General features: G+C 42.5%; 2 protein-coding genes across 6 annotated transcripts in view; both read right to left on the bottom strand.

The window, feature by feature from the left end:
• The window catches only part of LOC110491576 (vesicular glutamate transporter 1), a 22,518-nt gene extending 9,895 nt beyond the window's left edge, over window positions 1-12,623 (bottom strand). Inside the window, exon 1 of the mRNA XM_021565125.2 lies at window positions 11,964-12,623. Within this exon, the coding sequence (XP_021420800.1) occupies window positions 11,964-12,025 (62 nt within the window). The 5' untranslated portion in view covers window positions 12,026-12,623. The remainder of the gene's footprint in view (window positions 1-11,963) is intronic.
• Window positions 12,624-42,193: 29,570 nt separating this feature from the next.
• Window positions 42,194-66,795, bottom strand: LOC110491573 (sodium-dependent neutral amino acid transporter B(0)AT2). Of its 5 annotated transcripts, XM_036946464.1 has the most exons (13): window positions 66,640-66,762; window positions 66,156-66,208; window positions 58,283-58,502; window positions 57,622-57,779; window positions 57,098-57,218; window positions 56,235-56,410; window positions 53,469-53,579; window positions 52,446-52,687; window positions 52,087-52,270; window positions 51,622-51,823; window positions 47,579-47,738; window positions 45,303-45,465; window positions 42,194-44,948 (listed from the first exon to the last, which is right to left on the bottom strand). In XM_036946464.1, the coding sequence occupies exons 3-13, from the start codon at window positions 58,500-58,502 to the stop codon at window positions 44,607-44,609; spliced, it is 2,079 nt and encodes a 692-aa protein (XP_036802359.1). In that variant the 5' UTR covers window positions 66,156-66,208; window positions 66,640-66,762; the 3' UTR covers window positions 42,194-44,606. The 5 variants fall into 5 exon arrangements, with proteins under 5 accessions (XP_036802359.1, XP_036802357.1, XP_036802358.1 ...); XM_036946462.1 differs by lacking the exon at window positions 66,156-66,208 and having other exon boundaries at window positions 66,640-66,795; XM_036946463.1 differs by lacking the exon at window positions 66,640-66,762 and having other exon boundaries at window positions 66,156-66,560.
• Window positions 66,796-72,089: the final 5,294 nt, after the last annotated feature.

Genomic DNA, 72,089 nt, shown 5'->3' with positions numbered 1-72,089 from the left:
CCAAAATAAAGGAAACACCTCCACAAAGTGTGTTAATAGGGCATTGGGGCACCACGAGCCGCCAGAGCAGCTTCAATATGCCTTTGCATAGATTATATAAGTGTCTGGAACTCTATTGGAGGGATGCGGCACCATTCTTCCACAAAAAAAGTCCATCATTTGGTGTCACAGGCACCGCTCCTGGCTTGAGATCTGGTTATTGAGATGACCATGGCATATGGTTTCCATCGTTTTCATGCTCATCAAACCATTCAGTGACCACTCATGCCCTGTTGATGGGGGCATTGTCATCCTAAGTGAGCACAGCCACGGTAGCCAAAATAATGGGCAACTGGGGCTGCCCAGCATTTTTATAGATGGCATGATGGTTAATTACTTAGGAATTGCTCAGAAACCACACCTGTGTGGAAGCACCTGCTTTCATTGTACTTTGTACCCTCATTTACTCAAGTGTTTCCTTTATTTAGGCAGTTACCTTGTTAGCATCAGTCTGAGGTATGATTGTGTAGGTGTGTGTGTGTGTGTCTTCCATGCATTAGTTATGCAAGTTATTTTGCATGGCATTAAACGTCCATGAGGTTGTATTCATTGCTAATGTATTTTAATGGCTATGCTTGACAACACAAACATATTTCCATTGTGGAAAAATTAAGACTCATCCAAGACTGAGACTTTCCTTCCTGTAAACCTCTTTAAAAAATGTCAACCACCTCTGGGCTATTCAATGTCACCTTGGCCAAGCCATGGCTTGCAGTGATTATTATTATTTTTTCTTATATATTTTTTGCTGACATGGCCAGTCTGACAGGCCTGGCTGGCAGGCTGTGGTAGAGTAGAGCCAAAACCATAAGGTGAAAACAGTACTTGTCTCTTTGGCAGAACTCAAGCCCCACCCCGCTCTCTCCTGCTTTCTCCCGACTCATCCAGCTCACTGAGCAAACATGCTAACGACCTGTGCCAGCCTCCAGTCTGGGAAACATCAAATATGTATTCAGCCGAGGCACATCATCCATTAAGCATGAGATCTGCCCGGCCCCAGTGCGAGGCTGTACCTCTGCTGCAAGGCCAGGGAATATGGGGAGATGTGGGGGAGACTGAGGTTTCACATGCCCCTGCTTTATTTACATTCTGGTCATACGTTTTTAATGCTCAAGTGATTAGGGGGAAGGAGAGCCATTGGTTAAGAGCAGACTGTAGGAAGCGGTAGAACACTAAACTGTCAATCAGTCAGTGGTGATGCCAGCATTGTTTGAACTGCAAAGTTGACCGTTTCTCGTCTGAGGAATCAGACTATTGGCTTTGTATATATTTTAGCTAGTTGGGTATAGTTCTTGGGAATGGTAAAAAAAGGGTACTGCCTTGAACCACACTGTGATTTGCTATGTTATACTTTTTTTACCCAGACCTTTTCATCCCTCCAAAATCTCACTTTTGTAATTTTACAGACGTATCAGAAACAACGTAATATGAAGTGGAAGGAGGAAACTGCTGTTTAAGGTAAAAAGCTTCACAAGAAACAGGGGAAGGTGATGCTTAGACGGGATGTCTCGCAAATATAGTCTCTGAAAACGGTACAGAAGACATTATTTGATACATTTGTCCATATCAAGACAAAAGTATTTATCATACTGGGTCAATGCTCTGATAGATATCCTTACCTACCAGAAACTTGACCAGAATTTCAGAACCACCAGGGCAATATCTACAGAGACAGACTACCCAGGTCCTGTCAAACCCATGATAAATCAAGCTAGGGTAATCTACTGACAGTGTCACCAAAGCAGTATGTAGACCAATGTCACAATGGCATAGCGATCTGTCACACAGCAGCACTGTCACTGGGCACAAGGTGTGTGTCTGTCACCCCATCAACATGCAAGGCCATTTTAGAAGGTGAGCTTCCTATGTGGAGGCTTGAGAATGATGCGAGGGTAAAATAGACATGTCCTCTAATACACCTTTGAGAGCAAACTTTATACCATATTTGGCATCAAACTATAGTTCACAAACTGTGCATTGCGGCAAGTCGAAAACTGCTGTGGTATGCGGAACCTGTGTACGCTAACACATGGGAGGAAGCAACATCCACAAGACGGGTGCCACTACGGTAGCCTGGCTGACTCGTCCCACGTGACTTACGTCGAGGGAGAGCTGTGACACGCTGGTCTGGACCGGAAGCCGTTTGATAATGCAATAGTCGCTCAGAAATTGAGGGGACGTATTGATTAGTTCTCTCAAATGTTTTGGATTTGAAAATCCAACAGTTGTAATGGAAGGGGACAGCGCTCAGGGGCTGTCCATGGCTGTGCGTGTGGGTTCGAGTGAGAAAACGACGAAGGAGAACCAACCAGTAAAAGCACAGCACCCTTCATTATCGACGCATTGTGCCGACAACATCAAAACAGTCTTTCCAGACTCTGCAGTCAGGAGGACTTTTGAATTTGGTATCAGCCAGACTACCACTACGGTGCCTTTACCAATAGCAGTTCACACAAGCAATGGCTCCAACATTCTTCGACATTGATGAAGTATTAATGACTTTCGCTGACGATTAATTATTTATATCTCCTCCTATTTCTGTCTTAGTGGGCCTCTCTTTCTTTCTATTCCTCCTGTCCCTCGTTCATCTTTTTTGGGTCTGGTCTCAGTCCCTGCCTCCCATCCTCAATTCCCTCTCCTCTCACATTGTCACACCCATCTTGCACGACTGCTCTTCTAACACCAATTCCCCCTTTCTGCGTCTTGAGAAATCACTCCCTGTCTGAACAGGAGAGCACACAGAAGGACACATCTGTGCAGGTGAAACAATGTCCTTTTGATACCTGTCAGGTGTTTATGAAATGTGTTCAAGGGGGAAACGTGCTCAACACTACTGTCTTGCAAATAACCGCTGAAAAAGTGCGAGGAGCCAACTGTCCCATAGTAATGAAGTAGAAGACAGGCCAGAGCTCACTTGATATCCTTGCAGCAGATGCTTAGATTTTTTAAAATGCATTTCCTTTTCTGTCTTTTCTCCTCCATGTCTCAACTTCCGGTTGCCTTCGCCTGGCCCCGAGACGTATAGCCCTTTAAACCCTTGGCTCTTCACTAACCCCTCTCGTTTTGACTCGCTAAATAATATCACACAAACCGACAGAATGATACGTACCTGTGTAGTAAATGTGGATGTCTTTCTGCACAAAACTCTTTTGAGACATATTACAGGAGAGGAAATGAAATAGAGGTCAATGACTCTGAATAGTTGTTCACTGGTTTGTCCCAATGAGTATACCAGGTTCTCTCCAACTTAATCCCTTAATTAATTTGTCAAGGACACTGACGTGAGGACAGTTCAGCGTTGCAGTTCAGAGTTCAATCAACAGGTTAAGATGATTGAAGAATCAGTTGTAATGTACATGAAGAGTAGGACTAGATCTGGGAAGCAACTAGAATGGGAATTATTTTCAAGATACCGTACCACCTGAATATGACACAGACCCTCTTGATATGAGGTTGCAGACTTCTGAATACACAACGGAATAGTTAAGTCAATTGTTGAGAAAAATGTGAAATGGCATAGGAAAACTTTTCGACGCAGAGTGAAAAGTAAGCTGAGGGCAATGGAACTCTCTCTTGAACAATACGATCATAGATGTAGGAATTAAAATACATCTCTATGAATACAATAACCAAACATCTTATTCTCTCAACAATCCACACACTGTACCGGGCCAAAATTAGCTTGAGAAACACTCAGCCATTTTTTTATTGGGTTTATGAAAACTCTGCTCTAAATTCACAATAGATGGCTGATTGGTGACTGATAATATTTTGTGAAAATGACATGACATCACATGGTCAGAAACACTGCCTACTTCCCACTGGGCACAGACATCAATTCAACATCTATTCCACGTTGGTTCAAGGGAATTTAATTGAAATGACGTGGAAACAACTTTGATTCAACCAGTGTGTTGTGTTAATAAGACAAACTATACCGCAGACACAAGTTAATCTGCAGAAAATGTCCCAGAGTATTATCACCATGTGGGCAAGGGACTCAGCCTTAATCAATTGAATTGCATTCAGCAGCTAAATGTGATATTGTTAAGACCCCAATGCTTGACAAAACAGGTGGATCTAACTATATACTCTCTGCCTTGGGGACAATGTCAACCAAATGTCATTATGCAACTGTTTATACAATGTTTTGTAAATTACGAATTATGACATGGATTGGTTATATCAAATTAGGGACACTGCACTTGAGTTGCTATTTTACTACAAGATGAGACACTCTCTCATCCTTTCTAAAAGTTCTGAAAACAAAGATACTGTAGTTCTAGGCAAAAGCCTCCATTTAATGCCACCTCTTTGTGTTTGAAACTTGCAGAGAGCAATGTCAGGTTAATTAAAGGAACATTCCACCCAAAAACAATCTTTTGGTATTTGTTTCATTAGTCCATGGTTGACATAGTCTAAAATGTTTTGTTTGTCAGCAATCAAGTTTTCAAGATATGTCAACTTTCTAAATACAGACATCATCCCTGTATGATGCATTTAGCATTATATTAAAAATGCATCAGTACAATCAAAATGAATTGAATGAGTCTGGCAACCTAAAACATATACGTATATGGAGAACTATTGCTATGGCGTAGTAAATGTCACAGAAATGCACGCATGACAACTACAACTTTATATTGATACGCATATGCTCGTTAACCTAGCCACAAACCAACACCTCTGGGAAACACCTCCGCGCACGCACGTGCTGAGGAAGTGAGGGTTTACCGGACACTATCGCGTAAGGCAATAGCCTACAGTAATCCTGAGTTTAAATGCTTTTGGAAGGGACAATGACGAGTTATCGAAAGGGGCGGACCTGGAGAGGTGTAGGCTACTGAAAGAAAGAGAGGGGGAGAGAGAGAGAGAGAGAGAGAGAGAGAGAGAGATTGTAAATACAACCCATATTTATGTTGATTTATTTTCCCTTTTCTACTTCAAGTATTTGCACATTGTTACAACACTGTACATAGCCAAAATATGACATTTCAAAATGTCTCTATTTCTTTGAAACTTTTTTTTAAGTGTACTGTTTAGACCTACTGTTCATTGCTGATTGTTTATTTCACTTTTGTTAATTATCCATTTCACTTGCTTTGGCAATATAAACATGTTTCCCATGCTAATAGAGCCCTTTGAATTGAACTGAAGTGAGAAAGAGAGAGATAGAGAGAGAGAGAGAGAGAGAGAGAGAGGGGTATATGGTGATTGGGATTTATGTGGGCCAACAGCTTGGAGGGGGAGGGTTATTTCGGGAGAGGATTTGTGTGTTTAGACACATCTTAAAATCCAGAGAAAAAGAGAGACCGCAAACTCTTTGCCCTCCGATATCCATCCAATGTTTCTGAAGATTCATCATACCTTTTCTTGCATCGTGGGCGCGCCAAACAAACACTATGTTCCCTTTTGAAAGATGTGTCTTTCACATTTCTTGAGCAGAGTAGCCAGCTCTCGCAAGTGGTCACATTGCATCTCACTAGGCAAATTAGCTGCTGATCTAACTTTCATTTTATGTAGGCCTAGGCTAATTCCAAATGCTTTTTTTGTATTTAGTTTTTATTTAACCTTTATGTAACTAGGCAAGTCTGTTAAGAACAAATTCTTATTTACAATGAAGGCCTACTTTTACAATGTGACAGTACTTAGCTGACCAGCTGGACACAATAGGCTATGGACTGGGTGGACAAAACATTAGGAACACAGTGCCTTTTTATTAAGTGCCTTTGAACGGGGTATGGTAGTAGGGGCCAGGTGCACTGGTTTAAGTGTGTCAAGAACTGCAACGCTGCTGTTTTTTTTCACTCAACAGTTTCCTGTGTGTTTTAAGAATGGTCCACCACCAAAGGACATCCAGCCAACTTGAATCCCTGTGCAACACTTTCGATACCTTGTAGAGTCAAATGCCCCAACGAATTGAGGCTGTTCTGGGGGCAAAAGGGGGTGCAACTCAATATTAGGAAGGTGTTCCTAATGTTTTGTACACTCAGTGTATACTGTTCTTTTGCACACAAAAAATACCTAAAATGCATGCAAACTCTGGGCACAAAGCCACATAGAGATCAGCTTGTTGTACCCCCTGTATAAAGCTGTATATGTTATATATGTATATTGTTATTTTATTGTGTTACTTTTTTTAAAAACTTTAGTTTATTTAGTAAATATTTTCATAACTAGTTTTTTAAAACTGCATTGTTGGTTAAGGGCTTGTAAGTAAGCATTTCCACCTGTTGTATTAGGCGCGTGTGACAAATCAAATTTGATTTGATTTGTTATCGTGTCATTACAGTAAAATAACCATGATTATTGGGGGGTAAAATATGAACCAAGCATAAACTTAAATGAAACTTCATGTCTCCGACTTCATAAAGTTCTAAAAAACGAAGATACAGTAGTTCTAGGCTATAGCCTCCATTTAATGCCACCTCGTTATGTTTGAAACTTGCAAAGAGCAATTCAACTGGGCACACCACGTCATTTCAAAGTGGATAATTGGATAACATTTGGTTGAGACGTTGATCAATGAGATTGGCCACAACTGTAGGTTGCAAAGGTTTTGAGAATGACACAAATATTAATTTTCACAAAATCTGCTGCCTCAGTTTGTATGATGGCAATTTGCATATACTCCAGAATGTTATGAAGAGTGATCAGATGAATTGCAATTAATTGCAAAGTCTCTATTTGCCATGCAAATGAACTGAATCCCACAAAAACATTTCCACTGCATTTCAGCCATGCCACAAAAGGACAAGCTGACATCATGTCAGTGATTCTCTCGTTAACACAGGTGTGAGTTTTGACGAGGACAAGGCTGGAGATCACTCTCTCATGCTGATTGAGTTTGAATAACAGACTGAAAGTTTCAAAAGGAGGGTGGTGCTTGGAATCATTGTTCTTCCTCTGTCAACCATCGTTACCTGCAAGGATACACCTGCCGTCATCATTGCTTTGCACAAAAAGAGCTTCACAGGCAAGGATATTGCTGCCAGTAAGATTGCACCTAAATCAACCAATTATCGGATCATCCAGAACTTCAAGGAGAGTGGTTCAATTGTTGTGAAGAAGGCTTTAGGGCGCCCAAGAAAGTCCAGCAAGCGCCAGGACTGTCTCCTAAAGTTGTTTCAGCTGCGGGATCGGGGCACCACCAGTACAGAGCTTGCTCAGGAATGGCAGCAGGCAGGTGTGAGTGCATCTGCACGCACAGTGAGGCGAAGACTTTTGGAGGATGGCCTGGTGTCAAGAAGGGCAGCAAAGAAGCCACTTCTCTCTAGGAAAAACATTGATGACAGACTGATATTCTGCAAAAGGTACAGGTACACTGCTGAGGACTGGGGTAAAGTAATTTTCTCTGATGAATCCCCTTTCCGATTGTTTGAGGCATCCAGAAAAAAAGCTTGTCCGGAGAAGACAAGGTGAGCGCTACCATCAGTCCTGTGTCATGACAACAGTAAAGCATCCTGAGACCATTCATGTGTGGGGTTGCTTCTCAACCAAGGGAGTGGGCTCACTCACAATTTTGCCTAAGAACACAGTCATAAATAAAGAATGGTACCAACACATCCTCCGAGAGCAACTTCTCCCAACCATCCAGGAACAGTTTGGTGACAAACAATTCCTTTTCCACCATGATGGAGCACCTTGCCATAAGGTAAAAGTGATAACTAAGTGGCTCAGGGAACAAAACATCAATATTTTGGGTCAATGGCCAGGAAACCCCCCAGACCTTAATCCCATTGAGAACTTGTGGTCAATCCTCAAGGGGCAGGTGGACAAACAAAAACCCACAAATTCTGACAAACTCTAAGCATTGATTATGCAAGAATGGGCTGCCATCAGTCAGGATGTGGCCCAGAAGTTAATTGCCAGCATGCCAGGGCGGATTGCAGAGGTCTTGAAAAAGAAGGGTCAACACTGCAAATATTGACTCTGCATCAACTTCATGTAATTGTCAATAAAAGCCATTGACACTTATGAAATGCTTGTAATTATAAATCAGTATTCCATAGTAACATCTGACAAAAATATCTAAAGACACCGAGGCAGCACACTTTGTGAAAATGTATATTTGTGTCCTTCTCAAATCTTTTGGCCACGACTGTATATTCAACCACTTCAAAAGACAGCCAAAAGTTAGTTGAATTTCCAATGTGTTTTCAGTATGCTTTCAAACTAAAATCTGAACCAAATTCCAATGGATAAACAATGTCCGATTTGTCACCCAAATGCCTAACACTGCACTTTCAACGACTTAAAAGCAAAGCAAAGTTCAAATGGGAAATACAGTAATTCTAGGCTATAGCCTCCATTTAATGCCACCTCTTTTGCTCTCTGCAAGTTTCAAACGCAAAGAGGTGGCATTAAATGGAGGCTTAGCGTAGAACCAACAGTATCTTTGTTTTTAGAACTTTTAGAAAGGTGAGAGAGTGTCTCATCTTGTAGTAAGGCCAGCATCCCGGAGTTGACTTCACTGTTGATGTTGAGACTGGTGTTTTGCGGGTACTATTTAATGAAACTGCCAGTTGAGGACTTGTGAAGTGTTTCTCAAACTGGACACGATAATGTATTTGTCCTCTTGCTTAGTTGTGCACCGGGGCCTCCCGCTCCTCTTTCTATTCTGGTTAGAGACAGTTTGCTCTGTTCTGTGAAGGGAGTAGTACACAGCGTTGTACGAGATCTTCAGTTCCTTGGCAATTTCTCACATGGAATAGTCTCCAACAACCATTTCTCAGAACAAGAATAGACTGACGAGTTTCAGAAGAAAGTTATTTGTTTCTGGCCATTTTGAGCCTGTTTGAACCCACAAAATGTACACCTATGTAGATATTCAATTTAAAAAAATCTGCTGTTTCCAGCTACAATAGTCATTTACATCATTAACAATGTCAACACTGTATTTCTGATCATTTAGATGTTATTTTGATGGCTTTTCTTTCAAAAACAAGGACATTTCTAAGTGACCCCAAACTTTTGAACGGTCGTGCATATACAGTGCCTTGCGAAAGTATTCGGCCCCCTTGAACTTTGCGACCTTTTGCCACATTTCAGGCTTCAAACATAAAGATATAAAACTGTATTTTTTTGTGAAGAATCAACAACAAGTGGGACACAATCATGAAGTGGAACGACATTTATTGGATATTTCAAACTTTTTTTAAAACTATATTTCAAACTAGATGTTGGAACATTGCTGCAGAGACTTTCTTCCATTCAGCCACAAGAGCATTAGCAAGGTCGGGCACTGATGTTGGGCAGTCGGCGTTCCAATTCATCCCAAAGGTGTTAGATGGAGTTGAGGTCAGGGTTCTGTCCAGGCCAGTCAAGTTCGTCCACACCGTTCTCGACAAACCATTTCTGCATGGACCTCGCTTCGTGCACGGGGGCATTGTCATGCTGAAACTGGAAAGGGCCTTCCCCAAACCGTTGCCACAAAGTTGGAAGCACAGAATCGTCTACAATGTCATTGCATGCTGTAGTGCAGGGGTAGGTAATTCCAGTACTTGAGGGCTTGATTGGTGTCACAGTTTTGCCCCAGCCCCAGCTAACACACCTGACTCCAATAATCACCTAATCATGATCTTCAGTTTAGAATGCAATTTGAATAATCAGCTGTGTTTGCTAGGGATGGAAAAAATGTGTGACACCAATCAGGACCTCGATGACTGGAGTTGCCCACCCCTGCTGATTTCCACTCACTGGAACTAAGGGGCCTAGCCTGAACCATGAAAAACAGCCCCAGACCATTATTTATCCTCCACCCAACTTTACAGTTGGCACTGCATTGGGGAAGGTAGTGTTCTCCTGGCATCTGCACAACTCAGATTCGTCCATTGGACTGCCAGATGGGGAAGCGTGATTCCTCACTCCAGATAATGCATTTCTGCTACTACATAGTCTAATGGGGGCGAGCTTTACAACACTCCAGCCAACTATTGGCATTGCGCATGGTGATCTTAGGCTTGTGTGCAGCTGCTCGGCCATGGAAATTATTGTGCTGACGTTGTTTCAAGAGGCAGTGTGGAACTCGGTAGTGAGTGTTGCAACCGAGGACAGACAATTTTTACGCACTGCGCGCTTCAGCACTCGACAGTCCTGTTCTGTGAGCTTTTGTGGCCTACCACTTTGCGGCAGAGCCATTGTTGCTCCTAGCCTTTTCCAACAGCACTTACAGTTGACCGAGGCAGCTCTAGCAGGGAATACATTTTACTAACTGACTTGTTGGAAAGGTGGCATCCTATGACGGTGCTACATTGAAAGTCACTGAGCTCTTCAGTACGGGCCATTCTATTTCCAATGTTTGTCAATGGAGATTGCATGGCTGTGTGCTCGATTTTATACACCTGCCATCAACGGGTGTGGCTGAAATAGCCGAATCCATGAATTTGAAGCGGTATGTTCAATGGCTAAGGGGTGTTATTAAGCATGATGCAACTCGGAGTGGATACAGTCATTATCCATGGTATATTGGCCATATACCACAAACCCCTGAGGTGCCTTATTGCTATTTTAAACTGGTTACCAACGTAATTAGAAGAAAAAAAATCATTTTCATATCCGTCTGATATATTATGGCTTTCAGCCAATCAGCATTCAGGGCTCAAACCATCCAGTTTATAATCATGTTTAGATCATTATGGTATATCTATATAAAATAATTTACATGTCATATTAGAATAAACTAATGTTGGCTATTCGGTCTCTTCATCCATCCATCCCATCACAAGCTGACTGAGCTTTGCGCACATAAGTGAGCTGAGGCTAACTTCTTTATTTAGGTTCGGCCTACAGAAAACGTCCGTGAACTCGAAGATACTGCAGGTTCAAATCTAGCCTTTAGGGAAACTATTTGAGGTAAGACCTATCTATAGACTTTAGAATGGACGGAACGGAAACTGTCTCAAGTTAACAGGTAAAAGTGAGGACATTCCCACATCGATATTAATAGGGCCTGAATTAAGTTAATCTAGTTAGCTATATTTCAAATCAAATCCAATTGTATTCGTCATATGCTTCGTAAACAACAGGTGTAAACGAACAGTGAAATGTTTACTTACGGGTAATTTTCCAGCAATGCAGAGTTAAAGATACATAATAAAATACAATAATAATAACAGAAATAGTGACACGAGGACTAAATACACAGTGATTTACGAATAAATATAACGAGTAAAAATAACATGGCTAATACAGGGAGTACCAGTACCGAGTCTATGTGCAAGGGTACGAGGTAATTAAGGTAACTATGTATCTCTTTGCAATGTCCTTGCTCTGACATTTGACATAGAAGCTATACATTTACACACGATGAAAAATCAAATATTTTCTATTAGAGCAACCATAAACCTTTTTGAAATTAACAATTTAACATGAAAGATAATCAAATAACCCACATTAAAAACAGTTGGCTACTCGTAAAATACATCACTGAACATAAATAAAAATGTAGGCTAGGCCTATCTTTAATTTTACTCAGTTAGAGTTGTCTCAAAGGTTAAAAAAAAAGAAAAAAAGAAAAGGGGGTTTTATGAAATTGACAGAAACACAAAATTGATCATTGCAAACAGATGTTTCGTCAGGTCAACCAACCCCGCTCAGGCCTTTGGGCATCTTGATATTCCCTAGCCTACAGCCAAATGTTTCTACCGGCCGGCCCACCGGTTCCTTTTTAGCCAAAAGTGCAGATAAAAGTAATCCCTGATCTTTTACAACGCTTAATAGGCCTAGGTTACTTGAATATACATACATTTAAACTCTGTATAAACTCTAAATGCGTGCCGGGCGGGATGACACGTGACTATTTTGTAATAAAAAATCAAGACCGCGCTAAACTGGATTTCACGCGCTACGATAACAAAGTAGGCTACACAATTTGCACCAATAAACCACACAGAAAAAGTAATAAAGCTGTTGTTTTAACTTACTTGTGTAATTTTCCGAGGGTCTGGCCCGCGACGATTTTAAACCTATCTGGTCGTATCTCCATCCTTGCGACTCCAGTCTCTGACCGATTTGCTGTCCGCGCGCACTCCCGCTTGAGCGCGCAGCCCTATTCACTATCACCTTCTCTCTCCGCCCTTAACCTCTCACTCACATACCATTAAACCTTGCTTCCCTTTATCAACTCGCTGGTCCACCCCCTATGCTGGTCCACCTCCTATGCTGGTCCTCCTTTTCGTAATTATTTTAGCCCAATTCAACCCAACGTGAGCAAGGAGTAGAAATTCAAGAAAAAAGTACAAAAACTTCCCATGCCTACATTTTACACAATCGAGATTAGAAAATACGTTGTTTTAGCAGTGTTTGGCAATTAAAAAATAACTTCTCAAACAAATCCAAATGTGTATCTCGAATGAATGATCGCGCGCTGTTTGGCCGCGAGTGTCTCTATCCATGGTGCTGAAACCAGATTACTGACCTCAAGACTAATCTGCCCGATTGTGTGTAGCGAGTATCTGTCACTTCCTTTCCAGAAGCCCAGCGTCTTAAGTAGCCTGGCTATTCTCGTACCACACTGAATGACGGGCATTAGATTAGTCTATACAGACACACATGTAGCCTACTGGAGGAACAGGTAATTTAGGGCCAGAGTGGTCGCCTGAGATTAGACGTGAGTAAACGTATAACCACTATCTTGAGTAAACTCATTTAAGGAGACGTACATACCGTGGCTGTTTGAGTTCTGTTTGTTGCCACAATAACTGTAAGACCACAAACATGGATGCGCTCTGATCCGGCCATATTATCAGTAGTACTATTGGCTTTTATTTTAGGCTATTTTGTTTTGATTGAATAGATGAGATGCTTATTAATCTTTTTAATTCCTGCCATCACTGACGTCTTTATCATAAAATAACTCTACAGTACCACAAGTATCACCAATAGCTAGGTGTTCTAGCACCTACTGGCTTGAATATGACATGACATGTAATCTACAGTAGACTACTCATCTATGACCATAGTACTGCAGACAAAAAAAATGCAGTTCTTGAATTTCAGAATTTCCAAAAACCATAGGATCACAGGAAATGCACAGTGTAAACATCAATTAAAGGTAGAGAGAGAGTCACATTTATTATGTGTTCAACAGCACCAACTTTAGTTAATTACAAAAAGATATATATAGAATGTATGGTGAGTATAACTCCTACCAATTATCCGGTTCATATGTCGCTAGTCACTGGTAATCTAATATAAGATGACGCTTCTCTCCAGATTTCTAACTGATATGGTCCTGAGAGGGTAAGATGAGAGAAAGAGGGGAGGGTAGGGTAGGGCACTGCAGCGGGAGGAGGAGCCAGCATGGGTGGTACAGAGATTATGGAGGTGGTGTCAGAGAGGAGAGATCCATTACTAGCCCTCCACACCTCTTTCTTTCTGTTCATCACTCTGACAGAACAGTGGAAAAAAACAGGAGATGCCTCTGGGAGGTCATGGGTCAACTTTTTAGAGAGAGAGAGAAGGTGAGAAAGAGATAAAGAAAGAGGGACAAACAGAGAAAGAGTACATATTGTCAAAGTGCAGTACATATTGATTGAGAACAAAAATAATAAACATAAGTAGCCTAGAACTTGCTTCTCTGACGTGGCCCACGTGGTACACAGTGAGGAAGAGTTGTGGCCCACTGATCTAGAAAGGAGTCCGTTTGTTGGTGCAACATTCATCCAGGAATTGATTGAGCTTCGATTGGTTCTCTCAAAAGGTTTTTTCCCCTGGGTTTATGGAGATGTATGCTCAATACAAAAGTATAATCAACTCATTGCAGCTTTGCCACAAAAATGGAAGAGGCAATTACTTAAAAGAGAAAGGAATTAATTGGTTTCTCTGCCTCCAATGAAAAACCATGCATGGCTTAAAATGACTAGCTAGCATCATTCGTAGATTGCATGTTTTACTTAAGGTCGAGAGGTTTGACAACTATTCCGCATAAAATTCTAGATAGTTGGAAACAGATGTTTCATGTCCCAATACCATGGCATTGGGTTTATGAACTGATATACAAAAAATCATTCAGTTCATTTCAATTTAAACTATTAGAAAGAAATTCTCGCCACAAAAAGAATGCTCAACATATGGGGCATTGAACAGTCAGCCTTGTGGAGACTCTGCCCCAAGGAAACAGAGTCAACAGATACTCTGTTTTGATTACTGTCCTTCGGTGGCTTGATTTTGAAGTCATGTCCAGGAGTGGTTCTTAAGTCATAATGTCTGTGTTCAGATAGATCTACAAACAGCACTGTCATGATATTTGAAAAACCACATTCAATCAATGGAAAAATGTATTATACTCTTAGATAAAGTATTCATTTTTTAGGGAAATCTCTATAGAAATGGTACACAGCAATTCTTCAAGACTCTCATAAGACATCACAGTAAAATAGAAGGATGTATTGCAAAAGGAAATAGTAAAGGGGTAGTGTACTGGGAAAGATGGGTTATGGGTTGATGGACATCTGAGTGTTGGAATTAAGATTGGAGTGATTGGATGATTGGCAAAACACTTGGAGTCCAGTACAATTCAACAAAGAACGTTATATATACATATATAGAGTTGTAATGTTTTCCACCCACCAAAAAATATAGTGAATAAAAAGGGGAATTCAAAATTGTGCAAGTAATGCTATTTGATAGACTCCAATTCTATCTTCTAATTTCATAGCTGATCTATCCCCTAAAAATATAAGACACCTTTTCCCCAACTCCAGGCCAGTGGCTATTGATGGGCCAAACCCCCATGTTATCGTTCAAACTAAAAAAATATATATCTCTCACAACACAAGCAGTGGAGCGGCTTCTGTTGTGAAAAGCAACTACGGATCCGGGCTGTCTGCAGTTGTTTTTCAAAACAGAAGACGCCCACTGCTTTTGTGGGGAGAGTGAAAAAACAGAATTTGAACGAAAACATGCGGGTTTTGGCCACCATACAGAACCAATCAGTCACTTTATTATCGATAACTATCATCAGAAATCACGCGATATGAATCAGACGCGTCTTTCTTTTCCTCAACGCAGTTAAGCCAAAACCACGCCCCGTTATTCAGATGTTAGTTCGACAACGCTTTGAGCGTTCTCCAAGTCCGGAAGTGAATATCACGTAGCGCGAAATTTCAGTCACTGATTAACATTTGCCCTTGTATTTCAAGATAGAAAAATATAATAACATAATGTTGTGGACCGAGCTAACCATTAACGTCCCTTAACGCTCAAAGACAAATTGAATGGCTGTGGCATAGCTTTTCTACTGAATGATTAGCGAATACATATTTTAGAAATTATATAACATATAACAACTTCAAATACTGAGCTAGTAAGGTTAAGTAACGTTAAGCAGCCTAGGTTAATGTAGCTGACCTTCAATTGAGGGAATTCAGCAGAGTTCTAAGACATTTTTACAACTCATTGAAACTCTGAAAATAAATACATGGGCAAATGTTACCAAACATGATAATAATAGGCCTGCATTATGGTTGCCAGCTAATTGTTAAATTACACTTTCCATCCTTACCTTGGAAGGTTACTGTCTGCACTGATGGCCTATGAGTGAGACAACGCTAGCTAGCCAATAGGAGCGTAGTAGAACGTCTCTCTGAATAACGGGGCGCGGTTTTGGCATAACTGCGTTGGGAAAAAGAAAGGCGCGAATCAGACAGAGGGGCGCCGCCTCACCCACTAATTGGTCAGAAGGTTCAATTCAAATATTCATACCATAATTTCCAAGTGAAATGTTTACAGTAGGCAAAAAGCATCAACCACTGCTGTTATTGGACCCTGTACTAGTTTGTGGGGGAGAACTTTTCATGAGTGCAATTCGATCCGAATGTATTAACAATTTCCCATGATTTGCAATTTTGCATTTAGCAGTCGTTTCGGGTTAAATTTCCCAGGAACCATGACATGATGTAATTTCCTGTTTTGGGTGATAGACTGTATCCAGTGGCGATTTTAGCATGTAAATCTTTGTGGGGCAAACTAAAAACATAATTTTTTGTTCAGCACTTTTGAAATGTACAGCAACAGAATTCAGAACATGGGCCGTTCTTACACTATTCACCCTGTACACCAAGTCAAAACCGTAGGATAAATTAAGGAGGCATATAAGCAGACAATGAAAGCTCTTACAATATGCAATGATTACATTTCTCTACATGTGCACACCACCAAATCAGAACAGCTAAATTATGAGGGCAAAAGGGACCAAATTATTAGGGTGAAGCACATGGACTACTAGCAGCTTACTACACAACATACACTTAGTAATACTTTATTAGCAACAGAAAACATATCTCCCTGTCACGCCCTGACTTTAAAGATAATTTTTATGTCTCTATTTTGGTTTGGTCAGGGCGTGAGTTGGGGTGAGCATTCTATGTTTTGTGTTTCTATGATTTTCTATTTCTATGTTTTGGCCGGGTATGGTTCTCATTCAGGGACTATCGTTGTCTCTGATTGGGAACCATACTTAGGTACCCTTTTTCCCACCTGTGTTTGTGGGAAGTTAACTTTCTTTGATGGCACATAGCCATAGCTGTTTGTTTAGTATTGTTTATTGTTTTGTCGGCGGCATTTCAAATAAAAGAGAAAATGTACGCTCACCACGCTGCACCTTGGTCCAGTTCTTTTAACGGCCGTGACACTCCCTTGCATATTACATAATTTATGCAGCAGCATACAATACATGTTTGGACTCACCTTGAACTGGAAGGTGGCACAGTGGTCCTTCTTGTTGGCAAATTTGGTCATCAAACTTTGTCATCAAAGTCTGGCATTCTCTGAATTTATGGTGCTTTCAAACAACTGGGAACTTGGAAAGAAAACAGATAGAATCATGACGTCAGTGACAGCACATATTTTCCTAGATGTCTTGAACTCTGAGATTTCCCAGTTCCGAGTTTCAAGTTATTTTGAATGCGACAGAAGTTATTCTGGATTGACAGCATGGCCAATGTATTCAACCTTTTCTGGCACATGATGTGTTGCAAGTTAATGTTTATCCTTTTAAGCTTGGAAAATAGACCCTTAAATCCAGACTTGGACCACACATCCTCTCCACTGAATAGCAGGCTAGTGATCGCTATGCAAAGCTTGCAGTTAGCCACTGATTCCTTCCAAACTACTCACTGTTGAATTTGCAATTTCCAACTTGTTGTGTAATGTTTAAGTCCAATGGCCGATGAGCACCAATACGTTTAATCTATAATTTCTCTTCATATGACAAGGATTTGCCAGCAGATTGTCAACTTGATTCATGACGATGACTGCTTGACTAGCTTGCTAGCTAAGATTCTGAAAGTATTATGTTTACATGATCAGTCCAATCAAAGCTACGGTAGATATAACGTGATTTGACATCATTTCATCTGTGGCCAATGACCTTGAGCCTTCTTCGATGGGCAGTACTAATGTAAATCTATGGCAGCACCCAAGGGGCTTGAATTTTCCAGCTCTCCCCGTTGATTTTGCGTCCCCATGAGTGACAGAACACTGAGCCAATCACGGCGCAACTAGAGAACATTACCAACCCCTACGATCCGTATTTTCCGTTGGCTGCCTCACCACCACAGAAAGCACTGAGCTAGGCTGAAACACTTGCATTTTGGAGCTGTCTTACTCAAGAAAGCAAAACAATACACCATGTTTGTATGTGGCTTTATTAACTCAATGTTGTTTTTTTCATTGTTTGCAAACTGATATGTGACACGTATTAATGCCAAAATAACATGCAAAGCATGCTCTGCCCCACCTGTCCTCAATGAGGGGTCGCCACTGGCTGTATCTCAGTTCTCTGGCTGAGTCTTAATTATCCACACTTCTCTCAAAGTGTGCACCAGTACACTTTCTCACAGGGACTTAAACTCCCTCTCGACAATACTTACAACATTCCTATCCTATGATTTAAAATCCATGACAGGGATGGTGCAAGTGCACACTTCTGAAAAAGGGTAGATAATCAGGATGCAGCCTGTGTCCTTAATCCTGAAGTGCACTCTTGATCATTCAAATGAATATATTAAATGACTGGTATAACCATTTTGGTGAAAAATCCCCCAACCCCTTGTTTACATCAATCAAATGAGATGACAATTGGGATGAAAGGAACAGATAGAAAAAGCCATGACCTAATGTGGCTTATGTAGACTGACTAGGCCAGTGGTTAGGGTGACAGGTTCCAGCTCACAGCTGCAGAACTGCAACCAGGCTTCCTGAGCTCTTCCTGGAATGAGGACCTTCCGTTTCTTAGATTGCATTGCTAGACATTACACAAGTGCTGGTGAGATACATGTCTCTAAGAACTTTCAAAATGACATATTTTCATCATAACAGTGTGAACAGGGTCATGGTAAACTGGATCAAATGAAATACAAATCTAAGTTGTTATTTATGCAGGAATACAGTGTAATGTGCACAACACAATGAAAGAAGTAGGTAACTACAGTATATTAAGTACAGTGCTGTAGATAACTACAGTACAGTGCATTCGGAAAGTATTCAGACCCCTTGGCAGGATTGTGTTGAGCCACAGATCTGGGGAAGGGTACCAAAAACATTCTGCAGCATTGAAGGTCCCTAAGAACACAGTGGCCTCCATCAATCTTAAATGGAAGAAGTTTGGAACCTCCAAGACTCTTCCTAGAGCTGGCTGCCCTGCCTAACTGAGAAATCGGGGGAGAAAGGCCTTGGTCAGGGTGGTGACCAAGAACCTGATGGTCACTTTGACAAAGCTCCAGAATTCCTCTGTGGAGATGGGAGAACCTTCCAGAAGGACAACCACCTCTGGAGAACTCCACCAATCAGGCTTTTATGGTAGAATGGCCAGACGGAAGCCACTCCTCATTTAAGGCACGTGACAGCCTGCTTAGAGTTTTCCAAACGGCACCTAAAGGACTCTCAGACCATTATGAAACCAAGATTGAACTCTTTGGCCTGAATGCCAAGTGTCACGTCTGGAGGAAATCTGGCACCATCTCTACGGTGAAGCATGGTGGTGGCAGCATCATAGTGTAGGGGTGTTTTTCAGAGGCAGGGACTGGGAGACTAGTCAGGATCGAGGGAAAGATGAACGGAGCAAAGTACAGAGAGATCCTTGAAGGACCTCAGACGGGGGAGAAGTTACACCTTCCAACAGGACCACAACCCTAAGCACACAGCCAAGAAACACAGGAGTGGCTTCGGGACAAGTCTCTGAATGTCCTTGAGTGGCCCAGCCAGAGCCCAGACTTGAACCCGATCGAACATCTCTGGAGAGACCTGAAAATAGCTGTGCAGCGATGCTGCAAGAAGACTCAACGCTGTAATTGCTGCCAAAGCTGCTTCAACAAAGTACAGAGTAAAGTCTGGTGAGACTGGTAAGACGAGGGGTTGGGGGTGTGTGTCTTTGTCAATAACAGCTGGTGTGCGATGTCTAATATTAAATAAGTTAATATTAGCTGTAGACCACACTATCTGCCAAGAGAGTTCTCATCTATATTATTCGTCGGCGTCTATTTACCACCACAGACCGATGCTGGCACTGAGACCACACTCAACCAACTCTATAAGGCCATAAGCAAACAAGAAAATGTTCATCCAGAAGTGGCACTCCTAGTGGCCGGGGACTTTAATGCAGGCAAACTTAAATCCGTTTTACCTCATTTCTACCAGCATGTCACATGTGCAACCAGAGGAAAAAAATACTCTAGACAACCTGGTAATACTCTAAGCAAGTGGTAAGATGATGCGGATGCTACTCTACAGGACTGCTTTGCTAGCACAGACTTGAATACGTTCCGGGATTCATCCAATGGCATTGAGGAGTATACCACCTCAGTTATCGGCTTCATCAATAAGTGTATCGATGACGTCATCCCCACAGTGACCGTACGTACATATCCCAACCCGAAGCCATGGATTACAGGCAACATCCGCATCGAGCTAAAGGCCAGAGCTGCCGCTTTCAAGGAGCAGGACACTAATCTGGGCGCTTATAAGAAATACAGGATTTTTATACTTTTATTTTTTATTTTACCCCCTTTTTTCTCCCCAATTTCGTGGTATCCAATTGGTAGTAGTTACAATCTTGTCTCATCGCTGCAACTCCCATACAGACTCGGGAAAGGCGAAGGTCGAGAGCCATGCGTCCTCCGAAACAGGATGCAGTGCCTTAGACCACAGCGCCACCCGGGAGGCTACAATACAGGATCAAGATTGAATCCTACTACATCAGCTCTGACGCTCGTCGGATGTGGCAGAGCTTGAAAACTATTACGGACTACAAAGAGAAACCCAGACACGAGCTGCCCAGTGACGCAAGCCTACCAGACGAGTTAAATGCCTTTTATGCTCGCTTCGAGGCAAGCAACACTGAAGCATGTATGAGAGCACCAGCTATATGGATGACTGTGTGATAGCGCCTTTAAACAGGTCAACATTCACAAAGCCACAGGGCCAACTTGCAAGTGTCTTCACTGACATTTTCAACCTCTCCCTGACCGAGTCTGTAATACCAATATGTCTCAGGTGGATTCCCTCCAGGTGGAATCCCACAAACTCTCCCCCCAATTTATTGGCCCGTTCCCAATATCCAAGACCTCTACCTTACCCTGACCCTGAGCCTGCCTGCCGCCGGTACTGTTGCCCCACCTCTGGTTTACTGACCCCTGCCTGCCTAGACCTGTCTATTTACCTGCCCATGTTGGGATATTAAACTATTGTTTATTCAACGTGGCCTGCATCTGGGTCTTACCTTCATACCTGATAGTAAGGCACTACAGAGGGTAGTGCGTATGGCCCAGTACATCACTAGGGCCAAGCTTCCTGCCATCCAGGACCTATATAATAGGTAGTGTCAGAGGAAAGCCCAAAGAATTGTCAGAGACTCCAATCACCCAAGACATAGACTGTTTTCTCTACTACCGCACCGCAAGCGATACCGTAGCGCCAAGTGCAGGAAAAAAAGTTCCTTAACAGCTTCTACACCCAAGCCATAAGATTGGTGAACAATTAATCAAATAGCCACCGGACTATTTCTATTGACAACCCCCCCCCCCCCCCCCCCATTTGTTTGTACATTGCTGCTACTCTCTGTTTATTATCTATGCATAGTAACTTCACCCCTACCCACATGTACAAATTACCTCGACCAACCTGTACCCCTGCACATTGACTCTGTATATAGCCTCGTTATTGTTATTTTATTGTGTTACTTTTCATTATTTTTTACTTTAATTTATTTGGTAAATATTTTCTTGGTTAAGGGCTTGTAAGTAAGCATTTCACGGTAAGGTCTACACTTGTTGTATTCGGCGTATGTTGACAAATAAAGTTTGATTTGAACTGCAACAAACACTCAAACTGGACAGTTTTATCTCAATCTCTTCATTCAAAGACTCAATCGTCGACACTTACTAACAGTTGTGGCTGCTTTGCGTGAGGTGTTGTTGTCTCTACCTTCTTGCCCTTTGTGCTGTTGTCTGTGCCCAATAATGTTTGTACTCTGTTTTGTGCTGCTACCATGTTGTGCTGCTGCCATGATGTTGCCATGTTGTGTTGCTACCATGCTGTGTTGTCATGTGTTGCTGCCATGCTATGTTGTTGTCTTTAGGTCTCTCTTTATGTAGTGTTGTCTCTCGTCGTGATGCGTGTTTTGTCCTATATTTGTATTTTTAATCCCATTCCCCTGTCCCCGTGGGAGGCCTTTTGCCTTTTGGTAAGCCGTCATTGTAAATAAAAATGTGTTCTTAATAACTGACTTGCCTAGTTAAATAAAGGTTAAATAAAAAATCGAAATAAATTTATATTTCAGTAAAAAAATGTTTTGTAAATTTGCACAAAAATCTAAAAACCTGTTTTTGCTTTGTCATTATGGCGTCTTGTGTGTAGATTGATGAGGGGAAAAAACGATTTAATACATTTTAGAATAAGGCTGTAACGTGACAAAATGTGGTATAAGTCAAGGGTCTGAATACTTTCCGAATGCACCGTATGTTAAGTGCAGTGCGTTAGATAACTATAGTATATTAAGGACAGTGCAGTAGATAACTACAGTATATTAAGTACATTGCAGTAGATAACTACAGTATATTAAAGACAGTGCAGTAGATAACTACAGTATATTAAGTACATTGCAGTAGATAACTACAGTATATTAAATACAGTGCAGTAGATAACTACAGTATATTAAGTACATTGCAGTAGATAACTACAGTATATTAAGTACATTGCAGTAGATAACTACAGTATATTAAGTACATTGCAGTAGATAACTACAGTATATTAAATACAGTGCAGTAGATAACTACAGTATATTAAGTACATTGCAGTAGATAACTACAGTATATTAAATACAGTGCTGTAGATAACTACAGTATATTAAGTACATTGCAGTAGATAACTACAGTATATTAAATACAGTGCTGTAGATAACTACAGTATATTAAGTACATTGCAGTAGATAACTACAGTATATTAAATACAGTGCTGTAGATAACTACAGTATATTAAGTACATTGCAGTAGATAACTACAGTATATTAAATACAGTGCTGTAGATAACTACAGTATATTAAGTACATTGCAGTAGATAACTACAGTATATTAAATACAGTGCTGTAGATAACTACAGTATATTAAGTACATTGCAGTAGATAACTACAGTATATTAAATACAGTGCTGTAGATAACTACAGTATATTAAGTACAGTGCATTAGGTAACTACAGTATAATAAGTATAGTGCCGTAGGGAAAAGGAGTATATTAAAACCAGTGCAGTAAATATCTACAGCATATTAAGTCCAGTGCAGTAGGTAACTACAGTATAATAAGTACAGTGCAATAGGTAACTACAGTATATTAAGTACAGTGCAGTAGCCAGAAGTTGACAGGTTTGTTGACATAACATAAAATACATTACATTCCATAACTCCAACTGGTGGAGAATGTTGGAAGTGCTGGGAGTTCTCACAGCACAGGTGGCACAGAAATATTTCTCTGAGACACAATCCCCACAGCGCCATAGATCAGCCTCCTCCAAACTCCACACACACTGCAGATGGCATTTGGTGGTGGACATTCCAACTCCACTGCAGGCATGTGTGGTAGCTCCCTCAACCCTTTCCCAGATTCTAGTCAGGTCTCTGTAAACCAGCGCTGCTCATTTTCTTCTAAAAGATGGCATCTCTTAAAGAAAAAAAGACAATGACAGCTATGTTTGATTCATTCTAAATGCAGATATAATATACATATATACATGATACATAGTTATCAACCATAATGCATGACGAGTGGAGGTACATTGCTTACACTCTTAATTAAAGACGGTTATGGGAAGGAAGTTGTGCTTCGCACAGGCATAAGTAGTCTGAAATGGATTTAGAGACAGGTGATGACACACTTCAACAAGCATGGGACAGGTAGGTATATATTGGGCATCTTGGATAATGAATGATTATTGTTGGAATTGTTATAATATACTATACTATCTAATACTTACCTAGTCCAGTGATTCCCAGCCTTTTTTGGTCATTGTGGCCCCAATCACATCTTGCTCTGCTCAGAGTGCCCCCAAAGTACCCCCACATTTGCATTTTACATGTAGGCATATGAAAATAGTCTTTCCAAGTACCCTATTTGGATATGTCACAACTTCTGCCGAAGTTGGTGCCTCTCCTTGTTCGGGCGGCGTTCAGCGGTCGACGTCACCGGCTTTCTAGCCGGCACCGATCTATGTTTCTTTTTCCATTTGTTTTGTCTTGATTGTACACACCTGGTTTCCATTACGTTATAATGTATTCCCTATTTAATCCTCTGGTTCCCACATGGTTTTGTGCGTGTTTGTTCTTTGTTAAGTGGTCGCTCTTTTGTGTCGAACTGGAATATGATTCCCTGTATGGAATTAGTTTGTGATTTATTCGAGTAAAGTACGATTTTACTCAGTTCTGTGTCCTGCGCCTGACTCCGTCCTACCCGCTACACACTGACACTTGACAGGATATTGGTTCCTGATTGGGAACCACTGGCCTAGTTTATCTATATAAGCCACATTAGATCATGTCTTTTGCCTACCTGTTCCTTTCATCCCAATTATCATCTCATTTGATTGGTGTAAACAAGGGATAGAGGGATTTTCCACCACAATTTATTAAGGCGAGTGATCAAGTGATCAAGAGTGCACTTCAGGCTTAAGGACATAGGGTGCATCCTGATTCTGGATGCCTGATGAAGACTTAAGGGTCGAAACGTTGTGATAAATAAAGTCCACGAGATGCATACAACTCCAGCACCCGCGGAAAGTACTTGGATGTGCGTATGTTTTTCAGCTTTTGCACTTGCACACTCCCTCATGGATTTAAAAGTATAGTAATGGTGTAAGCATTGGCTAGAGGGAGTTTAAATCCATGTGAGAAAGTGTACTAATGCACAATTTGCCTAGTCCCCTTACATATCTACCTCCATCACTCCAGTATCCCTCCACATGTAAATATGGTATTGGAAATATTTCCTGTATATAGTATGCTTACTTACTTACTTTATTGTGTATTTCATATTTCCTATTCTTATTTATTTTGTTTTATTTTTTAGTAATAGATTGTTATTGATTATTGCATTGTTGGGTTTTGAGTTTGCAAGAAAGGCATTTCACTGTACTTGTGCATGTGACATTAAAACTTGAAATGAATTAAGACACTGCCAGAGAAAGGAGATGCAGCCTAGCACCCAAGACAGGAAATAACACCGTGCCCGGGAAATTTAAGTAAAAAATACTCTCACTCAACAAATGATATCCCCTACTATGGGTCATATTCTGGGACTATCCCAGTATAATTGTTTTTTAAAATCCATTACATTAGCATGTAAATCACAATTTTTAAAACAATGCGATTGGGTACCTTTGACCTTGAAGAAAAAGGAAGTCAGAAGATCTAGTTTTAGTTACAGCACAATCAAAAATGTATGAAAATTGTAATTACCTCCACTAACTTGTATGGGGTGTAATAACAGGTGTGGTTGATGATTTTTTGCCTACTGTAAACATATTGCACTCTGAAATTATGATATTAATAGGATTTGAACCAGTCTGGCCAACTAGTGTGCAAGGCTTAGCCCCTCTCTGAATTATATTGTGTTATTTCTGATGATAATTCTGGATTATATCGACTGATAGGCTCTGTATGGGGTATGGGTGGGGGCAAAGCCCCATGTATTCGTTCAAACTCTATTTTTACTCTCACAACAAAAACAGTAGGCGGCTTCTGTTGTGAAAAACAACTGCAGATCCGGGCCACTGCTTTTTCATAACAGAAGCCGCCCACTGCTTATGTTGTGAGAGAGAAAAAATAAGAGTTTGAGCGAAAACATGGGGGTTTAATTTTGGCACAACCATAGCCGCATGGATGGCATTGGGAAAGGTGCGTCTTTGCGCTAAATCCCGCCCACTCGAACGACGGTTATTGTGGCATTTTATCAAATTAGATTAGCTCACTCACAGCGTTCTGTCTCCTCCATTCTCTCTCGCCTGCTTTTGAAAAAATTCAAAGTTAATGTAGGAGAGTCAGCGAGAAGCGCAAACGTGGATGAAAATGCGCTTGCTTGAAATGAGACTGGGAATTCAAGACCTCGGAAATCTCTGACTTCAGGCAATTTATGTTCAACTCAACTGGGAAAAATCTTTTGAATGGTCGTCCAACTCGGAATTCCAACTCGGCATCTCGAACCTTTTTCTAAAACTCCGACTTTCCGACCTGAAGATCACTGATGTCATGATTTGACCTTGATTTTTCCAAGTCCCCAGTTTCAACAGTCCTTCTCCACTTGTGTGTTATTATGCAAATTACATTTACAAGGGTGGATCCCAAAAGCCAGGGGCGCAACTTTCACTGGGGACATGTCTTCCATGTCTTTTTTTAGACCAGAGGAAATAGTGCCTCCTACTGGCCCTCCAACACCACTTCCAGCAGCATCTGGTATCCCATCCAGGGACTGACCAGGACCAACCCTGCTTAGCTTCAGAAGCAAGCCAGCAGTGGTATGCAGGGTGGTATGCTGCTGGCCGTGCTGTGCCAAGGTGAGCAACTGTCCAGGACAGATTGTGCCGGCTCAGCGGTCCTGGTCTCCAGTGCGTCTCCTCGGCCCAGGATATCCTGCGCCAGCTCTACGCACGGTATCCCCAGTTCGCCAGCACAACCCAGTGTGGCCTGTGCCAGCTCCTCACACTTGCCGTGGTACAGGGGATATCCAGCCAGGACGCGTTGTGCCAGCTCCACGCACCCGGCCTCCAGTGCGTCTCTCCAGCCCGGGGCGTCCTGTGGCAGTTCCATGCACTCTGCCTCCAGTGATGATCCATGGCACGAAGCCTCCAGTGAGGATCCATGGCACAAAGCCTCCAGTGATGATCCATGGCACGAAGCCTCCAGTGATGATCCACGGCATGATGCCTCCAGCAACGATCCACGGCACGAAGCCTCCAGCGACGATCCACGGCACGAAGCCTCCAGCGACGATCCACGGCACGAAGCCTCCAGCGACGATCCACGGCCCGAAGCCTATAGCGACAATCCACGGCCCGAAGCCTCCAGTGATGATCCACGGCCCGAAGACTCCAGCGACGATCCAAGGCCCGAAGCCTCCAGCGACGGTCCCCGGTCCGGAGCCTCCAGTGACGGTCCCCGGTCCGGAGCGTGCAGTGACGGTCCCCAGTCCGGAGCCTGCAGCAACGGTCCCCAGCCTCCAGAGACGGTTCCCAGTCCGAAGTCCGCGACAACGATCTACGGTCCAGAGTCCACAACGACGATCTACGGCCCGGAGTCTGCGGCAACAATCTACGGTCCGGAGTCCGCGACGACAATCTACGGCGACGATCCCCGCACCAGGGGCGCCACCAAAGTGGGGGGAGCCTCAAGCGGAGCGGGGTCTGCCTCCACCGAGATGCCCACCCGGACCCTCCCCTATAGGTTCAGGTTTGCGGCCGGAGTCCGCACCTTGGGGGGGGGGTACTGTCACGCCCTGACCTTAGGGAGCCTTGTTTATTCTCTATCTGGTTAGGTCAGGGTGTGACTTGGGTGTGCAAATCTATGTTTCTATTTCTTTGTTGGCCTAGTATGGTTCCAAACAGAGGCAGCTGTTTATCATTGCCTCTGATTGGGGATCATACTTAGGCAGCCTTTTTTCCCACCTTAGATTGTGGGATCTTGTTTGTGTGTAGTTGCTTTCTGCACTGCATATAGCTTTACATTCATTTTCTTATTTTGTTTTTCGGTGTCATTTTGAATAAAGAAAAAATGTACACCTACCACGCTGCACCTTGGTCTCATTCTAACGACGGACTTAACAGGGTAGTCTGGCTGAAATTTGATATAAGAGTTTCTTAAAGACAATCAAAAGTTGTCTTTGTATTTTATTTGTAAGAGTTGTTAATTTGTTAGCCTATTGGTTAAAGGTGCAACACAATATTGATTATTGAATTATCATTTATCTAGTTCTGTCTTATCAATCACTTAAACATATTTAATAATCTCTTACCTAGCTTGACTGTGGGCATTTTTGCTTACTTTTTGTTGTTCTAAATAGAGACGGCTAGAAGGGCCATGGGTCATATTAGATTGTGTAGAAATTCAGGAAATGTGCTTTAGATGCCCCCCAAAATTTGAGGACCCCAGAACCCCTGCCAAGTTATGTCCCCCTCTGCAAATAGCACTGCTGGGTGATTTAAAAGGTTATAGTCATTAAATCAACAATATAATAATACTCTTAGCAAAATCTTTTTTTATTTATTTACAATATGTAAAATCTATGACAATAGAAAGGACTTTTGTTAAACATCACAGCACAGTTTAAAAAATGTATGGCAAATAGAAATCAAAACTAGATGGTGTTTAGAGATAGATGGGAGGGGTTGAGTGGAGCTGAAGGACATTGTAAAATATACTATCTGTAAAATTTGTATAGTATGTATAAACTGGAAGTAGAAGCCTAAGTGTTGTTATCCATTGGTTTACTCCAATCAGTGGAGGGATGGTAGGGTTAGAGGATTAATAATAAAGGAAAATATATTTTACAAATATATTTACAAAAAAATATATGGGGGATTGGAAATGATGCAGACAATTACATTGATGGAAGCCACAATCTATCTGCAATACTAAAGCTGATCTACCCCCTAAAAAAACTAACAAAAAACAAAGTTGCGCCCCTGCCCAAAATAAATGTGTAAAGTGACCAAAACAAATTAAGTTAGTTGTGAATGTTTTTAACCTCCGACAAAAGCTGATTCAAAGGGGTCTGTCAGATTTCAAAACTCTTCCGCAATTGGATACACATGAGTAACCTTTTTCGTCACTAGTTATGACAGCCATAAAGTCAGAAAGCCCGCCTACTCGACCTATCAAATGAGGGAGTATGATGACACGTATGCCGACCCGTTTGCAGGGGTAGACGAGACACATGCATTTCTTTTATCTAGTGATCCATCAATGATTTGGTCATTTTTTTGCTATAATAAATCCAACCGCTCTAAAAGCAAAGTGTTAATCGGAAATCTTATTCAAGCGAAGCTTGCAAGCTTATCATGATGTTTGCCTTTACCCATAGTTACTTGTCTTCACCAATGTTCCCTCTAATTTTTGGGGTCACTAAGCAAATTTCAGGTCTGCTGAGAGCAAACTTTAACTTTCAGCGCGCATTTACTGTGAACACTGAGGCTGATGGCCATGTAGGCTACTGTGGCAATTTGATCATAATGTAGGCCTACGAGAGTGACCTACAATCAAAAACAATGGAGAAAATGCATCCCATAACAGTTTCACATGGAAATAGCTGTTCTATCATTCAGTCTGCAGTAGCAACCAATGTGTGGTGTTCAATGTAGGCCTAGATTCCATGTGACTTGAAAAAAACTTGCAGGGCTTGACATTAACTGTTTATCCACTAGTTCTTCAGACAAGGAGGTGACAAGGAGGTGACTGATAATGTTGTGTTGTTTGATGCAAGAAACCACTTGACAAAATAAAATGCATTATTATTCCCATACCATTAGTACAGAGAATCAGACAAATTATGCTACCCTCTGCCTACTGGCTACTTCGCTTATTCAAGCCTGTCTCAAAATACAACACTACCCCTTTAAGACAAAAAAAAGCTCTTTACCTGACTCGCTTTTCAAAGATGTCTAGAAATGTACACGTTTGGTGTTCTTGTAGGAAGCAATCACTCCCCTATTGCTGACTCCAAATTATCTATAACTGGGCTAACTCACTAACTAGCAAAAGATATGAACAAAATGTCCTCACATGGCTACATGTAGTACTCGCTTTGAACTCAAAACAAGTGCATCTACTCACAACCGCTCAGCTGTAAACACAGTCCAGTTCAAAGGGAATGGCACAGATCCATATATGGCAATGGTCTATTTGCATAAAGGCCAACTGCAGCTCTGATTGCATGTCAATCCAATAGAATCCTACTCCGGTGCGTTCTGCTTAGAAACAAAATATCTTGCATAGTTTTGGTATGTTGCATTGAATGTGGCTAATATTGCGTTGCCTAGTGGTTAGAGCGTTGGACTAGTATCCGGAAGGTTGCAAGTTCAAATCCCCGAGCTGACAAGGTACAAATCTGTCGTTCTACCCCTGAACAGGCAGTTAACCCACTGTTCCTAGGCCGTCATTGAAAATAAGAATTTGTTCTTAACTGACTTGCCTAGTTATATAAAGGTAAAATAAAATAAATAAATAAAACAATTGCCAAAGTAAAGGGAAATGCTTATAGTGTTAACTGGGGAAAATCTAAAAGTGGTCAACAACCTTTTCTGAGTCCAAATCACTTTCTGAGTCCAAATTCAAGTCAAAATCTCCCAGGTCCTCCCGGGTGGCACAGTAGTCTATGGCACAGTGGTCTCCGTTACTGCATCACAGCGCTAGTTGTGCCACCAGAGACTCTTGGTTCGCAACCAGGCTCTGTCGCAGCCGGCCGCGACCGGGAGGTCCGTGGGGAGTCGCACAATTGGCCTAGCGTCGTCCGGGTTAGGGAGAGCTTGGCCGGTAGGGATATCCTTGTCTCATTGTGCACCAGCAACTCCTGTGGCGGGCTGGGCGCAGTGTGCACCAACAAAGGAAGACAGGTGCACCAATGTTCCTCTGACACATTGGTGCGGCTGGCTTCCGAGCCCATACGGGAGTTGTAGCGATGAGACAAGATATTAATTACTAACAACAATTGGATACCACGAAATTGGGGAGAAAAAAGAGGTAAAATGTATCAAATAAAAATATATTTTAAAAATGCAACAATTGAAAACAGTACTGTAGCAACTAAGTTTGTGCAGTAAGCTAAAGGCCCAATACATGATCACTGCATATTGGCTTTGCTTGAATTGCCCAGCATTTTTGTTCAGGCCATTTAAAATATATATATTTTTTTAAATATATACTTGTGAGGCACAGTTGAGTGAGCATAAATTTAAATAATTAGCTTTTTATTTTACTGGGATGATGGCATCTGCTTCCAGTGGTCAGTCTCAGTGGAGGGAGAGAACAGCAGTCTGCCTTTCAACAGCTCTTCTAGCTAAGGGCGAAATTCGAGTCGAACCGCATTATTTCTGCCTCATGCACAAATTCATATTTTTACTCCTATGAACAGAGAAAGTGAAACATTCCTATATATTAAAAAAGACCTAAGCCACTGATAATAACAACAACGTAAGCCTTTAGATCAGTGGAGGCTCCTCCTCAGAGGAACGGGAGGACCATCCTCCTCAGTGAATTTCATACAAAAATTGAAATTGTAAAACATTTCAAAAGTTATCCTTTTTAGATAATTGATTAAAACACACTATTTTGCAAAGAAGGTCTACAGTAGCCTCAACAGCACTCTGTAGGGTAGCACCATGGTGTAGCCATAGGACAGCTAGCTTCCGTCCTCCTCTTGGTACATTGACTTCAATACAAAACCTAGGATGCTCATGGTTCTCATCCCCTTCCATAGACTTACATAATAATTATGACAACTTCCGGAGGACATCCCTACAGCCTATCAGAGCTCTTTCAGCATGAACTGACATGTTGTCCACCCAATCAAAGGATCAGGGAATTAATCTAGTACTGAATTCATAAGCTACAGCTAGCTAGCACTGCAGTGTGGTGCACAAAATGTGGTGAGTAGACTCAAAGACAGAAAAAGACAATGGTTGAACAGTTTTGAATAAATTAATTTCCTCCCAAATGAAGGAGAAGCCAGAGAGAAATAGGGACAGAAAGATTTTGTCCTTTTTTTTCACTTTCAGTTTCACTTTCTTAGATAGCAAATGGAGCTAGCTAGTAGCCAAACAGAGGGATGCTATGTTAGCTAGCTGGCTATGACTTTCCAACAACACTGGAACTCTTCTGAGTCAATGTAAGCTTTTGGTATTACTAATTTATTGCCACCGGGGCCCTCCAGTGTAACTGCTAACTGACTGTACACTGTAATATTACCACATGATTTTAGCGGGTTCACTAACGCATTCGTTTTTTCTATGCTGACTATGACATTACTTTAGCTAATATGGTGACAACGATGTAGGCTGTGTGTAGCGGTTTGGCTTGGAAAGTTGTTTTCTCCTGGTCACATACAGCTGATGTGTTGTGCATTGAAGTCCACAAGCGAAGGGAAGAGGTGAGAGGAGGAGAGCGCATAGATGCGACAAAGAATACAACGTGGCTGCTATGAAAGTGAACTGTGTTCACACGTTATCAGGGGTGTATTCATTCCACTGATTCTGTTGAATTTTTTTTCTTAAACAGAAGCAACGCGGTATTGAATATCACTGTCTGTGACCTCAAATTTGTCTCTCGACCTGGGTGCACCTACGTTGGTTGTAACAAATGCATGAGGGCTATAGGGAAAAGTAGAGTATCATGTAGTAGCCTAAACCTATCGCTGTTACATTGAACTGGGTGAATGGAATATGAATGACAGTGATCCAATATGTTCGTAATAGAAATAAGGCCATGCTCATAAAAAAGAAACTCATCCTCCCTCATCTTAAATGGCACTGACCACCACTGCTATAGATACACTTTCCTACTCATTCATTACTGCTGCAGTGCTTGTTGTAGCCGTGGAAATAGGAAGAACGTGCATTTTATGGCTTATACAATTTGAATACAAAGTGTTAACAGTGCTGAGTAAGAACTTAAACATGAACTCACTCATAAAAACAGCAGCTCTTTGCTGTATTCATTGACAGTCTCTCTCTAGTCATGGTTTTAAACTATTTTTTAAAAAATCTTACAGTATCTGTCATGTTGTCTTGTCTCTGTCCTTTCCCTTCACCCTGTCTCCCTCTGCTGGTCGTGTCAGGTTACCTTTTCTCCCCTTCTTTCCCCCAGCTGTTCCCTGTCTCCTCCTAACTACCCATTCACCCCGTTCCCCACCTGTTCCCTTTTTCCCTCTGATTAGGTCCCTATATCTCCCTCTGTTTCTGCTCCTGTCCTTGTCGGATTCTTGTTTGTTTGTGTTTCATGCCTGAGCCAGACTATCGTCATGTTTGCTGTAACCTTGTCCTGTCCTGTCGGAATCTGCCGGTCTATCTGAGCCTACCTATGTTTTGTTATTAAAGAAGCTCTGTTTAAGTTAGTTCGCTTTTGGGTCCTCATTCACTCACCATAACAGAAGAATCCGACCAAGAATGGACCCAGCGACTTCGGATCCTCTCCACTCAGCCGTCGGGATCCAGGGAGCGATGCTAGGCAGACACGAGCAGGAAGTGTCTGCTGCTCGACATGCCGTTGAGACCCTGGCCACCCAAGTCTCCAACCTCACAGAACAGGTTCACCATCTCCGCCTCGATCCACCGGCCACTTCCAGGGCTTTCGAATCTCCGGAGCCCAGAATCAATAACCCGCCGTGTTACTCTGGGGAGCCCACTGAATGCCGCTCGTTCCTCACCCAGTGTGATATTGTGTTTTCTCTCCAGCCCAACACTTACTCCAGGAGCACTGCTCGTGTCGCCTACGTCATATCTCTCCTTATTGGACGGGCTCGTGAGTGGGGCACGGCAATCTGGGAGGCAAGGGCTGAGTGTACTAACCAGTATCAGGACTTTAAGGAGGAGATGATACGGGTTTTTGATCGATCTGTTTTTGGGGAGGAGGCTTCCAGGGCCCTGTCTTCCCTATGTCAAGGTAATCGATCCATAACAGACTACTCTATTGAGTTTCGCACTCTTGCTGCCTCCAGTGGCTGGAACGAGCCGGCTTTGCTCGCTCGTTTTCTGGAGGGTCTCCGCGCAGAGGTAAAGGATGAGATTCTCTCCCGGGAGGTCCCTTCCAGCGTGGATTCCCTGATTGAACTCGCTATTCGCATTGAGCGACGGGTTGATCTGCGTCACCGAGCTCGTGGAAAGGAGCTCGCGTTCTCCATTGCCCCCCTCTCCGCATCACTACCATCTTCCTCTGCCGGCTCGGGAGCTGAGCCTATGCAGCTGGGAGGTATCCGCATCTCGACTAAGGAGAGGGAACGGAGAATCACCAACCGCCTCTGTCTCTATTGCGGTTCTGCTGGTCATTTTGTCACTTCATGTCCAGTAAAAGCCAGAGCTCATCAGTAAGCGGAGGGCTACTGGTGAGCGCTACTACTCCTGTCTCTCCTTCAAGATCCTGCACTACCTTGTCGGTCCATCTACGCTGGACCGGTTCGTCAGCTTCCTGCAGTGCCTTAATAGACTCTGGGGCGGAGGGCTGTTTTATGGACGAGACCTGGGCTCGGGAACATGACATTCCTCTCAGACAGTTAAGGGAGTCCACGGCCTTGTTCGCCCTGGATGGTAGTCCTCTCCCCAGGATTCAGCGTGAGACGCTACCTTTAACCCTCACTGTTTCTGGTAATCATAGCGAAACCATTTCTTTTTTGATTTTTCGTTCACCTTTTACACCTGTTGTTTTGGGCCATCCCTGGCTAGTTTGTCATAATCCTTCCATTAATTGGTCTAGTAATTCTATCCTCTCCTGGAACGTCTCTTGTCATGTGAAATGTTTAATGTCTGCTATCCCTCCTGTTTCCTCTGTCTCTTCTTCACAGGAGGAGCCTGGTGATTTGACAGGGGTGCCGGAGGAATATCACGATCTGCGCACGGTGTTCAGTCGGTCCAGGGCCACCTCTCTTCCTCCACACCGGTCGTATGATTGTAGTATTGATCTCCTTCCGGGAACCACTCCCCCCCGGGGTAGACTATACTCTCTGTCGGCTCCCGAACGTAAGGCTCTCGAGGATTATTTGTCTGTAGCTCTTGACGCCGGTACCATAGTCCCCTCCTCCTCTCCCGCCGGAGCGGGGGTTTTTTTTGTCAAGAAGAAGGACGGGTCTCTGCGCCCCTGCATAGATTATCGAGGGCTGAATGACATAACAGTTAAGAATCGTTATCCGCTTCCTCTTATGTCTTCAGCCTTCGAGATCCTGCAGGGAGCCAGGTTTTTCACTAAGTTGGACCTTCGTAACGCTTACCATCTCGTGCGCATCAGGGAGGGGGACGAGTGGAAGACGGCGTTTAACACTCCGTTAGGGCACTTTGAATACCGGGTTCTTCCTTTCGGCCTCGCTAACGCTCCAGCTGTCTTTCAGGCATTAGTCAATGATGTCCTGAGAGACATGCTGAACATCTTTGTTTTCGTTTACCTTGACGATATCCTGATTTTTTCACCGTCACTCCAGATTCATGTTCAGCACGTTCGACGTGTCCTCCAGCGCCTTTTAGAGAATTGTCTTTTTGTGAAGGCTGAGAAGTGCACTTTTCATGCCTCCTCCGTCACATTTCTCGGTTCTGTTATTTCCGCTGAAGGCATTAAGATGGATCCCGCTAAAGTCCAAGCTGTCATTGATTGGCCCGTCCCTAAGTCACGCGTCGAGCTGCAGCGCTTTCTCGGCTTCGCGAACTTCTATCGTCGTTTCATCCGTAATTTCGGTCAGGTGGCCGCTCCTCTCACAGCCCTTACTTCTGTCAAGACGTGCTTTAAGTGGTCCGTTTCCGCCCAGGGAGCTTTTGATCTCCTCAAGAATCGTTTTACATCCGCTCCTATCCTTGTTACACCTGACGTCTCTAGACAGTTCGTTGTCGAGGTTGACGCGTCAGAGGTGGGCGTGGGAGCCATTCTTTCTCAGCGCTCCCTCTCTGACGACAAGGTCCACCCATGCGCGTATTTTTCTCATCGCCTGTCGCCGTCGGAACGTAACTATGATGTGGGTAACCGCGAACTGCTCGCCATCCGGTTAGCCCTAGGCGAATGGCGACAGTGGTTGGAGGGGGCGACCGTTCCTTTTGTCGTTTGGACTGACCATAGGAACCTTGAGTACATCCGTTCTGCCAAACGACTTAATGCGCGTCAGGCGCGTTGGGCGCTGTTTTTCGCTCGTTTCGAGTTCGTGATTTCTTATCGTCCGGGCTCTAAGAACACCAAGCCTGATGCTTTGTCTCGTCTCTTCAGTTCTTCAGTAGCCTCCACTGACCCCGAGGGGATTCTCCCTGAGGGGCGTGTTGTCGGGTTGACTGTCTGGGGAATTGAGAGGCAGGTAAAACAAGCGCTCACTCACACTCCGTCGCCGCGCGCTTGTCCTAGGAACCTTCTTTTCGTTCCCGTTCCTACTCGTCTGGCCGTTCTTCAGTGGGCTCACTCTGCCAAGTTAGCCGGCCACCCTGGCGTTCGGGGTACGCTTGCTTCCATTCGCCAGCGTTTTTGGTGGCCCACCCGGGAGCATGACACGCGTCGTTTCGTGGCTGCTTGTTCGGTCTGCGCGCAGACTAAGTCCGGTAACTCTCCTCCTGCCGGCCGTCTCAGGCCGCTTCCTATTCCCTCTCGACCGTGGTCTCACATCGCCTTAGATTTTGTCACCGGACTGCCTTCGTCAGCGGGGAAGACTGTTATTCTTACGGTTGTCGATAGGTTCTCTAAGGCGGCCCATTTCATTCCCCTTGCTAAGCTTCCTTCTGCTAAAGAGACGGCACAAATCATCATCGAGAATGTTTTCAGAATTCATGGCCTTCCGTCAGACGTCGTTTCGGACAGAGGTCCGCAATTCACGTCTCAATTTTGGAGGGAGTTTTGCCGTTTGATTGGGGCTTCCGTCAGTCTCTCTTCCGGCTTTCACCCCCAGTCTAACGGTCAAGCAGAACGGGCCAATCAGACTATTGGTCGCATCTTACGCAGTCTTTCTTTTCGCAACCCTGCGTCTTGGTCAGAACAGCTCCCCTGGGCAGAATACGCCCACAACTCGCTTCCTTCGTCTGCGACCGGGCTATCTCCTTTTCAGAGTAGCCTCGGGTACCAGCCTCCGCTGTTCTCATCTCAGTTCGCCGAGTCCAGCGTCCCCTCCGCTCAGGCTTTTGTCCAATGTTGCGAGCGCACCTGGAAGAGGGTCAGGTCTGCACTTTGCCGTTATAGGACGCAGACTGTGAGGGCTGCTAATAAGCGTAGAACTAAGAGTCCTAGATATTGTCGCGGTCAGAGAGTTTGGCTCTCCACTCAGAACCTTCCCCTTAAGACGGCTTCTCGCAAGTTGACCCCGCGGTTCATTGGTCCGTTCCGTATTTCTCGGGTCATTAATCCTGTCGCAGTTCGACTTCTTCTTCCGCGATACCTTCGTCGCGTCCACCCGGTCTTCCACGTCTCCTGCATTAAGCCCGTTCTTCGCGCCCCCGCTCGTCTTCCCCCCCCCCCCCCCCATCCTTGTCGAGGGCGCACCCATCTACAGGGTCCGCAGGATTTTGGACATGCGTCCTCGGGGCCGTGGTCACCAGTACCTTGTCGATTGGGAGGGGTACGGTCCTGAGGAGAGGAGTTGGGTTCCCTCTCGGGACGTGCTGGACCGTGCGCTGATCGAGGATTTCCTCCGTTGCCGCCAGGTTTCCTCCTCGAGTGCGCCAGGAGGCGCTCGGTGAGTGGGGGGGTACTGTCATGTTGTCTTGTCTCTGTCCTTTCCCTTCACCCTGTCTCCCTCTGCTGGTCGTGTCAGGTTACCTTTTCTCCCCTTCTTTCCCCCAGCTGTTCCCTGTCTCCTCCTAACTACCCATTCACCCCGTTCCCCACCTGTTCCCTTTTTCCCTCTGATTAGGTCCCTATATCTCCCTCTGTTTCTGCTCCTGTCCTTGTCGGATTCTTGTTTGTTTGTGTTTCATGCCTGAGCCAGACTATCGTCATGTTTGCTGTAACCTTGTCCTGTCCTGTCGGAATCTGCCGGTCTATCTGAGCCTACCTATGTTTTGTTATTAAAGAAGCTCTGTTTAAGTTAGTTCGCTTTTGGGTCCTCATTCACTCACCATAACAGTATCAACTTTGCTGTAATTTTTATGCCAAGTAAAATGTTCAAAGTTTCACAGAAAAATTTTGAAATTGGCTGATTTAAGATGAAAACTCAAACCCTCTAACTTTATTTGGTACCTAGGCACCTACTATAGTAATTTATTTAACTTAACATAGCCTTGCAGTCCATCTTTTTGGTATTTTGTACCAGTTTCCATCTCTGTACAAGGCATGGTCGTCAAGCTATGGAAGATAGCAAAGCATTAATAATTGATTGGACCCACATGGCACTTTTCTAGACACCCAAAGATCTTTATAGTGTAAGTGGAAACTCATCACCCAAACCCCACTTACATACTCTATTTTATTGACCCTCTTCGGGGGACAAAAGTAACTGTTTGACATTTTAGTTTTGAATAGATATTATTCATACATGGTACTTTTATACCCAGTATTACATGATAGGAATACAGTTTGATATACACATTACACAATTTTATTTTACTAGACAAGTCAGTTAAGAACAAATTCCTATTTTACAATGACGGCCTACCCTGGCAAAACCCTCCCCTAACCCTGACAACGCTAGGCCAATATTGTGCGCCGCCCTATGGGACTCCCGATCACGGCTGGTTGTGTTACAGCCCAGGATCGAACCAGGGTCTTTAGTGATCCCTCGAGCACTGAGCTATCAAGGAGGGGGGTTTGGGAAGATGGAAGATGGAGGCGGATGTTTTGTTTCAAATTGATGGCGCGTCGAATGGAGATGAGAAGGAATGGATTACAGTGGCAAACAAAAAAGGGAAACAAGAGAAGTAAAGTGGTTGTGGGACTACCTGCCACTACCTCTCCATCATTTTCCATCCTAATTGCAGCCAGCTATACAAGATGTGCAGCTGCAGTCAATTAAGTCTATGTCGCGAGATGCCACACCTTATAATGAGTGGTTTAGACACCGGGTGGGTCCAAAAGCCGGTCTTTCCCACCCGTACACACCTCGGGTGGCAATACTTGAAGATCTGATAACATTCAATATCAAAAATATGCAAAAGTAGAAAAAATCTGAACGGAGCAAATACTTTTTCACGGCACTGTACATGTTGGGGTATGCTATTCACAAGGACATATTGTTCCGTCTCACGATTCCAGAGCATGAAACGGCACAGGGGATATTCAGTGTTCTTCATGGCTATATTGACGAAAAACAGATTCCATAGGATCGAATGGTGGGCTTTTGCACAGATAGGGCTCCATCTATGGCGGGTAGGCAGGCAGGCCTCTGCATTCTTGTTATGAATGTGTTTCTCTCTGCCATATGGATGCATTGTATGACACACGAGAAAAACTGGCGGCAAAAGAGCTAAGCACAGAACTCTTGAGATATACTGCAGCAGGTAACTTCGATTGTAAACATGGTTGGGTAGGTTACTTTCTAAATGTAATCCTGTGAGTTACTAGTTACCTGTCAAATTGTAATCAGCAACGTAACTTGGATTACCCACACTCAGTAACATAAACTGATTACATTCTCCTTAAGAGGCATTAGAAGACAAAAATGTATGTTACCAATTGAATGACATCTGTTTCAGGATAAATCAATGTTACATATTACATAGCTGGCCATATATGGATGTAGGCTTCTTCTAACCCATCGCTTTCTACTACATATAATAAATCTATGATTAAATTACAACTTTACATTAATAACCAAAGTATCAGAATTCCATTAATTCCAATAAATGTTATTCTTGAAGATCAAGGGGTATAAGACTTGGCAATATGGAAGTATAGATTACCTAAATTGTTTTACCTGAGTATAACCCCAAAACTAAGGCTCATTGATTCGAGTTGAAAAATAAATGCTGTTTTTATGGAATGGCATGCTTGGAGCACTACTGAAAAGTGATATTTACATGTGAAAAATTAATTCTGCATTTGCATTTATATCTACAATGTTTACAAACATTGGAGAAAAACAAGCTTCTAGTTTGGGTTCTCATGGAGTGTGACAGTTGAATTAAGCTCATGAGGCATTTTATAAGTTATATTATTCAAGAATCAATGGAGATGTATAGTACCAGTCTCAAGTTTGGAGACCTACGTTTTTCTTTATTTTTACTATTTTCTACAATGGTGAAGACATCAAAACTATGAAATAAAAGATTATTCAAAGTAGCCACCCTTTGCTTTGCACAATCTTGGCATTCTCTCAACCAGCTTCATGAGGTAGTCACTTGGATTGCATTTCAATTCACGTGTGTACCTTGTTAATTTGTTGAATTTATTTCCTTCTTAATGTGTTTGAGCCAATCAGGTGAAGCTGGTTGAGAGAATGCCAAGAGTGCAAAGCTGTCAAAGCAAAGGGTGGCTACTTTGAAGAAGCTCAAAAAATATATATTTTGATTTGTTTAACTTTTCTTTGGTTACTACATGATTCCATATGTGTTATTTCATAGTTTTAATGTCTTCACTATTATTCTACAAAGTAGAAAATAGTACAAATAAAGAAAAACCCTTGAATGAGTAGGTGTCCAAACTTTTGACTGGTACTACATGTATGTGTTTTTTTTATCAGCATGAATTAGATTGAGCAATAAAAGCCCCACGTGTATTCCATAGGCTGGGCTGTAGCCTACAAAAGCCTATTCCTACTCTTATCCCGCAATCCATCAAACCCATTTTGTGTGCCATCATAGTGGTCTCTGATTTGTGCTCAGACTTTTTATTTAACTAGGCAAGTCAGTTAAGAACACATTCTTATTTTACAATGATGGCCTACCCCAGCCAAACCCGGACGACGCTGGGCCAATTGTGCGCCGCGCTATGGGACTCCCAATCACCGCCGGATGTGATACAGCCTGGATGGAACAAACGTAAATTTGCGCCTTTTTCAATGCTGATTTGAATGTCATTGAGAAAACAAGTGTCAAATATTTTTTTTCGCAAACATCGTTTATGAATTTAAAAGTAATCTAAGTAATCTAGTTTTTCAAAAGTATCTAATCTGATTAGACTACTTTTGCTGGTAACGTAACGGTTTAGTTACCATTTTTATAATCCCTTACTACATGTAATGGTAATCCGTTACTCTCCAACCCTGATTGTAAACTTTATACTGTGCATCAAACCACATCCACTGCACGCACGCCTGTTCTTAAAACTATGTGGAGATATGGGATCAGAGCATGCCAATTTTCTATTTCACACTGAGGCTTAGTTGTTATCGAGGGGGAGTGCTGGAAAGACTTTCCGCATTGAGAGAGGAACTGTTGTCATTCACAATGGATGTAAAACAAATGACTTGGTTGATTTTCTATGTAATGAAAATAAAATGTAACCTTGCCTATGTAACAGACTGGGAAACTGAACGCAAGCATGCACGGTAAATACAAAAACATTATTCAGTGTATTCAGAGGAAATAATTCTTATTGAAGTCTTTCAAAAGCGAACCATGAACACTTCCCTCCGCTGTGCATGGTTCTAACAGAAAACAGCATAAGTAAATGTCATCCCTCGTGTGGGACTGCTCACCTCCAACACTTGGAAGAGCACTTTGGGATCTACTTACCAATCAATCCATTTGATCATGGCTAAATTGACATGCCGGTGTTGTCGAAAATCCCCCCACCCCCGTTCTAATTTTGTGGCTAGAGTCATACTTTCTATAGAACAAACTTCACATCAGGATAGGCAACCGAAATTAATAATTAATGTATGTGTGTTATTAAACAGAGGGAGTAAAATGTTGGCAAGCAATAAACACTTCAGAACAACTATGGCTGAATTATTATCATTACACTTTCAAAAATACTAGTCGAATAAGACATGAGAGAAATTACGAATTTTGGAAAATAAATGTATTTATAGACTAATACAAATCAGTAGCGGATTTCGGTACGGGTGACATGGGCAGCCGCCCGGGCGGCATCTTGCCAGGGTCATCGCATTCACGGGTCATTGTGGAGTTTTGGTTCCTGACAAACCGAATACCCTGCAGTCTCCTTCTGAGCATTAATGCCTCGTTCAAAACAACTGGGAACTCGGAAGAAAACGAGCTCCGACTGGGAAAAAAACTTTTGAACGTTCAACCAACTTGACTTCCCAAACTGGGGATCACTGACGTCATGATTTGACCTCGTATTTTTCAGAGTTCCCAGTTGTCTTAAAAGCACCATAAAACTCATGGTACCCTTCGCATATCATATCGTTGTGAAGCTGGCTTCAGTGCTCTCGACTGCATTAAAGCGACATTTAAATTTAGGTTGGATGTGACAGCAGAGATAAGGTGCGCACTCGGCCACGCCCCCTGACGCGACATGCATCAAGCAAACCCACCTCATTAGTGGGGGTAAGATAAAGAACATGTTAGACTGCAATTGATTGTCATAACCCCACATTAAAAGTATGCGATGGTGAAATAGCCTACCGTTAGAATGTGTCTCAATTGATTGCCATAGCACCAAATAAAAAAGTAAACGTGTGTTAATTACAATATCTACACATGGTTGGGGTCATGAGAATTTTCAGATATCAAAATGGGGTCGTGGGCAAAAAAAGTTTGGGAACCCCTCTAAGAAGCAATCTGTTACTGGTAAGGAACAGACTCTATTCCTCTTACTGGTATTGTCATGGCCCTGCCTAAATTTAGAACCTCCATAGGCATGTGCTTCTATCTTCAATTGCTGACCTTACCTCGAGTTGAGTTCCACATCCCTCCTGGTCCCTGTTTCACAGGAACTGGCCTGCCTTAATCAGGAACTGAACTGTTGCTCTTTTCCTCCTTCCTTATTAATATTCAGCAATAACATGTTTGAACAAACTTCCTGTACTTCCCCTTGTCTCTCTATTCACCCCCTACATATAAATGTATTATAATCAATATGTTCTAATATGGTAACAGGAATAAGTATATTTCAAGTTAGAACCCAAGTCATTAATTTATTAAATCCCAACATTTGTGGCAACTGCAGATAGACACTAAGGCAGGGGTGTCAAATCAACCTTGGAGGGCGTGGTGTCTGTAGGTTTTTGGTTGTTCCTTTCAATTAAGCCCTACACAACTAGGTGTGGGGAGTTCCTTAATTCATTCATCAAATACAAGGAAGGAGCAAAAACCCGCAAACACTCGGCCCTCCGTGGAATGAGTTTGACACCTGTGCTTCGAGGCAACAAACATTTCAAATACAAGCACAAGTCAGAAAAGTCTACCATAATTCTAGCCCGCTTTTCTTTTTTTCATTTAAAAAACACATACACTATGGATAACTTTTAAACATTAAAAGATTAAAAGTAGTACTTGCATTATATTACACATTTGTATAAATAGTACTTTGAGAAAGTGTATCTTAAAAAATACTTAACATCAAATTCCATCCAAAAGTAAAGTGGAATGTACAGCGAGGTTCATAATATTCGGACAGTAGCATTTCAGGGTGGGTCCTAGAGGGACTGATTCATGTGGAAGTGTTCAGAAACATTCTAATTTGCATATGTGACTCAAATGACACAATACATTATTCACCATTCATTTCTATTGGGCACAAAATAATCTGAAACACAACCAAAACAAACTGCAAATGCATCCAGCAAGTTTGGAGTCACAAGCTTGATGCAAACATTGCATGCTAGGAATATGGGACCAAATATTGAACGTTTGACTACTTTAATACACAAGTTGATTTGTCCCCATACTTTTAATTTACTAAACTTGGGGGGGGGGGGGGGGACTAGGTACAAAAATGGTTCACCCAATATGGATCAAAAGACCCACAAATTAAATCTGACAGTCTGCACTTTAACCCCATAGACATTTTTAAAGCGGTGGAGTACAGAGCCAAAACAACAAAATTGCCACTGTCCAAATACTATTGGACCTCACTATGTCAAGTTCATGGCTCATATCCTCATCAACAGACAAAATAAAGTTGGATACGGAGCCACTTCGAAACATTTCACTTACATTAAACTGACTCAAAACCAATAGGCTCAAGTAAAAGGAAGCTAAATTGAAATCATTCATGCTCTGATGAATGTCTGACGACCTAAAGCACAGCCTAAAGAAATTGGAAATTGTGTATTGATCCTGAGTGTGCGGAGATGAATTTTCCAGCTTCAAACAGGTGCTCGTGCTCCTATACTGATCAAATTGATACACTGATACTGTGCTTTGTCAAAATCCCTAAGGCTCAAACTGTTGTTTATAAGTGAGATGTGTTGCCAAAATGTTCAAACCTGCAACCCACCTATTGTGTTTTTCCACACCACTGTTATGTTTAACATCCCATACTTGGTTAAATATATATTTTTTAACCTTTATTTAACTAGGCAAGTCAGTTAAAGAACTAATTCTTATTTTCAATGACGGCCTAGGAACAGTGGGTTAACTGCCTGTTCAGGGGCAGAACGACAGATTTGTACCTTGTCAGCTCGGGGATTCGAACTTGCAACCTTTCGGTTACTAGTCCAAAGCGCTAACCACTAGGCTACCCTGCCGCCCCAAGGCTCATGATATGGGGTGGTAAAGAACTCTTGGACTGGAATATTCCCTTCCACCACAGGTTGGGCAGAAAAGTATAGTTCCATTGATTGTTTCAAAGTGAAAAGCAGGAAAAATGACGTATTACCAACAAACTGGCACAATATACAATTTGGCAAGGATCGTTAATATTTAGGCTCAGAAAAACAAATTGCCATTTTTCAAGTGAGTGGATGACTTCTATTCTGTATGGGAATTATTACTGAAGGCAAACAGGAAAATATTTTGTCACCCATTTTGCATCTGCATTCACCAAGTTACCTCAACACATATTTGCAGGACATGTTACAGGTCTGTGTAACTGCTTTCGCTTTGCAACACAATCGTACAGTGGAACTATACTTTTCCACCCAACCTGTGGTGGGAGGGAATATTCCAGTCCTTAAGAGTTCTCTACCGCCCCATATCATGAGCCTTATTATCTGTAAACAACCAAGTAAAGTGGTGTGGAAAAACACATTAGGTGTTTTTTGAGGCAACGTCTTGGCAACACATATCTCCTCACTTATGAACAGTTTGAGCCTTAGGGATGTTACTGATAAATCAGTTTTTCACCCCTCTGGAATATAGCATTAAAAAAATGAAATGTAATCCAACATGGCTGCATTCATATTATTTAAAATAAAGAAAACATCTGAAAGCAGAGGATCTTTTAAAACTAGTAATTTTATCTTTAAAATATATTTTTCAATGTATACGTTAGTATACATTCTTTTGTGGTACCATGATGTAACATCTGACATCAAGCAGCTCATATTTCCCTCTTTTAGTCTGTTTTCTCCTTGTTTCCTCCCCCTCACACGCTAGTTGAATCCTCTACATCTTCTGCCCCTTCCCTCTGTGGGAGGAGCCGGAGGTTCTCCTCGGCCAATGGCGAGGGAGAATCCTTAGGTATTCTATTCCTTTCCAGGTGTTCGTCCAATAGGGCGGCTACGGGGGTGTCACATTCCACAGTGCTGCACTTAGTGTATACGCCCCCCATGTCGGTTCCCAGGCCACTTCCTATGGAGTTGCGTCTAGCTCTGTTCCTCAGGGTGGAGTGGATGTAGCCCAGGGGAACAGGCAACGTGGCGAATATGATCAAAACAGCCAAGACACCCAGGGCCCAGTCAGGGTAGTCCAGAGTCTCCTCGGAGGCCTGAGGGAGAGACCGAGATGATTAAATACAATTATAAACTGGGTGGTTCGAGCCTTGAATGCTGATTGGTTGACAGCAGTGGTATATCAGACCGTACACAACAGGTACGACAAAATATTTATTTTAACTGCTCTAATTACGTTTGTAACCAGTTTATAATATCAATAAGGCACCTCAGGGGTTTGTGATTATACGGCCAATATACCATGGCTGTGTCCAGGCACTCCGCGTTAAATCAAGCATAAGGACAGCCCTTAGCCGTGGTATATTGGCCATATACCACACCCTCTGGCCTTATTGGTTAAATATAATACGGTCCAAAGTGAGAGGACAATGAGCCTAGTGTTGCCTAACCTTTTCTCTGTTCCAGGCAGTGTAGGTGGGCCGTTTGAAGCACATCTTTAGCAGGCTGGCTCCCAGCAGTCCAAGCATGGCCAGCAGACACACATACTTCCACAGGTACTTATAGACCACAGGAGGGCGCCAGTGCAGCATCTTCTCTATGTCATCAAGGAACCTGATCATTCAGATATACAAGGCAATGATCAGTGAGAGACCAGGGGAAACAGACAGACACAGCGAGTCAACCTGAAGGATCAATGTTTGAGACACTTTCGTTCTACCTTGAATAATTCAAGTATGATTACATTTCTTCATTAAAGATATTCGCCGGTACTTTTGTACAATTTTTAGCCAGTAGTTCTGAAAGTAGCACCCACGAGCCAAAAGTGTCCCTGAAAATTGCAAATATGTGCACCACGTCATAGCTCTCTCTCTGGCTCTACTGTGTGTGTCTTGCTAGCTGTCACTCAAATGGCGAGGGGCTGAAGTTCATTGGCTGAAACTCAAATTGCTAGGGGGCTGGTCCATGTGGGGGTAAATGTAGGGAAAGTGTCACCGCACATCTTCCAAAAAACAATTGCTTTAAAACTAGGGACTTTGTGGCTAATTTAGGTAATCTGCTCATAGATTATGCATGTATGAACCATACATTGACACATCACTACAAAAGGGGAGGTTTCCAAAAAATACTTACTTGTCGCCAAAGTACCAGAGGATGTCTTTAACCTGTTAGAGCTCTAGGGGCGCTATTTCATTTTTGGATAAAAAACGTTCCCGTTTTAAGCGCGATATTTTGTCACGAAAAGATGCTCGACTATGCATATTCTTGACAGTTTTGGAAAGAAAACACTCTGAAGTTTCAGAATCTGCAAAGATTTTGTCTGTAAGTGCCCCAGAACTCATTCTACAGGCGAAACCAAGATGATGCATCACCCAGGAATTAGCAGAATTTCTGAAGCTCTGTTTTCCATTCTCTCCTTATATGGCTGTGATTGCGCAACGAATGAGCCTACACTTTCTGTCGTTCGCCCAAGGTCTTAGCAGCATTGTGACGTATTTGTAGGCATATCATTGGAAGATTGACCATAAGAGACTACATTTTCCAAGTGTCCGCCTGGTGTCCTGCGTCGAATTCGGTGCGCAATTGCCAGCTGCTTCTACTTTACCATTTGATTCAGGGGAGAAAGCATGTGTCCAAGAACGATGTATCAATGAAGAGATATGTGAAAAACACCTTGATGATTGATTCTAAACAACGTTTGCCATGTTTTCAGTCGATATTATGGAGTTAATTTGGAAAAAAGTTTGCGTTTTGAGGACTGAATTTATGGATTTTTTTTGGTAGCCAAATGTGATGTATAAAACGGAGCTATTTCTAATACACAAGGAATCTTTTTGGAAAAACTGAGCATCTGCTATCTAACTGAGAGTATCCTCATTGAAAACATCAGAAGTTCTTCAAAGGTAAATGATTTTATTTGAAGGCTTTTATGTTTTTGTTAATGTTGCGTGCTGGATGCTAACGCTAATGCTAACGCTAAATGCTAACGCGAAATGCTAACTCTAGCTAGCTACTTTTACACAAATTATTGTTTTCCTATGGTTGAGAAGCATATTTTGAAAATCTGAGATGACAGTGTTGTTTACAAAAGGCTAAGCTTGAGAGATGGCATATTTATTTCATTTCATTTGCGATTTTCATAAATAGTTAACGTTGTGTTATGCTAATGAGCTTGCTGATAGATTTACACAATCCTGGATACAGGGGTTTTTTCATAGCTAAACGTGACGCAGAAAACAGAGCGATTTGTCCTAAACAAATAATCTTTCAGGAAAAACTGAACATTTGCTATCTGAGAGTCTCCTCATTGAAAACATCTGAAGTTCTTCAAAGGTAAATGATTTTTTTGAATGCTTTTCTGTTTTTTTGTGTAAATGTTGCCAGCTGAATGCTAATGCTAAATGCTACGTTAGCCATCAATACTGTTACACAAATGCTTGTTTTGCAATGGTTGAGAAGCATATTTTGAAAATCTGAGATGACAGTGTTGTTAACAAAAGGCTAAGCTTGAGAGCTAGCATATTTATTTCATTTCATTTGCGATTTTCATGAATAGTTAACGTTGCGTTATGGTAATGAGCTTGAGTCTGTATTCACGAACCCGGATCCGGGATGGGGAGATCAGAAAGGTTAATGAATATTCTGCTTTCGTGAAATAAATGGTCTCATCTAATTCCTGAAGTGTGCCATGCGGTTCATGCAGTCATTGTAGCTAATAGGTTCTTACCGGTCAGCGCCGTACACCCAGGACACACTGAAACACTCAAACACCACCACGATGATGAGGGGCAGGGTGGCGGAGTAGTCGTCAAACATCATCACAAAGTAGTTCCCACAGCGCTGAGTGAACAACATGCCAATCAGGAAGCCGATGATGCAGCTACACACTGGGGGATAAAGAGAGAACATTACAGATCCCACACAGATATACTTGGCATATTTACTAAAGAGGGGTCAGGACTAACAGTCAGGCCCCATTATGATGCCATCTTATAAAACGTAACCGCATATTAAAATTTGGTTTGCTCCTAGACAAAGCGAACGTCTGTGCCTCGCATACTCTCTGAAAAGACCTTTGCTTGAACAAGAAAAAAAGTGGCAATGTTTGTCCTTCTTGAGACGCCATATCAACAACTTAGCCAGGATACACTTCCTCAAAATAGACAAATCAAGAAATCTGTAATTCATTGATGTTTTTACCAAGCAGGCCTTACTTAGTCAGGCAAATTTACATCTAACTAAGATGTTTGGTGCAGTATTTCTCAAGTGAAAAAATGTTGCATGAAAACTAGTCCTCAATAAATTACAAACACTTAATTGAAGAATCCCATCCATAAGTCCCACTCCTACTGGGAGTAGTAAGTAGTTGACCAATCACCGACGAAGGGGCGTAGACTTCGGGCTACCGAACTTCCGACTGTTTTTCAAATCCCTTTTGAAATACTGACAGCCTAAACACCAATTACAAGTTACCAAATCGGATGCGTTTGTTCAGACAGCAGTCATTTGCTGACATGGCTACACTAGTTGTCATAGTAACGACAGGCGTGTTGTTACGGATATAGGTAGCCCTATTCACAGGTGCCGCCAATCAGTCACCAATCTGAAGACACACCTGCTCCTTTTCCCTTACCCAATCACATCCCCTTTCCCTTGGTGTAAAAAGCCAGTCAGTTTTCTCAATAGCTCAATCTCTCTGTCACTCAATCTCTCGCTGGATTGAGCTCTCTGTTTTTATCTCCTACATGTCACATTTATTCGGTATTATGCGAGTATGTTTTGTTATGGTGTTTGACTTTGTTTGATGGTGGGAAAAGGGGGTACCAAGCCAAGTCGCCCATGGGCATACATTACCCGTAGGAATACTTTGTCTAAGAACACTAGTTAGAACTGGGCGGACCACCCGCTGTATTTTATTGGTTAGTTAGTTAGCTGTATTGAAGCAAGCAAGTCTAGCTTAGGGGTGTTTTTGGATATTTATTGTTTCTTTCCTTGGGTCCAGCTCAGCCCCTTTTCCCCTCACCGTGTGTTTAAACAATAAACCATGAGTGTTTGACGGTAGATTTAAGTTGTCTGTGGTTATTAGTTCTCACTGTTCCTTTTCACTGTTATAATTTGCATGAGTTATGTTACGGGTCTCGTATCCACCCCCCCTAGACTGCAGGGCCAAAGGGATTCGTAACACATGTGCACAGTGGTGTAGGCTGATTGGTGGTTGTTAACTCAATGACAAGTTTCCAATTGAACAACTTTTACTAAACTGTATTAGCACACTACATGGTTGCCATTGCACTCAGGCCAGGTTCATCAACAACGAGACTGCTGTGCAGGTGCACTAATAACAGAGTGATAGCCCCGTAATAATAGAAATATAGGGATACTTAAAACAACTTAACAGTGGTGCTCGTGCTTCCCATCACTCATGTAGCCTGCCATGGATGTTTCCCAGTTTCTTTAAATGTTCAAAATCATAATGTAAGAACACTTAAAGCCTCTAAGGATAAGATGCACCCTCCTTCAAAACTTGAGACATCTGTGGCATTGGGTTGTGATAAAACTGCACATTTTAGAGTGGCCTTGTGTCCCCTGTGTAATGATCATGCCGTTTAATCAGCTTCTTGATAATCCACTGGACAGGTGTGGCATATCTTGGCAAAGGAGAAATGCTCAGTAACCGGAAGGTAAACATTTTTTGCACAGAAATGAGCTTTTTGTGAGAATGGAACATTTCTGGGATCTTATTTCAGCTCATGAAACATGGGACGAACACTTGTTGCGTTTATATTTCTGTTTAACTTTATAGCACATTCAATACTTAGTTTGTAAACAATTAACAAGCTAGTTTGATACAAGATATGCCAAATAAATCCAATTTGACGTTCAGACAAGTCGCATGGACAGGAATCCGATTTATATATTTTTTATTTGACCTTTATTTAACTCGGCAAGTCAGCTAAGAACAAATTCTTATTTTCAATGACGGCCTAGGAACAGTGGGTTAACTGCCTGTTCAGGGGCAGAACGACAGATTTGTACTTTGTCAGCTCAGGGATATGAACTTGCAACCTTTCGGTTACTAGTCCAACGCTCTAACCACTAGGCTACCCTGCCGCCCCATCTGATTTGAAACCACCTACGAAGGTGGAAAAATATTGGATTTGAGGCACTTAACTGCCAACGTGAATAAGCCTTTATTGTACTTGGCCTGTATAGTTTTCTTCCAGTGGTTCCCAAATAGGGTTTAATACCAGTAAACAGTATCCCAAGATTTCCCGACAAAGCTCTTCCCTGTTTCCTAAGAGAAATAATGACGGGACCAATAATATACAATTGCTATACCACAAATATATTTTGCTATACTGCAAAATGGGCACGTGCGATTAGCTACATGAACTGGACATAACTCTCTGGCTTCATTCATGCATACATAAGACCAGTCATCACAACGCTAACAGCCTGCAATTTTTACTCGACATAAAATCCCCGATAGTCAGAAATTCAAGCCATGAAGTATTCTATCACGAATAGGCTACACGAGACCGACACAGTTACGGTAGACAATCTCCATACTACCTGTGTGGCACTGGCAGAGGCTCAAAATATGTGCGCTACTCGCTCACTGTTATCAAAACGGCTGATACACTGGGTCCGAAATAGCGTAGACATTTGTAACCTTGTTCCATGATTACATTACAAAAGCAAGAGCATGGCGGACTTAGTCAGATTCACTAGGAATTGATCAACCGCAGCGCTATCCATGGTGCTGAATCGCCGCTCCTTGCTTTGTTAAGAGGAGTATCTGATGTGTTCCCTGTCAAAGTCTAAAGTAAAAACAGACAATTTTCACTAGGCTGTAATAACCTCAACAAGTTACCAGTTGGCCAACAGTGCTTCACAGATTCCTACATAAAAACTAGGCTACATCAACGAAATATGGCGGTGACTTGGATTAAATAGCAACAAATACAGCGCATTCGGACCCCTTCTGTTTGTTCACATTTTGTTACGTTACAGCCTTATTTAAATATTTTTTTCTGCAAACAGAAATACCTTATTTACATAAGTATTCAGACCCTTTGCTATGAGACTTGAAATTGAGCTCAGGTGCATCCGGTTTCCATTGATCATCCTTGATGTTTCTACCTGGCATAAATTAAATTGATTGGACATCATTTGGAAAGGCACACACCTGTCTATATCAGGTCCCACAGTTGACAGTGTATGTCAAAGCAAAAACCAAGCCATGAAGTAGACGGAATTGTCCATAATCCTCCGAGACACGGTTATGTCGAGGCACAGATCTGGGGATGGGTACCAAAACATATCTGCACACTGCTTGTGCCTCACCAAAGGTGCTTCAACAAAGTACTGAGTATAGGGTCTGAATACATATTTAAATGTGATTTCAATTTCTAAACACCTGTTTTTGCTTTGTCATTGAGGTATTGTGTGTAAATTGATGAGAAAAAACAAACAATTTAATCCACTTTAGATTAAGGCTGTAATTTAACAAAATGTGGAAAAAGTCAAGGGGTCTGAATACTTTCCCAATGCACTGTACATCAAACAATTAGATCATTGTGTATATTTCTCGATTTACAGTGGTATAGTCATGTCAGATTTTTTGCGCTGGAATTATTTCTAAATTGCAGTTCTGTTTTCAAAGGTGAATCTATCAATTTTCTCGTCAAGGAAAATTGGTAGATAAAAAATATTCACAAACTTGAGGTCAGAAACTCACGTTAGGCTGGGTCACGAGACGCTCTTTACCTGTGAGTATGGTCTTGTGGCGCTTCAGCACTTTGAAGTTGTCGGTGAGGGGTGTGAGGATGCCCTCCATGGTGCCGAACATGGTGCTAAGACCCAGGTTGAGCAGCATGAGGAAGAATAAGGCTGACCAGAAGGGACTGCCCGGGAACAGAGTCATGGCCTCTGTGAAGGCTATGAACGCCAGCCCTGTGCCCTCCACACCCTGCGAGAGAGGAATGATGCTATGTCATTTATCGTGACATAGCATCTCAACAGATCCAAACTTTATCTTTACATTTTATATACACATTTTAGCAATATACCTACTAAAATGTAATTTGTTAATTCATAATGAGTGGGAGGAGCAACAAACAGGCAGGTTAGTTTGGTTTCCAAATAAAGAGGGCAAAGCTGTAACTCAAAGAATATAGAGAGCGAGATGCAGTAAAAGAAGAGGCAGGCTTGAATGCAAGATCAACCGTTTACTTTGTTCATCTCATTCTCCAGGCTGCAGTCGGTGAGGTTGCCAGGGACATTGGCTCCGTGATCCTTGAACCAGTCCCTGTAGGCCTCCAGGGGACCCGAGCTGGGGTCAGAGATGTTGATCACGGGCAGCAGGTCCCGGTCAAGAGGGCCCCCTGAGAACTGCTCCGACAGCTTCTCCAAGTTACTGATAGAGGGGAGGGTGAAGAACAAGCAGTCAGTTCATTGTACATTTTAGCAACGGCCCAGAGCCGAGTAGGTATGACATTTAACAGATTACTCCAACTGGTGGCCCGTGGGCGATTTTATTGGGCCCCCAAGTTCTGACCAAAAAAAAAACACACACAAAAAAGCACACTCACTGAGTCACGCAGCGCATTGCGACTTCCCTAGCGCGGAAGCCCAGCACGGCGAACACCACCAGCGTGGCGAGGACAGAGGTGAGAAAGTTGATGGTGGAGACAGTGAGGGCGTCGCGGTGGCAGTTGTTGCTGCGTGGGTTGTAGGAGGAATAGGCGATGACCGAGCCAAAGCCAAGGCCCAGGGCAAAGAAAACCTGCGTTGCCGCCTGGCGCCACACCTGCACTTCACCCCAGATCTCCAGCTGGAGGGAGAAACGAGGGGGGGTGAAGAGAGCGAGGGGGGGAAAAAAAGAGAGAGAAAGTCAGTGGAGAAACAAAAAGTCAGTAGATTTCTGCCCCGGTCAACTGTAAGAGCTGTCATTATGAAGTGGAAAAGTCTAGGAGCAACACCGGCTCAGAGCGAAGCTCACAGAACGGGACCGCCGAGCACTGAAGCGTGTAAAATACGTCTGTCCTCGGTTGCAACACTCGCTACAGAGTTCCAAACGGCCGCTGGAAGCAAGTCACCGCAGCAATGTTCCAACGTCTAATGGAAAGTCCCATATCAATGTCCATGATTTTGGAATGAGACATTCAATTTTTTTATTTTACCTTTATTTTACCTTTATTTTACTAGGCAAGTCAGTTAAGAACAAATTCTTATTTTCAATGACGGCCTAGGAACAGTGGGTTAACTGCCTGTTCAGGGGTAGAACGACAGATTTGTACCTTGTCAGCTCGGGGATTCGAACTTGCAACCTTCCGGATACTAGTCCAACGCTCTAACCACTACCCTGCCGGCTACCCTGCCGCCCAACATGACCAAAGTGTTTCTAGCTTATGGTTTCAAAAGCTGAGAAATTCTGAACCACATACCCCTTTGGAGCACATCAGAAGAACAGTTACACACTAACAGGATTTGTTATAAGTGTGTGCTTAAGAACGCTGTATGTATTAGTCAGGTTATCTGGCTTTCCAGACCCTCTATTTTCCCTTATAACTATCGTTCATACAAGCAGTGTGCTGGGTGGATGATGATGATACCTTAGGGTAGAACATGTACTTGATGCCCTCTGCAGCCCCTTCCAGCATCAGCCCTCTGATGAGGAAACACAGCAGCACCACATACGGGAAGACCGAGGAGAAATACATCACCTTGGACGAGAAGAGAAGGAGGGGTAGATGAGGCTCACAGCAAAGAAAACGTTCATTTATAAACAGGGATGCAAACTGGTGAGGGCCCAAAAATGTGATACTTTCCTCCTCCCCCCCCCCCCCTCCCACTGAAACACGCAGAAAATCCCTGCAGGTTTTAACTAATTAATCGACAAAGAATATGATCTACATGATCAGTCTGTGTGTAAAATAAAAAGTGGTTAATGTGAACCTAACTCACACCTAAAAAGAAAGCAATCCAATGTTATTTGTTGCCTAGACTTTACTGCAAATGACACTCAAGTCTTGAGAAAAAAAACAATACACTAATATTGCAGTTAACCATGACAGCCTTTATAATAGAATGCTTGTGACCACACACACATCCAAATACTGCATTTGGGACACACACACACACACATCTTAACTAGAAATAGAATGAAACAAGCAAGAATTCTATTTTTGCTCTATTATATAGCACAAGGTTACATATGTGCAAAAACACCGTTCACTGAGTAAAACATTAAATAATCCCCCCTCACTCACACACACTTTGGGCTCCACTGCACATCATACACTTTCTTCCTGTGGATATCTGTTCTACAATGTGCCAGCAGATCATGATTCCCATTGTTGGCATACTTGATCTCTTTCAGGCAGAGAGTACACCTGGCATACCCCTTTTAATCCACTCCAGCTACACTTGATCCCTGAATCCACTTGTTTAACAAGCAACGCCTCATTTTCACCTAATTCTCTCATTCTGAAAATTAACCACATACTGTAGAGGGAAAACATTAGTTTACAGATAGTAGTTAGTTAGCTATTTAACATTTAATATTTTCCCAGAGTCCAGTAAGAAACTAACACGTTATAACTTGAAGAACGGCAATGAGTCGTAACGTTATAAGTTAATACTATAGCGAATTGGTTAGGTGACGTCAGCTCATCTGATGTTGTAACATTAGCTAGCTAACGTTAGCTGTCGGACTTGATTAGCCAGCAAATTTTAACACCATAAACTCAATTTGATCAGTTAAGTTAATGTTGCTTAACATTTCTCTCGCTAGCTAACGGATAACTCGATCCAGCTAGCAAGATACTTAACAATGCTAACAGCACTTGTTCCACCACCTTTCTCCCTCACCTCAAAACTTTCCAAATGCCAGTTGTTTTTCGGTTACAGCTTATGAAGTAACTTGTTACGCTCCATCACCTTCTCACCCGTCTCCGTGGTCAGGCTTCTCACCTACCTCTTCGTTATCGTTCAGGGGACGCGCTGCTGTAAGTTTACTGGTAAACTGCCTTTCCACTCTTGCCAGAGAGCACGCTGATGCTGTAACTAGCAAATCGGTTGTCTCTACAGTCGTGTGCTGCATTCTGTTGATATGTGAACGATTCGCTGAGCCCTGGATACAGTCAGTATTGCTCCAAACGTGCATCAGTCGTTCGCATACAGGCAGTAGTCATCCAAAGCCCCCCGCCCCCAACTTTTCTCATCGGATCTACACGAATCACGTATGTCACCTATTTTGGATTCAAAACGGCAAATTTAGCCGAAAGGTGACTAGTTTGCATCCCTATTATAAGGATCTCTTGAATCTCCATCGAGTTAGTCAACCATGAGTCTGATTACATATGCTATGATTTTGATTGTAGTTCTCCATCTAGAGAAATTCTTTAGTACCGAAGGAATTTAAAGGCTTCCATGAAGTTCGACGTGAGTGGGATATTTCCAGAATGGGAACATTCCAAACATTTACAGACAGGCCTATGGCCATTCTAAAATCTACAAAAAAAAAATTTGACCCAACAAATATGCCCTTATCGGAGTCTGACTCAGCCCACACATAAAGTTACAGATTCAGTCATTCCATCAGACTGAAACTGGGGGTATAGAAGTCCTTGCTTGGGTGGGTTGATTCAGATTTCCTGTTCCACCTGGGCCAAATAGACAATCTAACGAGTAAATTGCTAAACTTTAATGAATGATCGCTTATCATAAACCTCTGAGCGGGACCGTTAGTGGGTTTATGTTTTCACATTATCCCAAACCACTATTTAGCCTATTTTTATTTATCACAATGTTTTTGTGGATATTCTAATCTGCAATGTAAGGTGACACGATGTCTAATTGTCTCTCAACCCCGTCATATGCTCTACCTTGTCGAGCACCTAGGCCTATATGTCTACATAACATGGTGCAATGGTAACAACACAATAACACCTCGAACGTCAAGAATTAGGCTACATGGCTCCGCACGCTTGCCTTGTCGCTTTCACTTGTCAAAACATGCCTTTGTATTTTGGCACTGCGCCATGGAAATACGGTAGCAACAGCTGTAACTTTTAGAATTCCTTCGGTTTTTCTGTCCCCATCATTTCAGATTGCGTATCTCATTCATATGCATAATCACTTAAATGCTTGCCACACACACACACACACACACACACACACACACACACACACACACGCAGCGAGAGTATCGACAATTTCTAATTGCTACTAACCGTCTTCATCTTTGGATATTTTATCGAACAACAGTGACATTTGGGGGAGAGGGCAAACTCCACTGAACTAGACTCAATGTATGGAATCACTTGGGAGTTAGTGGATTTTGGACAAACTTCCCCTTTAAGCGGAATATTCAGTACCTTGGCAGAGGATTTGATGCCCTTGAACATGCCCAAGCAGACGATGGTCCAGGCGGCCAGCAGACAGCAGGTGATGACAGGGTTAAACTCGCCCGTCTGTTCGATGGAGTCGGTGATGTTAAGAGCCTTCCGGAACCAGAAGTAGGTGGTAGGACTGCTGGCCGCACATTCCTTCACTGAGATTAGGAAACAAAGCAATGGTCAGGTGAAAATATTAGGCAAAGAATATGGAAGAAGATTGTCATTTCGGCTGCAACAAACTATTCCTTATATAGTACACTTTATGTGCCGCCTTGCTCAAAAGTAGTGCACTATATCGGGCAGGGATGGGCAAATGGTGGCCCCCGAGGATCAATTTCCACACAAAAAAAAGGTATATATAGTATTAATATTTTTGGGGAAATCGGTCAGGGTCTCAACTTACTGTTTGTCGACAGTTAGAATACAGCAGGTGCAATTTCGAAACGTGGTTGCGCATCAGCAGTTTTTCGATTGTTATGTCAGTCACTGACAGTCACTCAATTAGCTCGTGTCAGCAAAAAAAAATTGACTGGTAAATTCTCTCAACTTGCCATCAGCATGGTCGAATTACCGATTTGGGGGGGTGCATTGACCATCAAATATCATAAAAAAAACTGAAGACATTTGTCTCCACCCTATAGCAAAAATATGAAATTGCCCAATTTGTTTTTTGCCGCTGTCAATCTGGGTACTGCAGATCCACGAACCACTGTGGCCCCTCATGATGAGTTCAGATTTTTTGTGTGGGCCCCACCCACATCAAAGAAGCATCCCTGATAAAGGGAGTACGACAGCTTTTCAGACACAGCTGATGGGTTATTGCTATGGGAGTGTTAACTTACCAGTTATGTTACCGTGTTCAGGACACTCATTCCAAGGTAGTGGATATTGAAATGAGTTTCCTAAGTAGAAAAGGCTCCAACCGATGATCACGTTGTAGTAGAGAGCAACAAAAAAACACACCTGAAAAGGAGAAAAGTTTACATGGGTTAGTAACACATTGTTGTCTCCCTCAGGATATTTATAACATGTTCGGGATACAACTTTCAACTCTATTAGAACGCTCTCCAGTCAAGTGATGTTATGTAAAGTCAAATGCAATGCGCCCGTAGGATTTCAAATCTCGTGCTCAAACTGAAGCATTGCTAATCCTTGACCTTGGGCCATGTGTGGTCAGGTCAGGGGTGTATTCATTACAGAATCCGTATAAAAACAAAACGATAGAAACTCGTTTGCTCTGGGACAAATTCAGGTAAATCCTCCCTGTTTCGTTTAAGAGTTTTTGAAACAGAATTGGCGCAATGAATCCGCCCCAGGTGACCGCGTTTGTATGACTAGCGGACAGCTACGTTGTTAAATCTCTCACCACACAGCTGGAGTAGCCGATCCCCGCCAGCTTGGGAGAGATGTGCTTCCACACGCCGATGCTGCCCTGCCGGATGGACTGACCAGCCGCCAGCTCCAGGAAGAACAAGGGGATGCCCACCAGGATCATGAGCAGCACGTACAAGAGGAGAAAGGCCCCTGTGGGAAGGAGAAAAAGATAGAAGTGTTCATGAGGGCTAAAAACAAAACTGGCCTTGTGCCAAGTGTTAGTTAATATGACAGTGAGGATAGTAATTGAATCATATTGGCAAATCCATTAGGACATTTGAAGATGCAGTAAAAAGGCATACTGAGTTATTGTTTTCCAAGACAAATGCATTCACAGCAAAGATTAGAGGAAAATGTTCAAGTAGTTTGCCACCTCAGACCTTTGCCAGTATTTATAACATGTCTCAGAGTAGGAGTGCTGATCTAGGATCAGGTCACCCTTATCCATGCAATCTTCTTCATTATGATCAACAAAAAAAAAGGCTAAACTGATCCTAGACCAGGTATATTCATACAATATGCATTATGAGTATGGGCCCAGGTGAGAAAACAAATACGAAAATGTATGTACTCACTACTGTAAGACACTCTGGATAAGAGTGGCTGCTTAATGACTCAAATGTAAAACCCACTGATATTGACACCACCCTCACCTCCTCCATTTTGATGGCAGAGGTAGGGGAACCTCCACACGTTGCCCAGGCCAACGCTGAACCCCACCTGAGCCAGGAAATACTCCAGTTTACTGTCCCACCCATCCCGGGCGGGGGGCTCCACTACGCCCTCCTGACCATCCTCGCCAGCCAAGCTGTCCAGCTGAGTCTCTGGTGTCACTGACGTGTAATCGTCATTGGGCAGGGGAGGCTTCTCCATCTATCAAAAGACGGAAACAATATAATTTAGTAGGGCCGGGACAATACCAGTATCGAGACACTCATTAGTATCATGGCAAGGAAACCAGACCCGAAGCAGATTGAACTTCTTTAGGAAAACAGCCCTGATGTTGGAAACAAAGATTAAATGTGTATCTGGATGACAATTTATTTTCCAAGCTACAGCACACAATATTTTACATGCAGCAGGTTTTCAAAGGAACAGAGTTGTCTGCTTCAATTTTTGCCATGGAAAAATATATTGCGATACTGGTATCATCCCAGCCATAACGTTTAGTGTGGCTAGTAATATGCCACATGCATCTAGGCTACTACATGGCGTGAATCGAAAGTGGGCAAACCAAGCAAAAAGTGCATTGTATAAATCCATTTGAATCACTTTTTGACAGCATCCCTTTTGATTGAAAACTTTCCATAAATGTTTGCCCATGAAAGAAGGGGCCAGAAAGTGACTTTTTAGACCCGAATGCCAAAACATTCAAGAGACAATGGTGCTAAAAATTGACCTATTTTGGAAAACCTGTTTCAGTCGGCATTCCACCAGACACGGGGAGATAATGGTTCCCTTCAGCAGGACAATAACCTAAAACACAAGGTTAAATGTACACAATCTCCATAGACAAACATTGGCAGTGGAATGGAATCACTGAAGAGCTCAGTGGCTTTCAACGTGGCACCGTAATAGGATGCCACCTTTCTAACAAGTCAGCTCATCACATTTCTGCCCAAATCAACTGTAAGTGCTGTTATTGTGAAGTGGAAACCTCTAAGAGCAATAATGGCTCAGCCCCGAAGTGGTAGGTCACACAATCTCACAGAATGGGACCGCAGAGTGCTGAAGTGTGTGAAATCCGTTGCAAACTGCCTCTGGAAGCAACGTCAGCACAACGTTCCATCGGGAGAATCATGAAAATGGGTTTCTATGGCCGAGCAGCCACATACAAGCCTAAGATCACCGTGCACAATGCCAAGGGTTGGTTGGAGTGGTGTAAAGCTCGCCGCCATTAGAATCTGGAAGCGCTTTTTCTGGAGTGACGAATCACGCTTCACCATTTGGCAGTCCAACAGACAAATCTGGCTGGGTTTGGCTGATGCCAGGAGAACGCTACCTGCCCCAATACATAGTGCCATCTGCACATTTTGTTGGAGGATGCATAATGGTTTGGGGTTGTTTTTCATGGTTCGGGTAGGCCCCTTAGTTCCATTGAAGGGTAATCTTAACGCTATAGCATACAATGACATTGTAGACGATTCTGTGCTTCCAACTTTGTGGCAACAATTTGGGGAAGGCCCTTTCCTGTTTCAGCATGACAATACCCCCGTGCACAAAGCAAAGTCCCTACAAAAATAGTTTGTCGAGATCGGTGTGGAAGAACTTGACTGGCCTGCACAGAGCCCTGACCTCAACCCCATCGAACATCTATGGGATGAATTGGAACGCCGACTGCAAACCAGGCCTAATCACCCAACATCTGTGCCTGATTTCACTAATGCTCATGGCTGAATGAAAGCAAGTCCCTGCAGCAATGTTCCAACATCTGGTGTAAAGCCCTCCCAGAAGAGTGGAGGCTGTTATACACGAAAAGGGGGACAAACTTCATATTAATGCCCATGATTTTGGAATGAGATGTTCAAATGAGCAGGTGTCCACATACTTTTGGTCATGTAGTGTAAATTGGCTTGAAAATCTATTGCAAGACTTGATAAAGGCTGGTTAGCAATGACCAACAACCAACTTGACAGAGCTTGAATATTTATTTATTTTTTACAATTCATGTGCAAATATGTGTTAAGTTCATAGACTTACCCAGCAATTGCCAAAGATGATTCTAACATGTATTGACGCAGGGGTGTGAATACTTATGTAAATTAGATATTTTTGTATTTCATTTTCAATACATTTGCAAAAATCTCATTGTGGGGTATTGTGTGTAGATGGGTGAGGGAAAATTATTATTTTTATTCAATTTTGAATTCAGGCTGTAGTGCAACAAAATGTGGAATAAGTTAAGGTGTATGAATACTTTCTGAAGTCACTGTGTAGCTTAGACCCTATTTCACTTCTGAGGTTTTTGTGTTGTGCCCACCATCGGTTCAGACAACATGCTCTTGAATACAAGGTGGGTGTCATTTCAATCGTAGAAATAGAATTCATAGAAGGACCTATCCTTTCAGACCACAGCAATTTAGCTGGTACGTCACACCGTCGACTGTCAACTTAAAATGGTAATGTCTATTCTGTAGTCTATGATTTCAATAGGTTCCTATGGAGGATTGACAGCAATGTTCTCTCTAAACTGCGGGCACCAACCCAGAGACTGACACACAGCTCCCTGGGACTGAGCGCAGAAGAGAAGTACGAGATTGAACTTCCCTGTTAGTTAACAGTATCAAAGTTGCTCTTTACTGTGGCAATTGTGATTGAATCAACGTATTAGCCACTTTCAATGCAACATGCCGAAAACAAAATGAACTATGCAAGAGCTGTTGTAGGCTGTTGTAGGCAGAACGCATGACTCTGCCAGTACTCTACACATACCAGTGTGGCATGGCCAATCAGAGCTGCAGTAGGCCTATACGCAAATAGACCATTGCCATATATGGATCTGTGCCAATTACTTTGAACTGGACTGTGTTTACAGTTATGGTCATGAGTAGATGTGCTTGTTTTGAGATCAAGTAAGAGCTGCATGTAGACACGTGTACGTGCACATTTAGTTCATATCCTTCGCTGGTTAGTGAGTTATTAGCCCAGTTATTGATAATCGTGTAAGCAATGGGGGGTGATTAATTAGCACAAAATGTGTACATTTCTAGACATCTTTGAAAAGCGAGTCAGGTAAAAAGTTGTCTAGGCGGAGGTAGTATAATTTGTCTGATTCTCTGTAATAATGATATGGGAATAATAATGCATTTTGTAAAATGTTTTCTTGCATCACACTAAATTTTCAGTCACCTTGTCAGCCAAAACTCGACCCTGTATTCATGCGTTTCAACCGATGGCAAGCACAACACAGAAACCTTAGACCATGTAAAATAGGGTCTAAACTACGTCAGCAAATATTAAATTAAATCAGAGATGACATTACAATTTAGTGATAACACTTTTTTCTAGAAATGATTAAATAGTTTAACAACCCTATTTGTAAGCTGATATCAATCAACAACTTTTATATTTTCCAGTATGAAGACATGGATGTCTCATGGTATGCAAAACGGGTCAACTAAGTACCTTTATCTTTTGGATGATTTGGCATTCAGGCCCAAAAAGTCACTGTCTAAGCACTTATACAATAGGGAAATGTGTGGAAGAATTCAATACTCTACAAGAGAGCCAAGGAAATTGTTAGGTATGTGAAGAGTCATCAAGTTATAGCAGCAATCTACCTCACCAAGCAAAGTAAGAAGAATAAGAGACTACATTGAAGCTGCCCAGCAACACCCATTGGGGTGGAGTTGTCATCATGTTTGACAGTCTGTCTGAGGGGAAGGAGTCTCACCAAGAAATGGACATATCACAGTCTGCCAATATGGACAGCCCCATCAAGAGGTTCCTCCTGGATGATGTATTTTGGGAGAGAGTGGTAATTAGCCCGAAACCTATAGCAGTAGCCATTGCACGGATTGAGGGAGACAATGCCATTCTGTCTGATGTTCAGACTCTGCTTGCAGATGTAAGAGAAGAAATCCGTACTGCCCTGCCCACTTCACTGTTGCTCCAAGCAGAGGAAACTGCAGTTCTGAAGTACATCAAAAAGCGTGAAGACTTCTGCCTGAAGCCCATACACGCCACAGCATACAGGTTGGACCTCAAGTATGCTGGCAAGAGCATCCTGTCTGGTACAGAGATCAACGAGGCCTATGGTGTCATCAATACTGTGTCTCGCCAACTTGGCCTGGATTAGGGCAAGGTTCTTGGCAGTCTGGCGAAGTACACTTACAAGCAAGGGCTTTGGGATGGAGATGCAATATGGCAGTCGTGCCAACATATGACATCAGCCACCTAGTAGAAGGGACTTTGTGGATCTGTTGCCTCCATCATCCTCTAAATCCAACCAACATCAGCCGCCTCAGAGCGCAACTAGTCCTTGTTTGGGAACATACACAGACCAAGGCACACAAATGGCTGACTATTACAAGGGTTGGAGAAAAAAAAAAAAAAAAGTGTTTGCCATCTGGGCAAATGTTTGTCTTTTTGAGCCCGACAACAAGCTAACCTCAACAGGGTTGGAAAGCGACAGTGAAGATGAGGCCTAGGAGTCTGATGTTCAAGAGGTGGACATTGAGGAGGTCCAGGGAGAAGACATGGAAGCCTGAGGGGAAGACAACCAAAGCTTTCGTTTCTAGAATATCATTTTACAGATCATTGGGGGCATTCAATATTCCCTTTTGTTGTTCAGTGAAATCATTGCATGTGAAGTCAACTCATTTAATTAATGTTCAATTCGTAACTCAATTGTTTGTTTTTTTATATTGGAAGGATGTAATAATTTGCAATTATGTCTACTTATGATTATGTAAAATGTTTATGTTCGTCTCCAAATGATATGGTAAATATATCCAATGCAAAAAACATCTACATTTAAATGGTATTTATATTAATTTGCATACATTTCCGTTAACTCCCATATATTCCCATGGAAAGTTTCCACCTCTGAATATTCCCCAAAATGTGCAACCCAAGCTACAGGGTTGTTCTATTTGATTTCAATCACTTTGACTGTACCCCTTTGGATTAGACGTATGATACATATTTGCCCATGGTAAAAGTGGTCAGAATATAACTTCTTGCACCTGAATGCCACAATATTTAGGAGATAGAGGGTCTCCAAGTTTTGAATACTCCACCCTACCATGAAACAACCATGTCTTCATCACTGGAAAAGATACATGGTTGAGTTGGTATTACTTAAAAGCTTACAAATAGGATTGTCAAACTATTTGATAATTTACTCTTTTTTCCTCCTTTAATGTCAATTATCAATGTTTTCTTCATATGCTGTAGCTTAGACCCTATTTTTCATCAGATGTGTTTGTGTTATCATCAGTTAAGTCAACATGCTCTTGAATACAGTGTGGTGTGTCATATTTAGACTGATAAACATACTAAAGTGGGTTTAAAACGTAAACATCAACATTCAAAATGGTGGCAGAAAGATGGTTGAAAGTCCACACAGAGAATGTTGACTTAAATGACAATATCAGTTGTTTAAAATTATTGTTAAACTTCCATAGGAAACCGATAGAAATATAGATAATAGAATAGGCATTACCATTTAGGTTGACATTCAACAGTGGATTGACAGGCAGCCATCTTTGTGATAGCAATTGGAAGCAAAAATATCAATTCAATTAAAATATCAACGATATACCAGCTAAATTGCAGTGGTCTGAAGGGATAGGTCATTCTATTAATTATATTTGTATTATTGAAATTACACCCACCCTGTATTCCAGAGTATTCGGTGTCTCAACCGATGGAGAAGTGGGTGTCTCATGGTAGGGTACTCAAAACAGGTCAACTTTGAGCAAAATGTGTTGGCATACAGGTCCAAAAAGTTATTTTCTGACCACTTCTACCATGGGCCAATACAGTGGGGCTGGAATTCTTGGATCCCTTGACAAAGATGAGCAAAAAATACTGTATAAAATACAAATACTGAGCTATATTGTATTGAATGTTTGTTTTTTTACATTACACTTTTTTATACTTAATAATTGCTCAAAGAAAGATTACTTCTCAAACAATCAAATCTACAAGAGTCAAAATGATTGGAGCCCCTGTTTTCAATACCCTCCCCTAATAGGCACAATTAAATGATTGATGGGCATGGTTGTTATATGGGTACTTTGGGCATTTGAACTCATGACCAGAAAAGGTGATACTTGTTCATGATGCTGTTAACCTTAACAAGGGCCTCAGAACTAGCGGAAGCAAAATAGCCCCATAACATCAAAGATCCACCAGCATATTTTACAGTAGGGATGATTTTTTCCCCCGCATATTCATTGTTTTCTCTTAGGGCAAACCCACAAATGGTGTGGGGGTTAGTGCAATTTGGGATCCTTGGGACATCCTTACCCTAAATTCTAACCGTAACCATTTTACATGTCAACTTCAATGGGGTGACGTTAGAGTTGGGCCGTCCCAAGGATCCCGTTCATAGGTAGAGACGTTATTTTTGTCTATGTTATCCGGGATCCTTTGGACGGTCCTACCCCATTGAAGTTTACATTTAAAATGGTTAAAGGGTTAGGGTTTTATACCTCAGTGGCCGAGGACCTCCATTTTCGTGTCACATGACCAATCAAAAGGGGGTGCTGTCAAAATGTGATTGAAATCAAATTAAATGACCCTACAGCTAAATAACACTTATTTTGGGTTAGGGACTATATTATGTAGCCAGTTCTCACTGTAACACAGCACTGTACAACACCCAGACAATTCGGAGAGAGGGGTACTCACCACGTGACAACATAAAACATTGTCTCATCCAATTACCACTTGTGTTTTTTAATCACCAGATAATCGCCAGTCTTTTACATGTAGAAGCATCAAACTCTTATTATCACTAAACATTACAGGTGGCCTGCTATAGTAATAGCACATACAAGACATTGACAATGATGGGTGAAATGACCCGCTTGCATCAGCTAAGCACAACACGCCACTCAGTTCAATTCCCGTTTGTCGAAAATTGCATGTCTTCCAAGTTGAAAAAGACTCACCTGACCTCTATGTTAATTCAATATTGCCAGTGTAGGAACCGTGGGTAAGGACCGCCAGCGACGTAAAAAGAACAAACTCCAAGCTAGCTAACGTTAGCTAGCTAACAGTAGTAACGAAACATGTGGCATCCACCACCAACAATGCAGCTACAAGCAGATTCCCTGCGCAGTGATGTAGCTAGAAGTGGGATCAAAATGTGTGAGCGATCGCTTACAAATTCACATGAAAAGTCATTCTGGTTGGAACAATAGATCTAGTATAGATTATTAAACGATATTAATCAGATTCATGAGGAACCTCAAAGAAACACGCGGGTTTCCTTTGTGGGCGTGTGTATTTCCACTGCCGCGTATTATGGGGACAGGCGCTCCAATTGTACTTCGGCGCAACAAAATACTTCTGTACTGAATGTGAGAATTTTTGTTTGAAAACCACTCAATCAGCTTCAACAAATCCCTCCAAGTTTTCCCCCCATTTATTTCTGTCATAATTTCTTTAGAAATATTAACACAAAAATTTAAAATTAACCTTATTTTTGCTGTCACTTGGACGATGGCGTTACTAAGCCTACTATTGTTGGGTTAAAATAAATACTCATCTGCCTACGGTGGTATGGATGTGAATCAACTATATTATGTGATTAATGTAAATGTTGCATAATAATATTACGGAACACGTTCAAATGTTTATAAACCACAAGCCATTGTCATTCGTTTATATATATATATATATATATATTAGACAAAACAATGTAAATAGCATATGGCATGATCACCCCATAATGATGCCTCTGCTATTTAACAGTGTAATAGACCTTATATAATATTTTGTCCCCAAAGTAATTTGTTATGACTGCTGCTGTCCACCCACATTTCCTTTTCCCATGGAACGGCAAATACCTACCTATACCACGTTGCAACTTTCTGCGTGTGCTGTTGTCCTCTGTCTTGTTTTTTCTTTAGCATTCAATTACATAGTTAATACTCGGCCTACTTGAAAAAATATGAATGACGACTTCATCATTCCAGGTGGATATAATAACACTACTCAAACTAGTCTAGTTTGGGAAGCAGGTTAAACTAAAGAATCTGATGTAACAACTGTTGAGGTTCACAAAGCAGCGGCGTCCAAGCCCAACAATGCACCCCCCAAAATGATGTGCTAAAGGCACACAAGTACGAAATAGATTAGGAAAAAAAAGAGTAGCGAACATGCTCGCCAATTCTCATGTTATTTCAAAAGAAGGTAAAAACATGCACTTCAAAAACCATATTTTTTACGCCATCTCAACAGTCTTGTCTGTTCCACTTAACATATTCCTTGTTTTTATTCTCAAATTAATGCAACACAATATGATATTATGCTTTAAATGAATGACTATAAATACCTTGGCGTAACAGAATAGTTCTTTCTTTTAACTTTATCGAGTTCGACACAAACGCCACGTTGATACGAGGACACTACTTCTTCTTTAAAGTTCTACGGCAGACTACAACTATTGCTGTATTGCCGCCACCTACTGTACGGGGTATTGAAACAAGATAATACAAAAATAACCACCGCACTCCTTCAGTCACATTCAAATCACATCCCTACACAGGCTCAGGTGCCCGTGATTACGAAGCATTCATCAACATGATTCCTTGTAATGACTCAGCTGCAACGCTGGCGCAACTTTGGTTTTAGAAGTGTGGGTGACATAATATATATATATTTTAATGGGGTAGATCAGCTTTAATATTGCAGATACATTGTGGATTCCATCATTGTAATTTTCGCATCATTTCCAATCCCCCATATATACACTGCTCAAAAAAATAAAGGGAACACTAAAATAACACATCCTAGATCTGAATGAATGAAATATTCATGTTAAATACATTTTCTTTACATAGTTGAATGTGCTGACAACAAAATCACACAAAAATGATCAATGGAAATCAAATTTATCAACCCATAGAGGTCTGGATTTGGAGTCACACTCAAAATTAAAGTGGAAAACCACACTACAGGCTGATCCAACTTTGATGTAATGTCCTTAAAACAAGTCAAAATGAGGCTCAGTAGTGTGTGTGGCCTCCACGTGCCTGTATGACCGCCCTACAACGCCTGGGCATGCTCCTGATGAGGTGGCGGATGGTCTCCTGAGGGATCTCCTCCCAGACCTGGACTAAAGCATCCGCCAACTCCTGGACAGTCTGTGGTGCAACGTGGCGTCGGTGGATGGAGTGAGACATGATGTCCCAGATGTGCTCAATTGGATTCAGGTCTGGGGAACGGGCGGGCCAGTCCATAGCATCAATGCATTCCTCTTGCAGGAACTGCTGACACACTCCAGCCACATGAGGTCTAGCATTGTCTTGCATTAGGAGGAACCCAGGGCCAACCGCACCAGCATAGGGTCTCACAAGGGGTCGAGGATCTCATCTTGGTACCTAATGGCAGTCAGGCTACCTCTGGCGAGCACATGGAGGGCTGTGCGGCCCCCAAAATAAATGCCACCCCACACCATGACTGACCCACCGCCAAACCGGTCATGCTGGAGGATGTTGCAGGCAGCAGAACGTTCTCCACGGCGTCTCCAGACTCTGTCACGTCTGTCACATGTGCTCAGTGTGAACCTGCTTTCATCTGTGAAGAGCACAGGGCGCCAGTGGCGAATTTGCCAATCTTGGTGATCTCTGGCAAATGCCAAACGTCCTACACGGTGTTGGGCTGTAAGCACAACCCCCACCTGTGGACGTCGGGCCCTCATACCACCCTCATGGAGTCTGTTTCTGACCGTTTGAGCAGACACATGCACATTTGTGGCCTGCTGGAGGTCATTTTGCAGGGCTCTGGGAGTGCTCCTCCTGCTCCTCCTTGCACAAAGGTGGAGGTAGCAGTCCTGCTGCTGGGTTGTTGCCCCCCTACGGCCTCCTCCACGTCTCCTGATGTACTGGCCTGTCTCCTGGTAGCGCCTCCATGCTCTGGACACTACGCTGACAGACACAGCAAACCTTCTTGCCACAGCTCGCATTGATGTGCCATCCTGGATGAGCTGCACTACCTGAGCCACTTGTGTGGGTTGTAGACTCCGTCTCATGCTACCACTAGAGTGAAAGCACCGCCAGCATTCAAAAGTGACCAAAACATCAGCCAGGAAGCATAGGAACTGAGAAGTGGTCTGTGGTCACCACCTGCAGAATCACTCCTTTATTGGGGGTGTCTTGCTAATTGCCTATAATATCCACCTATTGTCTATTCCATTTGCACAACAGCATGTGAAATGTATTGTCAATCAGTGTTGCTTCCTAAGTGGACAGTTTGATTTCACAGAAGTGTGATTGACTTGGACATTGTGTTGTTTAAGTGTTCCCTTTATTTTTTTGAGCAGTGTATATCATTTTTTATTATTTACCTAACCCTACCATCCCTCTCCTAACTGAAGTAAACTAATGGACAACATCCTTCAGCTCCACTCAACCCCTCCCATCTATCTCTGAAATCAAATCAAATTGTATTTGTCACACGCGCCAAATACAACAGGTGTAGACCGTACGGTGAAATGATTAATTACAAGCCCTTAACCAACAAAGTTTTAAGAAAAAATATAAAAAACAAATAATTAAAGAGCAGCAGTAAAATAACAATCCTCCTCTCTCGGAGGACCTGAGCCGAAGGACCATGCCTCAGGACTACCTGGCATGATGACTCCTTGCTGTCCCCAGTCCACCTGGCCGTGCTGCTGCTCCAGTTTTAACTGTTCTGCCTGCGGCTATGGAATCCTGACCTGTTCACCGGACGTTCTACCTGTCCCAGACCTATTATTTGACCATGCTGGTCATTTATGAACATTTGAACATCTTGGCCATGTTCTGTTATAATCTCCACCCGACACAGCCAGAAGAGGACTGGCCACCCCTCATAGCCTGGTTCTTCTCTAGGTTTCTTCCTAGGTTTTGGCCTTTCTAGGGAGTTTTTCCTAGCCAACGTGCTTCAACACCTGCATTGCTTGCTGTTTGGGGTTTTAGGCTGGGTTTCTTTACAGCACTTTGAGATATCAGCTGATGTACGAAGGGCTATATTAATAAATGTGATTTGATTTGAATAGCAAGGCTATATTACAGGGAGTACCGGTACAGAGTCAATGTGCGGGGTCACCGGTTAGTCGAGGTAATATGTAGACGTAGGTAGAGTTATCTAAGTGACTATGCATAGATTATAAACAGAGAGTAGCAGCAGAGTAAAATAAGGGGTGGGGGGGTGAAATGCAAATAGTCTGGTTAGCCATTTGATTAGATGTTGAGGAGTCTTATGGCTTGGGGGGGTAGAAGTTGTTTAGAAGCCTCTTGGACCCAAATTTGGTGCTCCGGTACCTCTTACCTTGCGGTAGCAGAGAGAACAGTCTATGACTAGGGCCTTCCTCGGTCACCGCCTGGTATAGAGGTCCAGGGTGGCGGGATGCTTGGCCCCAGTGATGTACTGGGCCGTACGCACTACTCTCTGTAGTGCCTTGCGGTCTAAGGCTGAGCAGTTGCCATACCAGGCAGTGATGCAACCAGTCAGGATGCTCTCGATGGTGCAGCTTTAGAACCTTTTGAGAATCTGAGGACCCATGCCAAATCTTTTCAGTCTCCTGAGGAGAATAGGCTTTGTCGTGCCCTCTTCACGACTGTCTTGGTGTCCTTGGACCATGTTAGGTTGTTGGTGATGTGGACACCAAGGAACTTGAAGCTCTCAACCTGCTCCACTACAGCCCCGTCGATGAGAATGGGGACATGCTCGGTCCTCCTTTTCCTGTAGTCCATAATCCTTTCCTTTGGCTTGATCACGTTGAGGGAGAGGTTGTTGCCCTGGCACCTCCACCCATAGGCTGTCGTTGTCGGTGATCAGGCCTACCACTGTTGTGTCATCTGAAAACTTAATGATTGTGTTGGGGTCGTGTCTGGCCGTGCACTCATGAGTGAACAGAGTACAGGAGGGGACTGAGCACGCAAACCTTAGAGGCCCCCGTGTTGAGGATCAGCGTAGCAGATGTGTTGTTACCTACCCTTACCACCTGGGGACAGCCCTACAGGAAGTCCAGGATCTCGGAAGTTTACAAACACAGTAGCCAAATACATTTAAACTTAGTTTTTCACTATTCCTGGCATTTAATTGTAGTAAAAATTCCATGTCTTAGGTCAGTTGGGATCACCACGTTATTTTAAGAATGTGAAATGTCAGAATAATAGTAGAGAGAATGATTTCTTTCAGCTTTTATTTCTTTCATCACATTCCTAGTGGGTCAGAAGTTTACATAAACAATTTTACCAAATACTAATTGAGTGTAACTTGGGTCAAACGTTTCGGGTAGCCTTCCACAAGCATCCCAAAATAAGTTGGGTGAATTTTGGCCCATTCCTCCTAACAGAGCTAGTGTAACCGAGTCAGGTTTGTAGGCCTCCTTGCTCGCACACGCTTTTTCAGTTCTGCCCACACATTTTCTAAAGGATTGAGGTCAGAGCTTTGTGGTGGCCACTCCAGTACCTTGACTTTGTTGTCCTTAAGCCATTTTGCCACAACTTTGGAAGTATGCTTGGGGTCATTGTCCATTTGGAAGACCCATTTGCGACCAAGCTTGAACTTCCTGACTGATGTCTTCAGATGTTGCTTCAATATATCCACATAATTTTCCATCCTCATGAAGCCATTTATTTGGTAAAGTGCATCAGACCCTCCTTCAGCAAAGCACCCCTACAACATGATGCTGCCACCCCCCGTGCTTCACGGTTGGGATGGTGTTCTTTGGCTTGCAAGTATCCCCCTTTTGCATCCAAAACATTACGATGGTCATTATGGCCAAACAGTTCTATTTTTGTTTCATCAGACCAGAGGACATTTTTCCAAAAAGTACAATATTTGTCCCCATGTGCAGTTGCAAACTGTAGTCTGGCTTTTTTAATGGGGTTTTGGAGCAGTGCCTTCTTCCTTGCTGAGCGGCCTTTCAGGTTATGTCGATGTAGGACTTGTTTCACTGTGGATATAGATGCTTTTGTACCTGTTTCCTCCAGCATCCACAAGGTCCTTTGCTGTTGTTCTGGGATTGATTTGCACTTTTCGCACCAAAGTACGTTCATCTCTAAGAGACAGAACGCGTCTCCTTCCTGAGCGGTATGACGGCTGTGTGGTCCCATGGTGTTTATACATGCGTACTATTGGTTGTACAAATTAATGTGGTACCTTCATGCGTTTGGAAATTGCTCCCAAGGTTGAACCAGACTTGTGGAGGTCTACAATTTTTTTCTGAGGTCTTGCCTGATTTCTTTTGATTTTCTCATGATGTCAAGCGAAGAGGCATTGAGTTTGAATGTAGGCCTTTAAATACATCCACAGGTACACCTCAAATTGAATCAAATGATGTCAATTAGCCTATCAGAAACTTCTAAAGCCATGACATCATTTTCTGGAATTTGCCAAGCTGTTTAAAGGCACAGTCAACTTAGTGAGTCAGACAGAAAGCCAGAGGGTCTGGGCGGGATCAGGATGAAGAAATCGGTCCTGCGCAGACCTCTACCGTGCACCATGACAGGGAAGCCTGTAAATTTAGAGCCATTTATTACTGTGTCAGTGTGAAAAGTAGGGAATTAGCTAGGGAAACTGACAGATCAATAACGTTACATTGACATACTGACTAATACAACTCACATTGCACTGAAAAAACGTCAGAATATCAATCTTGAATTGTTTGGCAGATGGTTTCATCATTTGATTCAGGTCTAGTTTGATTGAGGCAAAAATAATAGATAATGTAAGCCAACTTTTGGCCAGCTGTCTGTCTAACGCTAAGCTTGCCAAGTTAATTTACTTCTGAAA

Source organism: Oncorhynchus mykiss, chromosome 16, assembly GCF_013265735.2.
Source record: "Oncorhynchus mykiss isolate Arlee chromosome 16, USDA_OmykA_1.1, whole genome shotgun sequence".
Lineage (NCBI taxonomy): Eukaryota > Metazoa > Chordata > Actinopteri > Salmoniformes > Salmonidae > Oncorhynchus > Oncorhynchus mykiss.
Note: the sequence above shows the minus strand (reverse complement) of the source record. Positions and strands in the feature narration are given on the sequence as shown.

Excerpts from the sequence above, each read along its gene's own strand:
- LOC110491573 (XM_036946462.1), bottom strand. The coding sequence starts at position 58,502 with ATGGAGAAGCCTCCCCTGCCCAATGACGATTACACGTCAGTGACACCA. Across the intron at positions 57,219-57,621 it reads TCGGCTACTCCAGCTGTGTG|GTGTGTTTTTTTGTTGCTCT; the intron begins GTGAGAGATTTA and ends TCTCCTTTTCAG. Across the intron at positions 56,411-57,097 it reads TGAACACGGTAACATAACTG|TGAAGGAATGTGCGGCCAGC; the intron begins GTAAGTTAACAC and ends TCCTAATCTCAG.